The 72,089-nt window shown below is 38.5% G+C and overlaps 1 protein-coding gene, 1 long non-coding RNA gene and 1 pseudogene across 2 annotated transcripts; 1 reads left to right on the top strand and 2 right to left on the bottom strand.

The window, feature by feature from the left end:
* Positions 1-21,613: 21,613 nt before the first annotated feature.
* LOC121242362 lies at positions 21,614-22,478 on the bottom strand (annotated as a pseudogene).
* Positions 22,479-22,635: 157 nt separating this feature from the next.
* LOC121241948 lies at positions 22,636-35,334 on the top strand. The gene is made up of 3 exons (XR_005935853.1): positions 22,636-22,842; positions 31,795-31,804; positions 35,322-35,334. It is a non-coding gene; the product is annotated as an uncharacterized LOC121241948 (long non-coding RNA).
* Positions 35,335-50,512: 15,178 nt separating this feature from the next.
* On the bottom strand, positions 50,513-51,844 carry LOC121242361 (UPF0481 protein At3g47200-like). Its single transcript, XM_041140235.1, has one exon. It carries the CDS (start codon positions 51,842-51,844, stop codon positions 50,513-50,515), a length of 1,332 nt encoding a protein of 443 aa, XP_040996169.1.
* Between the last annotated feature and the right edge of the window lie 20,245 nt (positions 51,845-72,089).

Genomic DNA, 72,089 nt, shown 5'->3' with positions numbered 1-72,089 from the left:
AGTTAATTGAGAAATTTGAGTTATAACTCGTGGTTTTGGGAGAGAGTATTTTTCTACCAAATTGTGATAAGAGTTTTGGTTAGTAGGAATGGAGCCACCTTTTACTCGATGGTGTTAGTTTCATGGGACATAAGTTTTATGCATGTGGTGAATATCAGAGTGCGCAGCAAAAGCGTGGTATTTTTGTTGTAGTCAGGAGTTCAGATTGTGCTGATTTGAAGAATTAATGGTGACTTGAATTTTGACAAGATACTTGTAATTGGGGATTAATCATTTGGTTGTGCAATTTGTTATTGATGGTTAACTTTGGAAGTGGCTATTAGGTTTCCAATAGTAGAATTCAATGAAGGTTTAGAAGTTGGAGCATAGGAGTTGATTGCAGTTGGCACATATTATTGTAAGGGCTTTTGATCATTGGAATTTATTGGATGTTGTATTAAGGTTCTCGAGGAAATGAGATTTTTGGATAGCAGTCACTCTAGGAATACTGGTCGTGATGTGTCATTGGGGGACTAAAATGAGTATGTTGGATAATGCCATGTTCATTGAGAAATGTACCACGTGCCGTCTAGTTAAGGCTGAGCATCAAAAGACCTACTGGTAGACTTCAACCTCTCCCTATTCCAGAGTGGAAGTGGGATGATATTTCTATGGATTTTGTTGTGGGTTTGCCGAGGACTCCTAGTGGGAAGAACTCCATTTGGGTGATTGTGGATCGGTTGACCAAGAGTGCCCATTTCTTGCCTGTTAATAATACTGACTCGTTGGGTAAGTTGACTCGGTTATATGTCAAGGAGATAGTGCGTTTGCATGGAATACCCAAAAGTATTGTGTCAGATCGGGACCCGCGGTTCACCTCCCATTTTGGAAGAGCTTGCAGGCAGCTTTAGGCACTAAGTTGAAGTTTAGTACTGCATATCACCCTCAAACAGACGGTCAATCAGAGCGTACTATTCAGACTCTGGAGGATATGTTGCGGTCTTGTGTCATGGAATTTCAAGGAAGTTGGGAGAATCATCTGCCGCTTATCGAGTTCTCTTATAATAACAATTTTCATTTCTCCATTCAGATGGCCCCGTATGAAGCTTTGTATGGAAGGAAGTGTAGATCACCTTGTGTTGGGATGAAAGTTGGCGAGAGTAAATTGTTTGGGCCTGAGATAATTCAAGAAATGAAGGATCAAGTTCAGTTTATAAGGACTAAAATAGTGGAAGCGCAAAGTCGCCATAAGAGTTATGCAGATACAAGAAGAAGAGACTTATCCTTTGAAGTAGGTGATTGGGTATATCTTAAAGTCTCTCCTATGAAAGGCGTTAAGCGCTTTGGTAAGAAAGGAAATCTTAGTCCAAGATATGTTGGCCATTTCCAGATCGTAGAGAAGGTTGGGTTTGTTGCTTATAGAGTGGTCTTGCCGGACTATTTTGGTGGTATGTTCTTAGTCTGCTCTTAGTTGAATCTTATTCCTGTCTTAGTCTTAATGTTGACCTTGCCAATTTCGAGGACGAAATTTTTTTTAAGGAGGGGAGGATGTAACACCCCGTATTTTAGTGTATTTTTATTGAAGTATTATTTTTATTTTATTCAAAAATTATTCTCTTATTTTAAAATTATTGGATTTTAATTGGATTATTTTTAGGATTTTTTAATTGGTGAAAATTAATTTTTATGTGCTTTCTTAATATTTATTTATTAAGGTGCATTTAAATTGTTTTTCATATTTTATTAATTACTGTGGGATTTAATTATTTCAATTTGACTTTACCATTACGTTTAAATTATTTTATTTAACTTATGGTTTTAAAATCATCTCCGTTGGATCATTTTTGTGACCCAAGTTATGAGGATTGGACCTCATTTCTTTTCCCTCCATTTTTCTTTCCTCTCCTTTTCTTTTCTTTCTTTTCTTTTTTCTTCCTTATTTTTCCCCCTCCCCGTGCGCACGACCCAGCCCACTCCCTCTCTCTTCCGTCCGTCGCCTTCAACGCCAGCGCCGCCGTGAGCCAGCAGTGGCCTTCACCGCCCACCCCATTGTGTTCCCCTGCCGCCGGCGACCTCACCCCATCAACCTCACCTCCATCCGCGCTGCCGTTAACCACCACCAGCCCTTCAAGCCGCGGCGTCACTTTCGTTCCAGCGCCGTCGTCGCACCACCATTGGCCACCATCTTCACACCACTTCTTCCTCGACCTTTTAGCAACCCATTGGACCCAACCCCAGCTCCGATCCGCCACCGGTGAAGCTCCACCATCTACATTTCTGATTTGGGTATTTTGGTCTTCTACCGCCCATTGCGCCGCCACCCACGGCCAACCTCCACCATCACTAGCTTCACCGACCTCCCTAGGCCCTACCTTATCATTTTTGGGTCTTCGTTTGTCTCCGTTGAAAAGTGGGTATCTGTGACCCACGGCCACAGTGTATTTTACACTGTTCGATAGCTATTTTTCCACTTCGAGCGCACCCGTGATCCTCTGAAAATTATTATATAGCATTGTAAGTATTTCTCCAAAGAACTTTCGTAATTTAAATGTATTTTTGCACTAACCCATTTCACTGTATTTTTGGCATGCCGGACTGAGTCCGAGGAGTTCAGGGGCCAGATGAATTTGTGATTGGAGTTGTTTGGTTGGTTTGGTTTATTTGGTTTGGTTGTTGATGAGTTGTTTTGATTGGATTTGTTGGGATTGGTTCTGGATGGATGTTGGATCAGTGTTGGTGCATGTTCATATCATTATTTCATGTATGATCATGTTTGTAAAGAAAACTGGGTTTTCGTGTATTGCATTCATGTTCATGTGTTTATGAAAACTGAGTTTTCATGTGAGAATGGATTTTGGGTGCGTGTGTATCACGACCCCAAGCCGAGATGGGGCATTAACTCGGTGGAGCTCCTGTGGTTACTCGGGAGCGGAATATACTGAGTAAAGTCCGCTGGATTGTCGCCGGGCGACAATGGGATCGGACGAGATGGTCTCGTGCCGACTCCGTGGTCCTTCTGCTGGCGGGGACTAGAGGATGTCTGGCCACGTACGCGCTGGGCGCGGAACTGGGCATCGCTCGTTGCGTAGTGTGGGTGCTTGGCCATGTACGAAGCCAGGACGTGCGGATGGTCCATAGGGGAGGCCATGGTGCATATGGAATTAATGCATGGTGCATTTGGAATTAATGCACTATTTTCTGAGAAAATAGTGCGAGTTGGTTTTCTGGGTAAATCATTTTCTGGGAAAATGTTTTACGGATATTTTGGGCCAAAATGGGATTTTGGCGTGTGTTGGAAAATTATCATTTTCGGGGAAAATGATGTCTTGTGGAAAAATGCATATTTTTTATGTGCATGCATGTTAGTTGCATTTAATGCATTTTATATTACGTTGTTATTTTGGGTCATACTTACCTGCGATACCATTTTGTGGTAACGCAGATTTTGATGCAGAAGAGGAGGAGGAGGGCGAGCCTGAGGAGACGGCTCCGCCTGAGGAGTGATCTGGGATCACTCGTTTGTTTATTTAAAACTATTCTAATATATTTTATGGATGACTGTATAACTGCTATTTAAATATTTACTGATGTTTGATTGTAAATAAATTCTAGTACTTAGTTGACTATCCGCTGCGTTATTTTATTTGTACACTGTTGCATGTACACACACTGACACTTCGTTGGGATGTGTGACCGTGTTGTCACCATCCTGGCGTCTCGATCCCTGTGTATTTATGTAAGGGGGATTGGGGGCGCCACATTTTTCCCCTTTTTCTTTCTCCTTTTCTTTTCCTCCCATTTCTTTTCTTCTTTCTCTCTCCCCTCTCCCACGCGCGACGTCCCTCTCCTTCTTCCCCGTGCGTTTTCTTCTTCTCCACCAAGCCACCGTCACGCGCCGTCGTGTGCCTCACATCCCCTCTCCTTCCCTTCCCCACCTGCCGGTGACCACCAACCTCCAATCTCAGCCTCTCTCACACCGCCATTTGTCCCCACGCTCAACGCAAAGCTGCGACACCCTTGTGTTCGCGTGCCGCCATCGCGCCACCTCTGACCACCATTTCTTTACCACTTCATCCTCGACCTCATAGCAACCTAATGCACTCATCTTCAGCCCCGATCTGCCACCGGTGAAGCACATTCTCCTACATTTTCAATTTGGGCATTTTAGCCTTCAACCACCCTCTACGCCGCCACCCACGGCCAACCACCACCACCATTGGCTTCACCGACATCTCTAAGCCCTTCCCTATCAATCTCGGGTTTTGGTTTGTCCCCGTTCAAAAATGGGTATTTGAGACCCACGGCCACAGTAAATTTTGCACTGTTACGTTGCTGTGCTACCACTTCTCGCAGCTCCATGATCATTCAAAAATTATTATATAGTGATGTAAGTATTTTCTCAAATAACTTTCATGATTTATATATATTTTTGTACTAACTCATTTTATTGTGAACTGGTTGGTTATGCCGAACTGAGTCCGAGGAGTAAGGGGGTCTGACGGATTAGAGGATGGAGCTATTTGTATGATTGGATTGTGTTTTCATTTGTTGGTTATTGGATATTGGTGTTGTTTCATGCACATGGCATATTTGCACGCATGTTCATGTTTGTAACTGAAAACTGGATTTTCGTGTAATTGCATTCATGTTCATGTATATTTCATGAAAATTGAGTTTTCATGTGAGAAAGGATTTTTAAGTGCGTGTGTATCATGACCCTACGCCGAGATGGGATATTATCTTCGTGGAGCTCCTCTGGTCACTTAGGAGAAGAATATACTGAGTGACGTCCCCTGGGTTGTCGCTAGGTGACAACGAGATCGGACGTGATGGTAACGCTTTCATGTCGACTCCGTGGCCCCTTTGCTGGAGGGGGCCAGAGGATGCTTTGCCACGAATGCACTGGGCGCGGAACTGGGCATCGCTCGTTACGAAGTCACACGCATGGTCGTTACCCGTGGTGTGGCTAAGGGAGCCAGGGTGTGCGGATGGTTCCTAGGGGAGATCATGGTGCATACGGCAAAATGGATTATTGGGCTATTTTCTGGAAAAATAGCGTGCGTTGAATAAAATGATTTTTATATGAATCATTTTCTGGGAAAATCATTTTCTGGGAAAATGGATTTTTTTTTCGGCCAAATGGGATTTTGTTGTGTGTTGGAAAATATGCATTTTCGGAAAAAATGATGTTTTGTGAATAATGCATATTTCATCATATGCATGCATGTTGATTGCATTAATGCATTTTTATTCTCTTGGTTGTTTGGTTTATACTTACTTGCGGTACCATTTTATGGTAACGTAGATTTTGATGCAGAGGAAGATGAGGGTGAGCCTGAGGATTCGGCTCCGCCCGAGGAGTGATTGGGATCACTCGTATTTGTTTTGGATTTGTATTATATTTTATTTTGGGATGACTGTATAACTCTTTTTAATAATTTTACTTATGTTAATTTGTATTAAAAATTCTGGTACTTAGTTGATTTATTTAAATTATCCGCTGCATTGTTTATTGTGCACTGTTGCATGTACACACACTTGGCACTATCATTGGGATGCGTAACCGTATTGTCATCATCTTGACGTCTCGATTCTCATGTTTTCCTTACATGGGGGTCAGGGGCGCCACAACATGTTCTGACTCTAGATTCAGGAAACAAATATTCTGATTCTGCATTCTGAAAATCAAAAGTGTTTTGTTCTGCATTTTGAAAGAAAGTATTTTGTTCTACATTCTGAAATCTGTAAATGCCCATGTTTATATACTAGTATATATTCACTGCTTACTGAGTTGTTGATAACTCACCTCTTATCTTCACAATATTTTTCGGATAATTTTGGTACCTCAGCTAAAAGTCAAGAGTAAGGTTTGATGATCATAGAGGAATAAGTGCTAGAGGGTACAAGTTTATTGGAGAGTCTTATTTAGTAGATTTATGATTTTATGTTATTTGACATTTGGAGTCATGGATATTTCTAAATATTTTTGGAGTTTTTAAATTATTTCATTGAGATATTTATTTGGTGTCCTTGTGGAGTAACATATATTTTTGGTCTGAATAATAGGTTTTGTACTTTTTGGGAATATTGGAGTATATAAAGATGTTATGGATCGAAGATGAACTTAGGTTACAAGAGATAACTCTCCAAACCTCCAGGGATGGGGCGTTATATATGAGATCATCTTTGGCACTTTGGACAATGAGCAAATGATGAGACTCAGGTTAAACGCTAGGATAACAACTTGATTAAGACTTGTACGGTATATTGAGATTAGACATACACTATTTTTGGAAAAGGAACTCCACCACTGTAATATGTATTTCATACTATAAGTGTTTTTACTGCCAACCGTAGGAGGTTAGTAAATGGACCCCTGCTCATGAGTCCTGTAGGTAATAACTGATTACCTTAATTTATATATGCCTTTAGGAGATCTTTGAACATGTCACGAGGTTAAGATTTTAGTGTCTGCTACTTTGGCATATTGTCTATGGGCATGAAAGATATGGTCTAAAGAAATATTGCTTGGAAAGCGACCGAACTAAAAATGAATGACACTAGGGCAAAGGGAAAACAATTTGATAACACATCAATATTTTGTTTGTACTCACTATCGAGAAGTTATATTGGTTTTTGGAAGTTTCGAATTGTAGTGGGTACATTGATATAATATTTTATGGAGATATAGCATTGCTTTGAGTCTTTTGACTTGAGAGGGATTAGAGGTGCAAAATCTGATGTGACCAAATGAATCAGGGCAAAATGAGACACTTTGAGGGATGCTGCTATGTTGGTCTTCTCTATGATAGATTATGTATAGTGCTTCCATTTTTCTTTTAAAGGTTTGCTAGATGATCAAACAATCTATTTGCTAGTACGAACAAAATTGAGAATATATTGAGAGATGCAAACTTGGGGTCTTTCCTATTATGCGTGAGTGAGAGATGTAGTAAAGGGGCATCCATAGTGGGCACTCCTTGTGAGTGTTGCTATGATATATCTACGTAGCACACTCCATCATCAAGAAAGATGATTTTGGACAAACAACAACGACTGTTTACAAGTATTAAAGATGATTAAAAAAAATTTTCATTCGTGATAAACATTTTTGCTATACTCTAATCTACTATTTCTAATACTATGATTAATTCCTACGAGTACTACAAGTACTAAAGAAAATGAATTAGCACAAGATCTTGAGTAGTTAATTTTTAGCTTGAAACGAGAGTTAAAGAGTAAAATGACTCAAAACTAATTAAGCATGCTAGCTAGCAAAGTTTATTTAGCTAAGAGGAGAAGGCGCGAGGCAGCCCCTATTATTACAACATGACAAACACTGAACCTTAATTTATTGGAGCTAGCGTTACATGCATGCAGAGGTATTAGCTTAAGGGCGGAGATTATTATAGTGGTCCACGAGACTAGTTTTGAAGCCACGAGATGGCAAATTCTTCTTCCAGTCCTCTTGAAAGTCCCCCAAGGCCCTCAGAATCTTTGTGCCATGACCTTGGAGCACCACTTCAGACTTGTTATAGACCAGCGCAAAGTGTCCAGTATGGATAGAGTACTGATTGTTATCCAAAAACTTTGGGCATTTCTTGTCCCACCCCTTTCGTTTCGACAACCGTTGTACCTCCTCCTCTCTCCCGTGGTCTGCAATCCTGCAAAATCCTATGGAAAAGTCTTTGCTGTGCGCTATCAACGGATCCTTAGCCACAACAATTGCTTTGCTGTAAAACTCGTCGAGCCATGCTCCGTTCATGCTTCCGTAATAGAAAGTGTACATAGTTTTGGTTATAAAACGACGGGCCGGAGACTTTAGATCGAAGTCTTAAGGTTTTGGGGAAGAAGAAGAGCGAGAAAGCTGGCTTGCATGTGTGTACGTTGTTCAGTATATGGCCCGGCATATTTATAGAAAAGAGTTCGTGAGTACAAGAGCACTCATGTGCTTTTTCTAACTCCCATGCAGAAAAAATAAAAAGATAAAAAATAATAAAATAATAAAAATTGATCGTACTGGTTGTAAGCCGGCCCACGTGCGCCCAGTTTAGAAAATTGATAAAATGGTGAAGTCGGAAAATCGCCTACCAATGACATCAAAATTAATCTTACATCGATCGATCCTCGATCGATCGGTACTAAGTCAAATTATATATATATATGAGAAGACACAGACATTTCTAATTCAAGCATGTGGCCACCATGCATTATATATAGAATTATATATGCTCCAATTGGTGGAAGATGTGACGATTTTAATATATATTGAATTATAAATTTATCGGTTTTGGGGTCTTTGTTTAAGGGTAGATCTATTTCTAGTATATATATATATATATATAATGTTTGTATTGACTTTTTAAGTCTTTGTTTAGGAGTAGTACTATATATAAATTTCTGATATTGTTAATTGGCAACATGGCAGGCAAAGCATTTATTTGGCGAGTAAAACCTTTGTTTACGTTGAATTATTCTTAAAAAAAGGGTTTATAAAGAGATTATACTAAAATAAATTTATTGCTCTTTAGAATAGATACATTGATTGCAATTTTTTTTTTTTTTAATTGCAGAACAAATCTGAGATATTACATTAAGTGAAGTTAGTTTCTAGATTTCTTTTGTAGGCTATTCTATTTGCAGAACTCATGACTTCTTATTGTTACTAATATTAAAAAGAAATTTCTCTTGATTCCTCAATTTACATTTAATCACAATTGCTGCTTTGTGTTCTATGGAGATTTTTTTTGAAACGATCTGAAGACGAATTGGGTGATATTTAAAGGCATGGTTGAAGATGGTTTGCGTGCCAACCCATCTTCTCTCTCTCCTGTTGCATTTCAAGCTATAAAGATTTCTAGCACCATATGGCATGCACATTTGCGCCACCCCAATTCCTGAATTCTTAAATTTTTGCTCTCGTGTATGCATACTTTGCATAAAAGTGTTCGCTTTGTGAAAGTTGCGCCCTTGGAAGATCTAAGAAATTGCCTTTTTTTTTTTTTTTTTTTTTTTTTTAAACTCATGGGAAAATTGTTCAAAGTAAGGGGTAGTGAGTTTGTAACTCACTCATTAATACACTATTTAATTTGCTTCCAATGAGATTCTCCATCAAGTATCTTGTCCCGGCACTTCCGAACAAAACGATTTAGCTTAAAAACAGCATGGTCATATTGTTGAGACTATCCACATTTTACTGGCTCACTCATCTCTCCCCTCATATAAATGGATTGATCTGACTTGTATATTTTTTTTTTAACCTAATTAATATAATTTTATATATAATACAAATATAACAAAATAAATAATTCACAATTATAACTGGGGTCATGATAAAAATATTTTATTATTAACATCCAAACCAATAATGTATAAGAAAACTAATATTTTCGTAAAATAAAATTCCATATAAATTTAATAGTTTGAAATATAATGTAGTCAAATAAAAATATTAATTATATATTTTCTATAATGAAAAAATTCATATAAGACAAAACATTTATAGAATTTAAAAATAGAATTTATTCATTTTATACAGGTTAATTGCGAGTTTTACGAGTTGACCCGAAATTGACTCATTTATTAATATTGTGTCTTATTGGGTCAACTCGTTTCGATTCAAACTTATTTATATCAAATTCAAATCCTCTTATTTGGTATTGTATTCTTATCGAATTCATGAATCATGTTAGATATTCCCAACATCTTTGTCGAGCCTATCTTTTGTAGGTGGCATGACTCAAGTCCCACATTTCTGGTTAGGATACGCTCTGATACCATTTCTAACGCCCAATGGAAGGACCAAACCATATGGCCCAAACCACATGATCTATACTCCAAAAGCATTAGTCAATGATATAACTGGAGTCTCATTGGAACTTTATAAAGAGTAATAACTTCTCATTCGCATGCAATGTAATATCTCATATACCACCTACCATTATCCTTATCATATAGGGTATCACAAGAATCCTACCAACCGAGTAAGAGAATGTTAGTATCGGACTATGATGCTTATTTATACAAGATTATGATCAACTTGTTATATGTTGATCTTAAGTGATAAGGAGATAGGGTACATATGTAATCTAATTAGATATGTGTGCGGGACGGATTTACCATATGTAAAGGATAATCTGTCTTAAGCATAGGTATATGATTTTTGAGCCTCAGAGTTGGCTTAGAGTCATGTCTTAGCCACAACAATTTCTTTGCTGTAAAACTTGTCGGGCCATGCTCCGTTCATGCTTCCGTAATAGGAAGTGTACATAGTTTTGGTTATAAAACCACGGGCCGGAGACTTTAGATCGAAGTCTTAAGGTTTTGGGGAAGAAGAAGAGCGAGAAAGCTGGCTTGCATGTGTGTACGTTGTTCAGTATATGGCCTGGCATATTTATAGAAAAGAGTTCGTGAGTGCAAGAGTACTCGTGTGCTTTTTCTAACTCACAAGCAGAAAAAAATAATAAAATAATAAAAATTGATCAGTACAGGTTGTAAGCCGGCCCACGTGCGCCCAGTTTAAAAAATTGATAAAATGGTGAAGTCGAAAAATCGCCTACCAATGACATCAAAATTAATCTTACGAGGATCGATCGGTACTAAGTCAAATTATATATATGAGAAGACAGAGACATTTCTAATTCCAGCATGTGGCCACCATGCATTATATATAGAATTATATATGCTCCAATTGGTGGAAGATGTGACGATTTTAATATATATTGAATTATAAATTTATCTATTTTGGGGTCTTTGTTTAAGAGTAGATCTATTTCTAGTACTATATATTTTAGATATATATATATATATATATATTTGTTTGTATTGACTTTTTAAGTCTTTGTTTAGGAGTAGTACCTTATATTTCAATAGAGGGATCAAAAACCGCTAATTCGTATAGAGCCATCGAACCGGCCCAACCAGCAACTAGAGCTGTATGCATTATATGGACAGAAAGCAAACGACCCGGATCATTCAATACGACGGTATGAACACGATACCAATTTCTGATATTGTTAATTGGCAACATGGCAGGCAAAGCATTTATTTGGCGAGTAAAACCTTTGTTTACGTTGAATTATTCTTAAAAAAAGGGTTTATAAAGAGATTATACTAAAATAAATTTATCGCTTTTTAGAATTGATATATTGATTGCAAAGTTGGTTTTTTTTTTTATTATTTTTGCAGAACAGATCTGAGATATTACATTAAGTGAAGTTAGTTTCTAGATTTCTTTTGTAGGATATTCTAATTGAAGAACTCACTTCTTACTATCAATAATTCTCTTGTTGTTCCTAATATTAAAAAGAAATTTCTCTCGATTTCTCAATTTATATTTGATTACAATTGCTGCTTTGTGTTCCATGGAGTTTTTTTTATAAACGATCTGGTAAAGGCTTGGTTGAAGATGGTTTACCCCTTACGTGCCAGCCTATATTCTCTCTTTCCTGTTGCATTTCAAGCTATAAAGATTTCTAGCACCATATGGCTAGCACATTTGCGCCGCCCTAATTCCAGAATTCTTGATTTTTTGCTGTCTTGTATGCATACTTTACATAAAAGTGTTAGCGTTGTGAAAGTTGCGCCCTTGGAAGATCTAAGAAATTGCCCCTTTTTTATTTTTTTTTTTGAAACCCAATTTCAAACTCGTGTGAAAATTGTTCAAAGTGAGGGGTGGTGACTTTGTAACTCACTCATTAATACACTATTTAATTTGCTCCGTTCATTCTTCCGTAGTAGAAAGTGTACATAGTTTTGGTTGTAAAACAACGGGCCGGAGACTTTAGATCAAAGTCTTAAGGTTTGGGAGAAGAAGAAGAGCGAGAAAGCTGGCTTGCATGTGTGTATGTTGTTCAATATATGGCCTGCACTACAACACAATTTGTCTTTTGTGACAGAAGAAATTATCACAAAAAATTGCCAAAACGTCACTAAAAATATTTGGTGATGGTTTGAACCACGACTGTCACCTAATGTGCATCACATAAAACAATTGGTGACGGTTTACTGTTGAACCGTCACTAAAAATATTTTTAGTGACGGTTGAAGGCGTTCCGTTTGGTTGAACGTTTGAACGTTACCATTTTTTGTGACGGTTGAGAACTGTCACAGAAAGTAACTTTCGGACATAAAATTGAACGTTTGAATGGCAACCCAACCGATTGGTGTTCGAATGAGAGAATTTGACATTCTTTGATTATAGTTCAAACGTATCATATTTACGTTCGAACGTTTATGCGTCTGAACGTTCATTATAACAAACGTTCGAAATTTAGTTCGAACACTAACGGACAAATGTTCAAACGTAACGGGTTTAACGTTCGGACGTTATTTCGAATGTAAACGAAGGAGCGTTCGAATGCAAGTGCTACGTTCGGGGCTTATTCAAACGTTAATCGTTTAATCGTTCGAACGTAGAGGCCTACGTTCGAATGTTACTATCCAATTTTATGTATTCACTTTTGAACGTTGGTTTGAATGTGAATCAACGTTCGAACGTTTTTAATTTACATTCGAATGTACAGATCAGAAATACTAATTTCATAAAATTTAAAAACATACCAATTGTATCATATTACATACCATCAATTAACAAGTAACAATGTTTTACAAAATTTCTAAATTAGATATTAAAACTAGCCGCCAATACTGATAAAATTTATTTCTTCTTTTTCCCTCTCCCATCGCGTTTTTGTTGCAACGACATAACACGCTTCATTTGCACCATCATCTCTCGTTGCACTTGCTCTTGGACTTCACTGCGTATTCTTTCCTCCTGGTCTCTCTGTTGGTCCTGCAAACGCATCTATAAATGAGATTGTCGTTCTAAGAGAGACTCTAACTCTTGCTATCTCGACCTCATATACTGATTCTCACGCCGTGTAGCTTCTAAATCTTTGGTAAGATAATTAATTTGTGAAGTTGATGAGGTTGAGGATGATGAACATCTATGCTTAATAGATCATCCCAAACCTCTTGCCACACTTGACTGCGGTCTGAGCACTTGCGTGAATATGTCTATGTCACTAGGGGAGGATTCCTCAGAAGCCGACTGCATCTCCATCAGTTTTCCCTGCAATTTTAAAGGTAATGATCGTTAACAAGTAACGTATTAAAAGAAATAGTTACATATTCGTTAACATGTTACATAATTTATTTAGCAAAATTAACACTGCTTACATAATTATCTGTAGCGACAGGATCCATTCACTCACTATGCTCATTAGTGTGAGCAGCAGCATAGACATGAAAGAGAGAAAAGTTTTCAGGATCATCACGTTTCTAACAAAGCGACATACGCAATTTTAAAAAAATAATGTTAGTACTTAAATAAAAGAATATCAATAAAATAAATGAATTCTATAATTTTTTAATTACCATTTTTTCAGCAAGACGGTGGAATGACCTTGAACCGGCATGATCGTGGACAGTCAGAACGGATCTATTCTGTGAATTTCTAGAACTCAAATGCTACAAAATATATTAAGAATGTTAATTGTAATATATATATACATATAATATATAGAACAAATATGAATGTAAATAATTAAAAGATATAAATGTAAAATACTTGATAATCTAGAGATGCGAAAAGATCACAACACTTTCTCCAATCATCTAACTTCATCTGTTTGAAAGGAGACTGCGCAGCCTCTTCCAACGTCTCAAACTTATTGAAGTGGTCATGATATTGTCCCTTATGACGTCGGAATAGCATAGCCATCAACTCATTCACGGTTCTCAAATCCTTACTACGGCCAAAGTCGAAGTCGAATTCATCCTAACAAGTGAATTAGGTCAAAAATATGATATACTAATTTAGGTTTAAAAAATGTACTCTCAAAGTAAACTCACCAACACACGACTTCGAATGTGCTCCTTAATCTCATTCGGAACATCTCGCCACGAGCGCACATAAAATGGAGCATAAACTCATACTACTGTGCCAATATAGGAGGAAAGCGCTGCTACACTATCATCCACTCCTCCAGTGGAATTATCAGGAATGGTGATCTTGAGTTTTCCGTGCCTTCTACTTTTCTCAAGAGAGATGCCACGCGTATAGCCAAGACCGCGACGTGCAGATGCATCAACTACATGATAATAGATAGTATAATTATAGTTATATAGTTATTGAGATAAAAATATTAACTATATAATTAATTATCAACGACAATATTTCCTTACTGGTAGGTGTTGACTGACTGTTATTCTCTTGCGTGTTAACTTGATCTTCAGGAACGGATTCCTTGAGTGGGGAGTCCTCAATGGATTCAGGACTTGGACTTGGCGGAGGCATATTTCTTCGTTGTCGTTTTGGCGGCATTCTTGAAAATAATTAATAATATCAAAGAAAATTAATTAGAATAAATTATAAAAATTCTAGACATTTTATAGTCACCCATATGAATAAAATATTTAGTACTTTTATTCTTCATCTTCAGATGTATTTTCCATGCTTGTTTCAGAATCTCTCTCAATAACATCTTCATCATTATCATGCATCTCTTCTTCATCCTCCTTATCCACCTCCTGGCCGGATTCTGATTCGTCTTCATCTTATAACACTTCTTCTTCTTCTTCTTCTTCCTCCTCACTTACTTGAATTGAATGATCATTTAATACGGACGGGTCGAGATGGACGGGTGGGACATCATCTCTACACAAGGGGAGCAACTCGAGTGCACCAAGTTCAACAAATAAGTTAATACCTTCTCCATCTTCCTAGTATGCCTCCACAATCGGAGTGTCATCTTCATCTCCACTATTCTCGTACTCTGCACTCGTTCCTGCTTCATATATATTTCAAGGGATAAATTTTTGTACGACTCGCCAAGTTATCTCTCCACTATCTTCATCAACACTTTTCATTTAATCAATCAAGTAATAGACTTGCATAGCTTGACAAGCTAATACGAATGGATTATCTTCGTACCATTTAGTTGCAGTATTGACACTCGTAAAGTAATTATCCCTATGTATTGAAACCCGACCATGTAACCCCCGCTCCTTTCTTCTTACGTAAGGCTCCTCCTTTCTAATGTAAGTAAATTTCGATGATGAAATTATGCAACAGTCTGCCATTCTTTCTGGAGACTGCGAGCATCGTCATGTGTGCCGAACCATGACGACGTGCCTCTCGAGATAGTATGTGACTTCTAAAGTACGCCCAGTGTTTTAAATGTACTGGAAATATTTATATGAGGTATTTCCAGTATCGTTAAGTTAAACTTGTTTTTAAATGAGACAATTATAATATTTTGAAGAGCTCCAAAATATTATAATAGTCAAAAATAATTTTAATATTAATTATTAAAATGATTCCCGTTATTTGAAATATTCTTGGGATTTAAATTATGTTGAAAGCTTTAATTGATTTAATGGTTTCATCCTTCTAAATATATTAAATAAGACTTCATCATTTATTAATGACGAAGAAATATTATTTTATAAACTAAAGTTATTTTAAAATGATATTTACCTTAATTCCTCTGAGTGCTTTTAATTAAGTTAGTTAATGTTTACGCATTTTCAAATCAGTATTTTAATATCTCAGCGTTAGATCGTTTTGTAGACCCCAAGACGAAGGGATTGGATTATAAACCCAGACCCTCTCTCTTTCCCCCTCACTTTTCCCTCCTCCCTCTCTCCTTCGGCATACGTGATAAGCGACCCTCTCCCACGCCGAAGCCTCTCTTGCCCAGCCCGGCGCCGCTGTGCGTCGGCAGCTCTCACCGTAGGTACCGTCGCACTCCTCTCCCTCCGGCGAGTCCATCCACAGCAGCCCCTTTCTCTCACGCTCTCTCCTCCTCTCCGCTAGAAGTGCAAAGCCCGAATGGGCTTGATGCACGTAGCGCCGTCGTGCGCTGTCCTCCGGCGCCACCACTTCCAAGGCAGCTTCCTCTACCACCGGCCACCACCCTCCAGCAATCTTAGCTCCTCCCATGCAGCCACCTTCCCCCTCCATCGCATACACGCACGCGCGAGGAGACCCACGCACGGCTTCACTGTGCACGGCCTCTAGCGCCGCCGTGCGTGGCACCCACGGCCACTAGACGCCACCATGGACCTCCCCCTTCCTCCTCCACGTGAACCATGGCCAGTAGCCTCTCACTCACGGATGGCCTCCCTCTCCCTCACACGCACGGGTTGCACACTATGCACCGCCGTGCACTGCCACCCACAGTGGGTAACCACCGTCATCAGCCTCCTCAGGCCACCACCAAGTCAACCCAACCACCCACGGCCCCGATCTGTCACCCAAGCACTCACACTCTCTCTCACTCTCCCATGGCCTCTCACCCACTTCACGGCCAAATCCACCGCCATGAGCCACCGAGGTGCCACCTCGAGATTTACCGCATTTCCCTCAGCCGAACCATAGGTCCAAACTACCACTTTATGTGGTGGGTAATCACTGCACGTGATGGACAGTCACTGCATGCGACTGACCGCCATTGTACACGTTCAGGTACGCTGTGTACCGCTCCTCACAGCCACCAACACAAGGCCTTCACGAGCCCTTCCAAGACCACACTTAGCTATCCAAACGCCCAAACAGTCAACATACGTGGGTTAGCCACCACGTACGACCTCTCCAACGTCATTGGCTATGACGATCAACGGACAACGCACGGGTTATCCCGTCGATGGTATAACTCTCTATCCCTTTTAATTATGATAGATATTGATTAGTTGATTAGGTTGTAGACTATGCTGTTAGTATTAGGAGAACGACTGGGTTGTATTGAGATGCGCTAGATAGTGCACTGTGAAGTGTTGGGCATATTTGTGAAGTGTTGTGGACTATGCTAGGTAATGCAGTTGTGGAGGTTGTGTTGTAATGATGGCGTGGTTGTGCTGTACAGTAGTTATGGGGCATATGTTGTATGGATGGCGTGGCGTTGTGTGGAATGGATAGAGTACACGCTGAGTGTACTCTGCGTGATGTAGCATGCGTATGAAGGGAGTACATGTAGAATGTACTCCATCTGGTGGAGCGATGCACCATACGGCGGGTATGCCGTGATGGTGATGTGGCGTAGCATGTATAGAGTATACGCGGAGTGTACTCCATGTAGTGGAGCGATGCACTATACGGCTGGTATGCTATGATGGTGATGTGGCGTAGCGTGTATGGAGTATACGCGGAGTGTACTCCATGTAGTGGAGCGATGCACCATACGGCGGGTATGCCATGATGGTGATGTGGTATAGTGTGTATGGAGTATACGCGGAGTGTACTCCATATAGTGAAGCGATGCACCATACGGCGAGTATGCCTTGATGGTGATGTGGCGTAGTGTGTATGGAGTGATGCACCATATGGCGAGTATGCCGTGATGGTGATGTGGCGTAGCATGTATGGAGTATATGCGGAGTGTACTCCATGTAGTGGAGCGATGCACCATATGGCGGGTATACCGTGATGGTGATGTGGTGTGTATGAACGGAGTACACGAGGAGTGTACTCCATGTGGTAGAGTGATGCATCGTATGGCGGGTATGCCATATTGATGATAGGTTGTAGTGTGTGGAAATAGAGCATACATGGAGGGTACTCCGCGAGGCAGCGATACACCGTATGGCGTGTCGCAAAGATAAGGACGGTTTAATGATTGAAGGGCATAGCGAGTTATGTCGGTAACTGTGGAACAGTGTCCCGAAATAGTTATGGCACATCCCATAGTCTGAAGTGACAAGTGTCACCGTGAAAGACTTATGGCTGGAAGTATGGGTGTAGTAGCAGAATAAGTGTAATAGTGCGCAGCGGAAGCATGACTGGGCAACGTCATGAAGTGACATGGTTACGGACAGTATGCTTGTGATGGGTGAAGTTATTGTAGAAATGGCGTAACGAGAATGTGACGAGATGTCACGATGTGACGGGAGTACGTGAGGAACCGTACTCGTGATGAGTTAGAAGTTGGCGTAGAAGTGACATAACAGGATATCAGGTGACGTGACAAGGTCACAGTGTAACTTGAGAGTAGTCTCGAGCTATGTGACGTGTCATAAGGCATAGTTGTGAACGGAGTCTTGTCGCGTTAAGTGTTGGGATGAACTGTAAGAAGGGATGGATAGCATGAAGAGTCATGCTAGCCGAGTTAAGAGAATGTTAGTATCGGAATATGGCCCTTATCCCTACGGGCAGGTGATCAACATGTTATATATTGATCTTAGGTAATAAAGGGATAAGATACATGTGTAATCTGGTGAGCACGTGTACCAGACGGATTCACCGTATGTAATAGGTAGTCTGTCTTGAGTACAGTTACACAATGCTTAAGCATCAGAGTTGGTTTAGAGCCGTGTGGCTTGTATGGATGGGAATGAAGAATTAGTATGGGCTAGGATGTATGGAGGTAGTGACGGGTGTATTGTCTAGGATTGGGATGCGTGACTTAGTTGGTCTGAGTCATGCATCAAGATGAGTTCAATAAGGAGAATAAGACGAATGTCTTAGTGTCTTAATTCTAAGGTGAATCATGGGTTCACTTTAGTAGATGAGCACTCAAGGCAAAACATTGCGTTGGAAGATGTGGTGACCTTAAGTGGTCCCCGAAGGTTTTAACGTAATGAATGGCACGTAAGTGCACGGGATAGAAGGAGAGTGTTTCAAATATAGTGTAGTTCTATTTCTAGTTCAGTTGTTTATGTACTAGATAGAGAATGACGTTAAGGTTATGTATGCATGTAGATTGCCAGCTGACACGTGCATGAATGGACTGCATGGTATGAAAGTAGCATGGAGTCTAGGTAAGTATTACATTCATGCCCTTCTGGAGTTTTCTAGAAATTATGAAACGAAAAGGAAAAGCTTTTATATTTAAGAAAATGTTTATGAAAAAAGATGCCAAGCTTTCAAACGTATATGTACATACGGCCCTTCCATGAAAGCCCCTTTTTACGCACCCAGTTATTAATTGTACGCATGCGAACGGATGTTTATAAGATATATCTATTGTATGTACTTTTAAAGAAACGAACTGATGAAAATGCACGAAAGACGAGCTTGAGCCGACGCCTTCTTGGATCCTACGGACTGACGCTGTCTCGAGCGCTGCGAGGTGATACTCGCAGACGCCGCGAAGGCCAACATTCAAGGTGATGCTTATGGATGACGCGAAAGGCAAAGTTGGAGCCCTGCTTTATGTTTTATGGACGGTACGAACTGATACTTTCGTGTACGCCATGAGGTGATGCTCGTGGACGTCATGAAAGAGGACGTTCGTGCCCACACTCACGAAATGACGTTTTCTCACGAAAAGAAATATTTCTCATGTTAAATGAAAAAAAGAAATGAATGAAAGCTCCAACTCTTTAGAGCTGGCATGAATGAATGAAAGCATGAAATGTATGAAGATACGTAACGGCCACATGAATGAATGAAAGGGTACCAATAAATGGGCAGATTGCAATGCCAAGTAAGTAGTACTGGTAGTACACCCAGTGCTGCCCCCTATGAAATGGGATTCCCAACCTGTGGCCACGGGCGGAATCCAGGTCAAAGGGCCGCTAACCCTAACACACGGGGCGTAACAGTGTGTACCAGCCTATGAAAGTGAAAAGAAAGAATGTATGTATGTACGTATGTATGCACGCACGCAGGAATGAATGCATTTTAAGAAATGAAGGCACTGCACTCTTGCAGAAATGAAGGCACTGGCGGGTAACACGTTTTATGAAAAGAAAGGACAACCCCGTCCAGTGAAGTTTTCAAATGAACGCACGTATGCACGCATGCATGTATAGTATGTACGAATGATGAATGCATTAATGAAAACCTACATTGTTATATTTTAACTGCATAAAGTAATGCTTATGAGTCTTCGACTCATTTTAGTTTTTATGCATGTCCCTCCCCCAACAGGGAAGGAAATGAAGTACGCGTCGGGACGGATAGGGCCCATGAGGAAGAGCATGGAAGTCTAGGCACGAGCATTTAAATGTAAGGGAGGCCTTTTATTATTAAAAATGATGTTTTCCGCTATAAACCTCTTATATTGTAAAAGCAAATTTTATTTTATAAACGTAGAGTCTTGCACCCTGGGAAGAAAGCAAAAAGTTTTAAATCGGACAGTAATTCCCGTCGTCCTTTCTTAAAATATTTCATAAAAAGACTCACCACAAGGACTGGCGTTACAGACCACCGCCTAGATCCCACCAATCACATTTAAAGACATATGTTACAAACTTGCTCAGATATTTCAATATGATAATATCACGTATGACACCATAATAGTTAATATCATCTGTTCCATGACTCCCCTCGACCAACACACTAGAGTTTTGAGTCTTTTTATTACGTTCACAGTCCAGAGTATGGAATCTATAACCTCGAACTGTGCATGCAGTGTATCGAAGTGCTCTATTTGAGGGACCACAAGCCAGTGCATATAAATCAGAAGAAATTGATCCGGAATCACGAGTACGTTGTTCCAAAATCTAACAATGGAAATAGTATATATTTATTAAAAGTTATTTAGAGTTAAAAGTTTCAAAATATAACATATATATAATTTTAGTTCATATACGTTCTTCAAACCATCCGGAAAATTCTTCCTCTTGTCTTGCCTCTATATTTTCTATGCCTTTCGTCCTAAGTTTGTCCATGTGCTCACTGTTATAGATAAATGCAAAAGATGTATATTTTGAGCACAATAATTATAGTTAAACTTGAAAAAAACTAGAATTATTCGAACTATGGAACAACATACCTGAGATAATCATCAATCTCCCGGCAATTATTGAGCACATACCATCGAACTTTACCCAACTCTCCATCGATTAAATCGTAACCCCTTTGTGCACCCAAGGGTCGTACATTCTGAGGAAACACTGATAGCTCGTGAGGAGGTGGAACAGCAAGATCAACATTTCGCTCTTGAAGATTAAATCGTGTCTCAACACCACGAAGATATAGGGAGCAAAATGTTAACCATTCACCGTGTATATAAGCCTCTGCTATTGAACCCTCAGCTCTGGCTTTATTCCCAACAGTGCGCTTCAGTCGACCCAAATATCTTTCAACTGGATACATCCACTGAAACTGCATCGGTCCACCCAACAGTACCTCTCACGGTAAATGTATTGCTAAATGAATCATGACATAAAAAAATGATGGTGGAAAGATCTACTCGAATTTACATAATATAGTAGCAATATCTTCTTCCAGTTTCTGCAACACATCTCGATTTACTACTCGAGCAAACAAATCCTTAAAAAATATACAAAGTTCGGATATGGCAACACGTACATTAGATGTCAGTTTCCCATGAATTCCCACAGCAATAACTTCTACAAAAATACGTGACAGTCATGACTTTTCAATCCACTGATTTTCCAGTCATCAAGACTCACGCATCTACCAATATTTGAAGCATAACCATCTGGCAACTTCACACCTTGCAACCATTTGTAGAAGTCCATCCTCTCCTCCCTCGTCATCGTAAAACATGCATACGGCTAGGCCTACAACCCAATGACATTTAACCGGGTTTGGACTCGGTCCGACCAGACCCGCTCCTGCCTGCCTGCTACATGCCATAGTGGTGGTTATTGTGACATGTAATATAGTGAATTGTTCTTTGTGCTTTTAAATGAGATTAAAAAGAACCATCAAATCAGTTGTGCTGCTTTCTTATTTGTTTGGATAACAAACTTAGCTACTTAAAGTATACATGACATCTTTCGCTTACTCACTACCCGTGCTGGTGCCTTCCTTGGCTTCTTTGAGAATGAGTTCCAAGAGCTTCTCGTACATATCGATGGGAGATTCAAGCATGTCAATGGCTCTGCTCCTGTCCTTTGCCACCAAAGTCAATATCTCTTCCATTTCTAGTGTCTGCGTCATGGGAAAACTCAACTCTCTGCAAGAAAGACTCTACTTCCCTGATATACTAGTTGCAGAAGTCCCTCCAACGCCATGCCCCTTGCCATAACTAATCCTCCCTATGCTCACCACCATATCACTAATGCTCCCCATCTCATTTTTAAGAGCCATAATGATCTCTCCAGTTGTGATTACCCAACTCCATACACTTCCATCTTCTATTGCAGATACCAAATTCCGCCCCTCATTTGTTATCGCCAAAGATATGATTGCCCCATCATGTTTTTGGGTCCATTTCACCAGTTCCCCCCTTGGCTAACAAGTTTTTTGCTTCCAACCTTCAATGTTCCCTTGTAAACAGAACCATCTGACCCTGCTGCATGAAACTCAGACTCTGTTGGGTCTAGTGCAACTCCAAAAATTATGCATGGGAATGCCACTGTCCTAAGATGTGTCCCACGTGAAAGATTCCAGAACTTACATGTAAAATTCAATGAGCAAGAGATTATTGTAGAGTTGTAGAGCCCCACTACAAGAGTAATGTCAGTAACTGAATCAGCATGTGCTAGAAATCTATGTAGTATGATATTGCGTCCATTCTCATGCCTGGCTAAAGAAAGTTCAAAAAATTTCAGAATTTCAGCAACCTCAAACTCAACCTCATAACAGAACTTCAGCAGAAAAACAATGTATTTAGACCAGTTTTAGGAAAGCTACCCAGAGGAAACAAAAACCCCACGTATTTATTTATTTAGTTCTTATAATAATAGCACATTGACACAACTCAAAAAAACAATCTAAAATAAAGAGGCATATTGGAAAATACCATCATATTCATACAAAATTTTATTGCGTCTTAGCCACAAAAATCTAGCAATAACCAAGAAGAGTTCAAAATGTGCAGCTTCTAAATACCCTTCTATGGTAAGAACCAGGTCCATGAAATTGAGATCAGGAAGACTAAACTTTCAAATTTTTTTTCAACAAAGAGCCCAAACATCCTTAGTACAAGGGCATCCCCAAACAGAGTTTATCCAGAAAATTTGTACATGAATCCACATTAACCATGCCAATCAGTGAACAAAACCCAAAAGCTTTTCTGGGTTTGTACCCATCGTTGTCAAGATGAGAAAAAACTCAAAATATATAAAGATTGTTAGAATGGGCATTCCATAGTCCTCCATTTTGGTACCCATGCTTAATTGGGCATTCCATGGTCCTCCATTTACAGCTCTCAAACCTATGAGAAATAGAAACTAATGGATAAAAGGGGTCCTCCATTTCGGTGCAATTTACGTTGCTATACCCAACAACAAACTCACAAACTAGTTCAACATTTCAACAGACTCTGCAACCCAGAGAAAGTGCCCATCACAAAGTAGGGATTTCATGCAAAAATCCATCAAACTGTGGTGTACAAATTAAAAATATCACCCAAAAATTATGAACATCTAATACCCAAACAAACACACCACACACACACAGAGCACCAAACAAAGCTCGAAAACTTAAATCTTACCGAGAGAGAGAGAGAGAGAGAGAGAGAGAGAGAGAGAGAACGCACTGCTGCGACCGGTGACGCAAACGGCGATGGAGAACGGGGATAGTGACTAGGGTTTCCGCAGTGGAAAGGAGATTGCTTTCGTCTTCAGCTTAGTAAGTGTTTTCGTGGTCTTCAGCTCTGTTTTCATCTTCAACTCAGAGTCGGTTTCGACGGATTCGACGGGTTGATTTTACTAAAACCCGGTATTATACATTTGACCCGATGAACCCGTCTTTCACGGGTTGGAGAAGTCGGTTCTGGTAAACGGATCGGGCTTACAGCCCATTATGCACAGCCTTACATGCGGCATAACCACCCTATTGCATTCCACCCGCAAATGTAGATTATGTTTAATTCTCATTCTCTCAATATCTTTCCTCGTCTTGATCGTGTCCCTCATCTTTTTGTTAATGCTCATCAATGTACCCATTATATTATCACAAATATTCTTCTCTATGTACATTACATCCAAACTATGTCGCAACATGCAAGACGACCAATACGGCAAGTCAAAAAAAATACTACGCTTTATCCAATTCAATTCTGTTGTGTCTCGTTTTCTCTTGTTCTTTCCCCAACCTTTGTCGAAATTGTTCGCCCTAACATGTACCAATTGTTCCATTATCTCTTCCCCAGACAACTCTTTTGGTGCAATTCTATCCTCTATTCTCCCATCAAACTTAGCACATTCTCTTCTCCATGCATGATTTGATGATAGATAATGTCGATGACCCATGAAACACAAATTTATTAACACACTATTATTAAAAACACATTCTCTACCATTATTTGACGTAATCAAATAGCGTCAATTAACATAAAATAAAATAACAATAAACTCATAATATAAAATAAATAACTTAACTTACCCCACTTCAACAAAAATTTATTATTTTAAAATAATAAAATAATTTTCTGGTACTATCCTAAGGGACATGTGGTTTTACCCAGAGCCGAACTGCTCTAATACCACCTGTGGCGCCCCCAATCTCCCTTATATAAATACACAGGGATCAAGACGCCAGGATGGTGACAACACGGTCACACATCCCAACGAAGTGCCAGTGTGTGTACATGCAACAGTGTACAAATAAAATAACGCAGCAGATAGTCAACTAAGTACCAGAATTTATTTACAATCAAACATCAGTAAAAATTTGAATAGCAGTTATACAGTCATCCATAAAAATATATTACAATAGTTTTCAAATAAACAAACGAGTGATCCCAGATCACTCCTCGGGTGGAGCCGTCTCCTCAGGCTCGCCCTCCTCCTCCTCATCTGCATCAAAATCTGCGTTACCACATAATGGTACTGCAGGTAAGTATAACCCAAATAATCCTCAGGAAATAAAATGCATTTAATGCAACCAACATGCATGCATATGATGAAATATGCATTTTCCTCAAAACATCATTTTCCCCAAAAATGATAATTTCTCCAACACGCCAAAATCCCATTTGGCCCAAAAATAATCCGTAAAACATTTTTCCAGAAAATGATTTACACAAAATCCAACACACACTATTTTCCCAGAAAATAGCCAATTAATCCGTTATTACCCTATGCACCATGGCCTCCCCTAGGGACCATCCGCACGTCCTGGCTTCGTAGCGATGCTCAGTTCCGCGCCCAGCGCGTTCGTAGCCAAGCACCCACTACGCAACTTGCGATGCCCAGTTCCGCGCCTAGCGCGTACGTGGCCAGACATCCTCTAGTCCCCGCCAGCAGAAGGACCACGGAGTCGGCACGAATCTCTCGTCCGATCCCATTGTCGCCCAGCGACAATCCAGGGGACGTTACTCAGTTTATTCCGCTCCCGAGTAACCAGATGAGCTCCACCGAGATAATGCCCCATCTCGACTTGGGGTCGTGATACACACGCACCCAAAAATATTCTCACATAAAATCATAACTTTCCAAATCACACATGAGCATGAATGCAATACACGAAAACCCAGTTTTCTTTACAAACATGATCATGCATGAAATAATGAAATGCACATGTACCAACACCAATCCAACGTCCATCAATAACCAGTCCCATCAAATCCAATCAAACAACTCATCAACAACCAATAACCAATTCAACCAAACCAACCAAACAACTCCAATCACAAATCTATCCGATCCCCGTACTCCTCGGACTCAGTCCGGTAAAACCAATCAACAGTTCAAATACAGTGAAATGCGTTAGTGCAAAGATACATTAAATTCACAAGAATTCTTTGGAAAATACTTACAGCGCTATAAAGTAATTTCCGAAGGATCACGAAGCTGCAAGAAGTGGAAAAACAGCTACAGAACAGTGTAAAATACACTGTGGCCGTGGGTCACAGATACCCACTTTTCAACGGAGACAAACGAAGACCCAAAAATGATAGGGTAGGGCCTAGGGAGGTCGGTGAAGCTAGTGGTGGTGAAGGTTGGCCGTGGGTGGCGGCGCAATGGGCGGTAGAAGACCAAAATACCCAAATCGAAAAAGTGGATGGTGGAGTTTCACCGATGGCGGATCGGAGGTGGGGTTGGGTCCAATGGGTTGCTAAGAGGTCAAGGATGAAGTGGTGTGAAGATGGTGGCCAATGGTGGTGCGACGGCGGTGCAGCGGCGGAAAGAATGCCGCGACTTCAGTGGGCTCGTGGTGGCTAACGGCAGCGCGAATGGAGTTGAGATCGGAGGGGTAGCGTCGCCGGTGGTTGGGGAAGCTAGGGAGCCGGGCGGTGTCGACCACCGCCGGCGCACGGCGGCGGGCTGGGTGATCGAAGAATGATGCACAGGAGAGAGAGGGGCTGGGTCGCGCGGGAGGGGAAGGAAGAAGAAGAAAGAAAAAGGCAAGAAGAAGAAAAGAAAAAGAAAAGAGGAAAAGAAAAATGCAGAGAAAGAAATGAGGTCTAATCTTCATAACTTGGGTCACAAAAATGATCCAACGGAAAAGATTTTAAAACAGCAAGTTAAATAAAATAATTTAAACATAATGGTAAAGTCAAATTGAAATAATTAAATCCCACAGTAATTAATTTAATATGAAAAGCAATTTAAATGTACAGCAATGAATAAATAATAAGAAAGCACATAAAAATTAATTTTCACCAAATTAAAATCATAAAAATAAACTCACTAAAAATCCAACCAATTTTAAAATACAAGAATAAATTTTTAAATAAATAGAAATAACCTTTTAGTAAAAATACACTAAAATGCGAGGTGTTACACTTTTGGATTGTAAACGACAACTATGCCAAACTAGTATGATAACCATTGACTGATTTTGTAAAATCATTTGCGTTATATTCTCCTCTTAAAAAAAAAATCTTGCCTCTTCAAAATGTTAGAGAATTTTATTGTTAAGTGAATCATATCATCTATTACATCTTTCATTTATCCTGGTTTGAATTTTTTTTAGTAAGTACTTTGTTCTGATCTTAATGTTTTCCGTTTGCCTCTTTTTAATTTTAGATTTATCAATCTTTTGTTGATGTATGCCTCTCTATTTTGTTTTTTTTTTTTTTTTTTTTTGTTGGGTGGAGGGCTTTGTAAACTACTCTTCAAGAGATTTGGTGGAGTGATTCAAATTTTAAGCATAGTTTTGATTTTCTTAGCCATATGTGCTTCTGTAGTTAAGTCACATGCAAGCTGCTGATATGGGATGCATTAGGTATGATTGCATAGCAGGGGAATAGCTAAGCTAAATTGTCTGGAATCCAGTTTTTGTGTATTTCTTTTTATTTTTCTTATCTTTTAGGTCGGAGTTTGTAATTAGTTTAGGTTTGGTACTTCTTCCTTTTTCTCTTCTGCGTTTTCTTGTTTGCTCTCCTCTTTCTTTTCCTGCTCCTTGTTTTCCTTCAGCACAAAGTAAATGGAATAACTAATGTCTTTACATCGAGTACTTTCGTCCTAGTTTACATGACTACATTGGTTCTGTTTTTTGTACAATTTTAGATCACAGATGGAAGATAGTTTTAGTGGTAGTGTTGGTTCTTATTATATTTGCTGAAGCATGTACATTATTTTTTATGTTCAAAAGAGATGAAAGATAGTTTTAGTCGTAGTGTTGGTGGATCAACGCCTATTTCATTGGACATGGAGGGAGACACTAGTCCTTTAGTGCCTTCGTCTATGAATACCCAAAACACCACACCATCTCACCCCCAAAGTCAAAAAGAGCCAAGAAGGCTACGAACAAATCTCTTGTATGAGATCATTTTACAAGAGTTGAACCTGTTGATCCCATTGTACCTAAAGCTCGATGCAATTATTGCTTTAAGATTTATGGATGCCATTATAAAAATGGTACTTCATCAATATCACACCACCTAAGATATGCTTGTCCGAACTCTCCGATTAGAGAGAATAAAAATCTTGGGAAGGATAAATCACCATCACGCACTGGAGTTAGGATGGATAGTAAATGATCTAATCCTCAAGTGTTAGGACAATATGATAGTGAAAAATTAAAGGCGATGATTTCCAATTTGTTTATCCAGTGTGAATTGTCATTCAAGGTTATAGAGCATCCGACATTTGTTAAAATTTTGGGTTATTTAGAGCCTAGACACACCTTGCCTTCCTGAACCACCTTGCAAAAAGAGTGTATTGGTTTATACAAGGAGGAGAAGCAAAGGTTGAAGACATTGTTGAGTAGTCAAAGAGTTTGTTTGACCACCGATATATGGACATCGGTACAAAACAAGAATTATATTTGTGTTATATGCCATTATATTGATCAAAGTTGGGTATTATACAATAAAATTATAATGTTTTTTAAGATTCCGAATCATAGGGGTGAGACCATTGCTTGGATGTTAGAGTCTTACTTGGCGGATTGGGAGATTAACCGCCTTTCTACAATCACCATGGATAATGCCTCCTCTAATGATGTTGCTATTGATCATGTGAGGAGGAACGTAAGAGATAATGAGTTCACAATTTTGGGAGGCAAGTTCATACATGTGCGATGTGCTGAACATATTTTAAATCTCATTGTATGTGATGGTTTAAAAATTATTCATGATGCTATAAATAAGATTAGAGAAGCAATAAGATTTGTGAGGTAGCAAGGCTTGATATATTTAAAACATATGCAAATGAGCTGAATATTGTGTAGAAGAATGGTGTGTCTAGATGTTCCTACTAGATGGAACTCAACATACCTAATGCTTAGTGTTGCTGAAAAATACGAAAGAGCTTTTGGGCTAATGGGAGTGAAGGAGTCACAGCTTTTGGCGCCTTCGTTTGAACATTGGCAAATGGCTTGTATTTTTATTAAGTTTCTAAAAGTTTTTTTGTGATGCCACTTTGAAAATCTCTGGCTCATTATATGTGACCTCTAATATGTTATTTCAACAAATTTGTACAATTGAAAACACTTTGAACAACATGGGTCAGAGTGGAAGAAGAACTCATTTAGATATCACATCCTTGCGGAGATCGCATGGGATGTATTGGGCATCCCTATTTCCACCGTGGCATTCGAGTCCGCATTTAGCACCGGTGGACGTGTAATAGACCCATATCGAAGCTCATTAGCTCCAGAGACTGTCCAAGCATTAATTCGCATGCAAAATTGGTTAACTTGTGAACCACTTAGTTCTTGGGAGATCGAGGAGCATGTATAAGGTAAACACTTTAATTTGTTAAGTTTGATTTTTTATTATTAATTTATCCATTTAATTTGACCTCTGCATTTTTTTTGCTTTAGGTAATCCTCTTCCTTCAACTTCAGCAACTTAAGCAACTTCAACTTCAACTTAACCCTCTTCTTAATGTTCCCCTTATTTTTGTAATAATTCATTAGAATTGATATTGTGTTTAAGAATTTTCATTACTTTGGCTGCTCTAATTGTTATAATTTTACTGGTTCCTAATTGTTTGTACTTTCAGGCTGCTCTAATTGCTTTGGCTGCCCATGCTGTTGACCCTAGTGAAGCATAGAGGCTTAAGTATATTGACTAAATGCTCTTAGTCTTGGAACTACATATTACTTAGGTGCTTTGTGATGTAGGTAATTAATTCATCGTTGGCATGTGGGGTCAAATTTATAGCATCCAAAGCCTCGCTTTAGCTAGAAAATGAATTTGATATTTTCAATGGGAGGTAAATGAGTTTTAGGCCCTGTTTCACAATTTCTTTTGCATATCCATTATGCTATGATAATTTGGATTTTTTGCTGCTTCTTGAATTTCATATCCAGTATTAGCAGTAACAGTTGTTGTGTTTACTATGGGGAAAGGGTAGTGTTGGTGTTCTCATTGCGTGGTTGAGCTCAAAAATTATGATGATGATTCTATAGCCGTTGCATCCTTTTTTATCCCTACCTTCTCAAATGTAATTCAGTGATTAGTTTATCAAAATTCCATTATCTTCTAGATTCTCTAGGATGAGCAAGAAGCAGCAGCAATTAATGCAGAGAGTAATGCTGGTTTGTTCTGATTTCTGCAATCTTTGCCATATAATGATGAGTTTATCTTGTTTCTATTATTTGTGCACTTTTCTAGTGGTCACATGATGTACATCACATGGCTCTACCAAACTCTATCCATGGTGGGTTAGAGTAGCTTTTCTTGGAGCTGATTTGAATTTACCTTTTCATATCTGTTGTTCTCAGCTTGCAGAATCCATCTACGAGTACAAGGTATGATGTTCCTGATCTTAGAGGGTTCCCTTCAATGCAAGCCTTGGGAATGAGGCTGTTGAGGAAGGTTGATAGACCTGAATACAAGCTATGTTTTCTCACATGGTTTCACACAAAAATCATAGCAAATGCACACTAATCATCTTTAAGCCACAAAAGGGACTCATAGAATTCTTTTAATATTTGTTGTATGTATGTGACAGTACACCATAGCCATGTTGGGGTATGCAGAAGAACATGAGATAACTATGAAGACTAATGCATTTTGATCTTTGTAAATTTATTTTTTAGTTTAATTAGTTGTGATGTATTATTATTTCTTTTGTTCTTTGTAAATTTATGTTTTAGTTTAATTGGTTGTGATGTATTATTATTTCTTTTGTTCTTTGTAAATTTATGTTTTAGTTAATTAGTTGTGATGTATTATTATTTATTTTGTTTTTTGCAAATTTATGTTTTGCATTGTGATGTAACAACAATATTATTTATTTTGCATTTTTATTTATTTTTTTTGTTAATTTATTTTTTTTAAATCTTTTATTGAAAGTGTTTAAATTATTTTTAAAGAAAAATCTGGGCAATTTAAGCATATCATAATTTTTTTAAAGAAAACAAGTGCTATAAATACATTTTTTTCAAGTTTTAATGTCTTTTTTTAAAAAAAAAAACATTAAAACGTGATTAAATCCAGTTATAACCCGGATCTGAATTAAATCCGGATATCCAGTTACAATCCGGTTATCCACCCGTATTGAATCCGGATTAATCCGGGAGGATAAGCGTCCTAATTTTAGTATCCTGATCCGGATCCGGTTATGGCCGGATATCCGGATCCGGATCCGGTTGAACACCCTAATAGAGGGCACTCCTTTTGAATGTTGCTTTGGTATAACCGCATAACACACTCCACCATCACGGAGTTTTGGTTATAAAACGACGGGCCGGAGACTTTAGATCGAAGTCTTAAGGTTTTGGGGAAGAAGAAGAGCGAGAAAGCTGGCTTGCATGTGTGTACGTTGTTCAATATATGGCCTGGCGTATTTACAGGAAAGAGTTCGTGAGTACAAGGGTACTCGTGCTTTTACAAACTCCGATGCAGAAAAAAGCCAAAAAACAAGAGAAGACACAGAAGATTTATTATCGGAGTATGATGCTTGTTTATACAAACAAAAAATGATCAACGTGCATGTTCTATGTTAATCTTAAGTGATAAGGTGGTAGGATACATGTATAATTTAGTAAGACATGTGTGCCAGACGGAATTACTATATGTAATAGGTAATTTATCCTAAACATAGGTACAGGATGTTTGAGCCTCAAAATTGGCTTAGAGTCGTGTGATATGCATGGATGAGGATAATGATGATGATGATGAGGAAGCATAAGCTCGAATGTAGGAAGTGTCGTGTGTATTTTCTAAGATTGAGATGCGTGGCTTAGTCGATATGATCAGTCATGCATCAGGATGAGGTTAATAAGAAGAATAAGATGAAGGTCTTAGTTTCTTAACCCTAAAGTGAATCATGAGGTTCACTTTAAGTGGATAAGCACTCGAAGTAGAACGTTGAGTTTGGAAGAGATAGTGACTGTAAGTGGATCCCCAAAAGTTTTGGCATAGAAAAAGACACGTAAAAGCTTAGGGATAGAAGTAGTGTGTTTCAAGGGAAGTGTAGTTCCATTCTAAGTTAATTAGTTACTTATGTATTAGATAGAGAATGATGCTAAGGTTATGTGTATGTATGTAGGTTGTCATTTGACACACACATGAATGGACTGCATGATATGAGAATAGAATGGAGTTCAAGTAAGTATTATGTTCATACTCTTCTAGAGTTTTTTAAAAGATATGAAAATGGAAAAAAAAATGTTTCTCTTTACGATGCCTTATGAAATGAAATGAAATGATGTTTATGAAAAGTATGCTCAATATAAGTGTTCAAATGTATATATATGTATGGCCTTTCTTGGCAGCTCCTTTTTATGCAAGCCAAGTATTAAGTATATGCGTGTGGAAGGATGACTATATGTAGTATCTATTGTCTTTATTTTCTATGAAACGAAACGTTAAGGTTTATGCCGTATGCTTTTAAATGATGTTTTAAAAAGGATGCCATGAACTGGTGTTTAAATGATGCCTTGGAAGATGATGTTTAAGCTCATGCTTTTAGATGACGTTTTTCTATTAACGAATTGTTGACTGAAAGGATTGAAAAGAAATGACCGAAAAGAATGAATGATAGAACGGATTGAATGAAGAAATGTTTTAATGTATGAAAATACGTAACGGCCATGACTGAATGAATAGGTATCAAATAAATGGGCAGAATGCAATACTAGGTAAGTAGTACTGGTAGTGCATCCAGTGCTGCCTCCTGATTGAAAGGGATTCCCAACCTGTGGGTATGGACGGAATCCAGTTCTAAAGGAAGATCATTAACCTTTATATAAGAGGTGTAACAGTGTGTACCAACCAAAACAAAATGATAAGAGAATGTATTTATGCATCGAGTTCTTTTAGAAATGAAGGGACGTGCTGAGAGAAAAGTTTTATGAAAAGAAAATTATATAGATCGATGAGTAGAAGGGTACTCATGTACTTTTTCTAACTCCGATGCAGAAAAAAGCCAAAAAAACTAAAGGAGACAGAAAATTGATCACCGGTTCTAAGCCGGCCCACGTGCGCCCAGTTTAGGTCTTTGTTTAGAATATCGACCCTACCAATGACATCAAAATTAATCTTACATAGAATATCGATCCTCCATTGGTACTAGTCAACTTATATATGCGAGAAGACTGGCATTTCTTCAAGCATGTGGCCACCATGCATTATATATAGAATTATGTTCCAATTGGTGGAAGATGTGACGATTTAACATATACTGAATTATAAATTTATCGATTTTGGTGTCTTGTTTAAGAGTAGATCTATTTCTAGTATTATATATATATATATATATGTTTGTTTTGACTTTTTAAGTCTTTGTTTAAGAGTATTATATATTTCTATTTCTGATATTGTTAATTGCCAACATGGCAGGCAAAGCATTTATTTCGCAAGTAAAACCTTTGTTTACGTTGAATTACTCTTAAAAGAACGGTTTATAAAAAGATTATACTAAAATAAATTTATGGCTTTTTACAATTGATATATTGATTGCAAAGTTGTTGTTTTTTCACAATTAAGTGAAGTTAGTTTCTAGATTTCTGTTGTAGGATCTATTTGTAGAACTCACTTCTTACTATCAGTATTGCTCTTATTGTTCCTAATATTAAAAAGAAATTTCTCTCGAGTTCTCAATTTACATTTGATCATAATTACTGCTTTGTGTTCTGTGGAGACTTTTTATAAAGGATCTGAAGACCACTTGGGTGATGTTTGAAGACTTGGTTGAAGATGGTTTACACCCCTTACGTGCCGACCCACCTTCTCACTCTCTTGTTGCATTTCAAGCTATAAAGATTTCTAGCACCATATGGCATGCACATTTGCGCCACCCCAATTCCAATAGAATTCCTAATTTTTTGCTCTCTTGTATGCATACTTTACATAAAAGTGTTAGCTTTGTGAAAGTTGCGCCCTTAGAAGATCTAAGATAAAAGTGTTAGCATTACATATGGCATGCATATTTGCACTTTTGATTCCCGCCTACCGTGCAAACAATAGGGATGGTGGTAGAGTCTCATCTGTGATTCTCTCCTACAATATTCAATAAATGATTATGTTGGGCTATTTTCCAGGAAAACGGCGGTTTATGATTTAATGGTTATAAGCACCATTTTTTGGAAAAATGGTTGGTTTATATTTGGGCTATTTTCTGAAAAAATGGTGGATATTATTCATGACGTGTTTTGGGTCAAATGGGATATTTTACGTGCATTGAAAAATAATCATTTTCATGAAAAATTAGGATTTTGGGTCACATTCGTGTTTCGTCATATGCACGCATATTTGTTGGTTGCATTAATGCACTTTTATCTATTGGGTTGTTACTTACTGAGATTCATATCTCATGTGGTTTTCCTAACCCTGCGGTACCGTTTTATGAAGACGTTGAGCCTGAGGGATTGGCTTCGCAGTAGGAGTGACATGTGGTCGCTTTTTGGATTATGGGATTTGTTTCCCTTTTGTTTATATATTTGAATTTTTACTTTATTTTCACGGATAACTGTATAATTTTAGATAATACTTTTATTTTGGTAGTCTTGTATTTAAAATTCTAGTGCTTAGTTGACATATTTAATTTATCCACTGCGTTTTTGTTGTACACTTTCTGCATGTACACACATTTCGAGGTCATCATCCCGACATCACGAGTCCCTCATTTTCGTACGTGGAAGTTGGGGCGTCACAAAATAACACTTAATTACAAGAGAGAAATAACCATAATCTTGACTCTTCTAGCAGAGCCGAACCTCCATACACGTATCCATCACCATACCCTCCCTCTGCATCAAAATTTACAGTGCCAAGGAGCAAAATCGGAGATGGAACACCATAATGATATTTCACAAAATCTCAGTAAGTGAAACTAAGTCTAACACTCAAAATACATGCATGTAGAAAAAGAGGAATTATGCAAACAAGAAAATACAAAGAAATATGACATTTGACATTTTGCAAATTGCCAAACTAATGTATGCACGAAATCTTTAACGCAAAATATTACGCACCAAAAATCATAATGTTTGTTTTGAAAATATCATTTTATTGAGGTATGCACCATGGTCTCCTTTATGGACCATGTGCATACTCTGGCTTCCTTCATCACGCCATGGGTAACAACCGTGCATGTAACTTCGTAACAAGTGATGCCCAATTTTGTGCCTAGTGCGTTCGTGGCCAAGCATCATTTACCCTCTACTCGTAGAGAGGCAAGGACGTCGATCCGAGAGTGTTACTATCTCACCCGTCCCCATTGTCAGCTGGCGACAACCCAAGAGATGTCACTCAATTTTATGCATTCCCGAGTGACCAGAGGAGCTCCACCTAGATAATAGAACGCTCGTCCTTGTGGTGGGACTGTTTATAAAATGTTTTTATAAAGGACAACGGGAATTACCGTTCGATTTAAAACCTTTTACTTGCATACCCAGGGTGCAAGACTGTAACACCCGAACCCAATCAAGCTCAATTTTATTTATTTATTTTTAGTTCATTTTATATTATTTTATTTTCTTCACACTTTTAAATTCTTTCCCGCATGTTTATTTTTTTTTTCTTTCTATCTATATTTCTTTTTCACCCGTAAGTGTTCCTCTCATCCACGACATGCATACACACACACGACTCTATTTTCAGCTCTCTCCACACACACGTCTCTCTTATCTCTAGAGTTTTCACATCATATTTATACGCACACATTGGCCATGCTTAGAGAAACCGCTCCGTTACGTTCACTGCCCCCATACGTAATCGACGCAACCCACGCTTCACTCCCTCTCGTTCACTACCTCTCCGCGTTCTCGACTCTATGCTCATCCACCTTGCCACCATAAACCTCCACCACAAACCACCAACACAATAAGATAGCCACTGCAAAACACTCATCCGCCTTGGTCACATAAAGCCACCCCAAGCAGTGCAACACCCCAACCGCTGGCCAAGCCGTAACGCAACACTATTTCTTTCCTTCCCGTGACGCCTCTGCCCTGCCACTCGAAGTCGTGGACAACAACTCCTCTGTGCAAACAGTGCACCACCCTCCAGTCATCCTCACCACCACGGAAAGCCAACAACCGTTGCCCAGCCGTTGAAGGAGAAACACACACGACATACTCTGTTTTAGCTACCAAAAACAGAGCAATTGGTCGCTCCTCCAAGCACGGCAAGTTTTGCATTTTGACCAACCCTTTCGGACGTCTCCTCCGTGGCGCAAAGGGGAACCCATAGTCCAGCATCTCAGCCACGCCTAGCTGTGCCACCGTCGATAGCCACCCAGGCTGTTGCCGCGCATAACACTCTCGGTAACACCTCCATGCACGTCGTGTTTCACTCTATATATCATGACTTTGTCCCTCTCTTACCGTGTATCTCTCTCTTTCTTTCTCATCAAGTGCATAGCCACCAAGTGCACCACCTCCCATCACACCCTGCACCGTCGCACATTATCTTCTCGGTGAGTCTCTGCATTTCTAATATTCATGTATTTATGTTCATCGCTAGTTTTATTTCTTAAGGTGTAATTATATATATATATATATGTATATTTATATGTAAAGTTTTAACCTAATATATATGTATATATATGGAAAATTCCCGGTTTTAGCCTACTGTTTTTGGGTGAGAAGTTTTTTTGTTGAGTTTCTATTTAAATAGGATTTTTGCTTTAAGTTTCAATAAATATTATATTGTATTTTGATAATATTGTTAGTTAAAGGAAGTAAACCTATTTTTCTTAAGAGATAAGTTTTTCATGACTTATTTTATGAAAATTTTAGTAACCAATGTATTCTTTTTATTTATAAAATATTGTTGATATTTTAGATATTTTGAATGTTAATTTTTATTAAGTTATATAATTATCGTAATAATTATTCGATAAATTTTCTTCTTCAGTATGAATTCGATTAAGTGGATATTGATGGTCTTATAAAATGATGGTATTTTAAGGTTATGAGGATTTTTAGGTATTGAAAGATTAAAATAGGTTATTTTAGAAGCTTAGGATTAAATATCGAAATGTGTGATTAATTGAAAATTTACGAGAATTACGTGATTATTTTATAGGTGACGATTAATTATTGTTCGACATTTTGAGGAAAATTCCGAAAAAGCTAAGAAATCCAGGTAAGCAAGGTTCCTATGCTGGAATTTGTATTAAAATAAAATGACATAAGGTTATTTTTTGGAAAATATACATATTTGATTTTGAAAAGAAATTTGAACTACCGTAGTTATTTGTTCTGCATTACTCATGAGATTTTGTTTAAGAAGAAATTATTTTCTGTCATGATTGGTGTAGACATGAGCTTATTTTTGACATTGTGTTTTCTGAACTTTGAAAAGAGAGTGAATATGAAATTTTGTACATAAATTATATTGTGATATGATTTTGTTCTGTTATGAAGATTTCCTGTACTTTGATACGATCTGATGTGATTTCTGAAAACCTCTAGCATAACATTCTGTTTCTGTTTCTGTTCAGTTCTGACCTTACCACGGGTGTAAAACTGTGGCCTCTGTTCGAGTTGATACCAACTTTTCTGTTTCTGGTGCACCCACTTTGGAAACAAAGTGATTTTCTGCGTGGTCTTTCCTATATGCACACTCGGGGCTCCGAAAATGAATAAGGAAAAGATTCACATTCTGTTTCTGCTAGGTTAGCTACCGGGGTTTGCACAACCCTACCACAGGGGTTAAATATGGTATTTGTTCTGACATGATAAGATAAGATGTGATGTTTCACTTTATGCTATGCCAAAGGGATTTTGATTATGAATGTTTTCGAACTTTCGCTCTTCGCTCTGATATTTTTGATAACATGTTCTGACGCTATATTATGAAAATGTTATTCTGACGCTGCATTCTGAAAGAAAATATTTTGTTTTTACATTCTGAATTTTGTAAATGCTCATGTTTACACACTAGTATATATCCTCTGCTTACTGAGCTGTTAATAACTCACCCCTTATCTCCAATTATTTTTCAGATAATTTTGATAGTTTAGCTGGACATCAAGAGTAGGAAGTGTTAACAAGGTGTAATGTCCGTAATGGAATATGTGCCCGAGGGTACAAGTGCTTACTTGAGAGTCGTAGTTAGAAAACTGTTTTATTTTTTGTTATTATGATTTGATGAGTTAAGAATATTTTCAAGTTTTGGAGGGTTTTAATTTATGTTATTGAGAATTTCATGGTTGTTCCCATGAAGGAACATAGATTTTTGGGTTGATTAAATGGATTAACATTTTATAGAGTTTTCTAGATCTTATAGTTGTGTTATTGATGTTTGATGTTAAGTGTTAAGAGCTAACTCTCCGGACCTCCGGGAACGGGGTGTTACAAAGACTCTACGTTTATAAAGTAAAATGTGTTTGGAGAATAAAAGAGGTTTACAATGGAAAATATTAATCTTACAATAAAAAGGTCTCTCGTACAATTAAAACTCATGCCTAGACTTCCGTGCTCTTCTCCATGGGCCGTGTCCGTCCTGATCATTCAGTTTTTGTGAGGGGAGGGACATGCATAAAAATGAAAATAAGTCGATGCCTCGTAAGCATTACTTCATACAGTTAAAATATAACAACATAGGTTTTCATTCATGCATTCATCATTCATACATACTATACGTACATGCGTACATGCATACGTGCGTTCATGTGAAAACATCACTGGACGGAGTTTCCTTTTAAAATGGGCTTTCTTTTCATAAAATGTGTCCCCCGTCAGTACCTTCATTTCTTCAAGAATGCAGTGCGTTCATGCATTCATACGTTCATACATACTATACGTATATGCGTGCATGCATACATGCGTTCATTTAAAAACATCACTGGATGAGATTTTCTTTTAAAAATGGGCTTTCTTTTCGTAAGACGTGTCCCCCATCAATGCATTCATTTCTTAAAAGTTCATGCGTTCATGCATCCATACATTCTTTCTTATTACTTTCATAGGCCAGTACACACTGTTACGCCCCGTGTGTTGGGATTAGCGGTCTTCCTTTGGATCTGGACTCTACCAGTGGCCAACGGATTGGAAATCCCTTTTCAATCAGGGGCAGCACTGGGTGCACTTCTAGTACTACTTACCCAGCATTGCAATCTGCCCATTCATTGGTACCCTTTTCATTCATTCATGTGGCCGTTACGTATCTTCACACATTAAAGCATTCATTCATTCAGTCATTTCTTACAGTTCGGTCCTTTCAGTTAAGTCCTTTTCATTTAACAGTTCAGTTCATGGAAAAATATCGTTGAAGGCATGGGTTGAAACTTTCAATTCATTTCAGCTCTATCCTTCATTTAACAGTTCATTCATGGAAAACGTTATTTAAAAACATACATGAACTTAAACGTCGTCTTTCATGACATCCATAAGCATCACCTCATGGCACACATGAAAGCATCAGTTCGTAGGATCCATAAAAGCATTATTTTTCATGTTTTTTATGCATTTTCATCAGTTCATAGATTTTCTTAAAAAATACATATAATAGATACAACGTATAGTCATCCATTCACATGCGTGCAACTAATACTTTCGTTGTGTAAAAAGGGGCTGCCAAGGAGGGCTGTACATACGTATACCTTTGAACACTTAGCACTTTCTATCGTAAAACGTCTTTCATGTCTTTTTGTAAAGCATCGTGATGAAAAATGTTTCGCTTTCATTCCTTTATATTTTAGAAAACTCTTAGAAGAGTATGAACGTAACATTTACCTGGATTCCATGCTACTTGCATATCATGCAGTCCATTCATGTGCATGTCATATGGCAACCTACATGCATACACATAACCTTAACGTCATTCTCTATCTAATACATAAGCAACTTAAACTAGAAATAGAGCTACACATCACTTGGAACACTCTCCTTCTATCCGGTGCTCTTATGTGTACTTTACTATGTTAAACCCTTTAGGGACCACTTACGGTCACCACATCTTCCAACTCAAGGTCTTGCCTCGAGTGCTCATCTACTAAAGTGAACTCATGATTCACCTTAGGATTAAGACACTAAGACATTCATCTTAATCTTCTTACTAACCACATTCGATGCATGATTCCGACTGAGGGAATCACGCATCCCAGTCCTAGATAATACACCCATTACTACCTCCATGCACTTTAGCCCACACTAAATCCTCATTCCCATCCATACAAGCCACACAGCTCTAAGCCAACTCTGAGGCTTAAACACCGTGTAACTGGGGCAAGGACAGATTACCCATTACATATGGTGAATCTATCTGGCACATGTGTCTAACCAGATTACACATGTACCTTATCCCTTTATCACTTGAGACCAACATATAACATGTTGATCACCTGCGCGTAGGGACAAGGGCCATACTCCGATACCAACTTTCCTTTAACTCGGCTAGCATGACTCTTCATGCTACCCGTCCCTTTTGATAGTTCATCCTAACAGTTAACACGACAAGACTTCGTTCACAACCACGCCTTATGTCACGTCATATAGCTCGAGACTACACCCAAGCTACACCGTGACCTTCTCACGTCACCTGACATCCCACTATGCCATTTCTACGCCAACTCCTAACTCATCACGAGTACGGTTCCTCACATACTCCTCACTTTCCTACTACATCATTTCTACACTAACTCCTCACCTATCATAAGCACGATTACCAGTGGTCGTGACATTCCCCAGTCATGCTTCCACTGCGCACTCTTACACTTGTTCCGCTAGTTGACACATACTCCTAGCCATAAGACCATCACGGTGACGCTTGTCACCTCAGACTACAGGCTATGCCATAACTACTTCCGGACACTGTTTCACAGTTCCTGAAAATATTTACCACGCTCTACGCCCATCAACCACACAACCATCATCTTCTCTGCAACACGCCACATGGAGTCCCGCTACCTCATGGAGTACACTCTACGTATACTCCATTTTCACACACTACGATCTATCACCATTACGGCATACGCACCACATGGTGCATTGCTCCACTACATGGAGTGCACTCCTCTTGTACTCCATTCACACACGTTACGCCACATCATCATTATGGCATACCGGCCATATGGTGCAGCACTCCACCACATGGAGTCCCTTCACACACACTACGCCACATCACCATTATGGCATACCCGCCATATGGTGCATCATTCCACCACATGGAGTACATTCCACGTGTACTCCCTTCACACACGCTACGCCACATCACCACTATGGCATACCCGCCATATGGTGCATCATTCCACCACATGGAGTACACTCCACGTGTACTCACTTCACACGCTACGACCTATCACCATTACGGCATACGTGCCACATGGTGTATTGCTCCACTATGTGGAATACACTCCACGTGTACTCTATTCGCACACACTACGCCACATCACTACTATGGCATACCTATCATATGGTGCATCACTCCACCACATGGAGTACATTCCATGTGTACTCCCTTCACACACACTATGCCACATCACTACTATGGCATACCCGCCATATGGTGCATCACTCCACCACATTGAGTACATTCCACGTGTACTCCCTTCACACACACTATGCTACATCACCACTATGGCATACCCGTCATATGGTGCATCACTCCACCACATGGAGTACATTCCACGTGTACTCCCTTCACACAAGCCACGCCACGCCACACAGAGTACACTCCACGTGTACTCTTCACATTCCACAATACGCCAGGAGGATATATTTTACATATACTCTCCTTATCCCACACTACGCCACACATAGAGTACACTCAGCATGTATTGTTCCTATTCCACATGCCACGTTACCAATATAGCACACACTCCTCAACCATACTACACAGTACATTCCACAACACTTCACAGCACACTTCCCAACTACGCCCAACACTTCACAGCGCACTACACAAATATGCCCAACACTTCACTACACAGATATGCCCAACACCTCACTACACAGCACATCACAACACAACTAACTCCACAAATACTAACAACACAATCCACAACCTAATCAACTAATTAACATCTAACATAATTAACGAGGGATAGAGGGTTATACCATCGACGGGATAACCAGTGCGTTGCTCATCGATCGTCACTATTGATGATGTGGGAAGGGTCACACGTGGCGGCTAACCCACGTACGGTGGCTGTTTGGGCATTTGGATAGCTAAGTGTGGTCTTGGAAGGGCTCGTGGTGGCCTTGTGATGGTGGCAAGGAGTGTAACACGACGAATCTAGCCGGGTACAGTGGTGGTCAGCCACGCGTAATGGCTGTCCATCACGTGCAGTGGCTACCCACCACATAAAGTAATGGTTTGGACCTAGGGTTCGGCTAAGGGAGTTGCTGGTGGAGCCGTGGAGGCTCGGAGGTGGTGGCACAATGGTCCACGATGGTGGAAGTGAACTTGGCCGTGTGTGAGAGGGAGAGATGCCGTGAGAGAGTGAGGGAGAGTGTGTAGCATGGGTGGCAGATCGGGGCCATGGGTGGTCGGGATGTGTCGGTGGTGGCTGGAGGAGGCTCATGACAGTGGCTGGACACCATGGGTGGCGGCGCACGGCATTAGAAAGGGGAGAACCCGTGCATAAAGGAGGGAGAGAGCCTGTGCGGTGGAGGGAGGCTATGGGTCTCGGGTCATGTGGAGGAGGAAGTGGGAGGGATGGGGAAGCACATGGAGGCGCTTGGTGGCCGTGGGTGGCCGCGCACGACGGCGCAAGGAGGGGAAATGGTTAAAAATCCATTTCGGCTACTTACTGTTAAAAGAGAGGGAGGGTTGCACGGTGGAGGGTGATAGCCAGTGGGAGAAGGAGCTACCGTGGAGGTGGTGGCACCAGAGGATGGTGCACGGCGGTGCAGCAACGTGAAGCCCATTCAGGTTGTACACTGCCAAGAGAGAGGAAGAGAAAGCGTGAGGGAGAAGGGCCAGCATGGGAAAGCTCACCGGAGGGAGGAGGTGCCGGTGGTGGCGGAGGTGAGGAATTCGGGCATGGGGGGTGTCATGTAGTGCAATTCGCGAGGGAGAGAGAGGAGAGAGAGGGCTAGGGAAAAGTGAGGGAGAAGGAAGAGGGGTTTGGGTATTTAACCCAATCCCTTCGTCTTGGGATCCTCAAAATGATCTAACGGTGGAGGATTAAAACATTGATTTGAAAATGCGAAAACAAAAACTTAATTAAAAGCACTTAAAGGAATTAAGGTAGAATATTATTTAAACTAAAATATTATTTAAACTAACTTCAGTTTATAAAATAATATTCCTTCATCATTAATAAATAATGAAGTCTTATTTAATATATTTAAAAGGATAAAACCATTTAATTAATTAAAGCTTTCAACATAATTTAAATCTTATAATATTTTAAATAACTGAAATCATTTTAATATTAATATTAAAATTATTTCCGAAAATTATAATATTTTTGGACCTCTTCAAGAATATTATAATTATCGTATTTAAAATCAAACTTAGTTCAATAACACTATAAACGCTCCTTATAATTATTTTCAGTACATTTAAAACACTGGGCGTGCCTTAGAAGTCACATAATGTCTTTAGGAACACGCCATAGAGGTTCAGCACGCATAACGAGGCTCGTAATCGCTAGAGAGATGGGGCGGGCAATAACATAATTTTCATCCTTGGAACTTGCTTACATAAGAAAGAAGGAACATACGTTAGAAAGAAGAAGCGTATGTCAGAAGGAAGGAGCGGGGTGTTACAGATAATGCTCCATCTCAACTTAGGGTCGTGATATTCACACACTGTACATAATATCCAAACTGTCATTTTATTAATGTGCGCATCATGGTCTCCCCTATGGACCACCCATACACTCTGGTCCCTTCATCACACTACAGGTAATGATCGTTTGTGTGACTTCATAACGAAATATGCCCAGTTCGCCTAGCTCATTCTTGACCAAGCATCCTCTGGACTCCACCAGCAGAGAGACAATGACATTGACCAGAGAGCGTTACTGTCTTAGCTGGGTCTCACAGCTAAAGGGAAATTGGCAGCTGAGCTTCATGTTGGTTAAGCTAGGCTTATCTAGTAGTGCATGGTGGAAAGATAGAGAAAGAGAGAGAGAGAGAGAGAGAGAGAGAGGTTTTGTGAGTGCCATTGTGGCTGAGGAGATGTGAGGAAAAAGGGGGGTCAAGAGGAGGCAGTTGAGAAATTAGTGGAGGCTAGACTTTGCAAGGTTCTTTCTAGAGTGGTGCGACACTGCAAAACGAGGGTGGCGGTGGAACCCTAAGTAAGAGAACGAGATCCTGAGGGATCTAAGGGAGGTGGGACCGATAGATGAGAGGGAGGTGGGGGTGTGGCTGAAGTGTCTATGGGTGGGTGAGAGAGTCGATAAGTGGCTGCCAACAATGGTGAAGAGGTGTAAACCGAGAGACACAAAGCTTGACGGGTAGAGAAAGAGTTATAGGAGAGGGGAAATTGGTTGATGAGGAGTGGTGGCGGCATGGGCTACATCAGATAACACAACTAGGGGAAAGAGAAGAGAGAACTAAGGACCTAGTAGACTTGGTAGAGTGAGAAAGAAGAGAGGAGACAAGTAGAGGAAGAGGTGAGGTAGAGAGAGAGAGAGAAAGGAAGGGAGGGAGTCTGAGTGGGAGAGATAGATTAAGGGACAAAGAGGTGAGGGATGGGTAGAGGAAGAGAGGACAATGCATAGGTAGAGAGATGGAGAAAGAGAGGAAGAGAAAGAAATACGATGTGAGAGTGAGAAGATTTTAGGGTTTGTTAGTTTGGGGCCAAAATGACACCGTTTTCGGGGATGGGTTGGCTTTTTCCTAAGGCTTTGGGCCTAAGTGTGGGTTGGGCTTCACATCCTCCCCCTTATAAAAATTTCATCTAGGAAATTTGCTTCGCGTAACTATGACTAGTCTCTACGTCTACTTCCTTAGAGGTTCCCCCCATTATGACCAAAACTAGTTCTCCCATTAGCATCTAGCGTAAAAAATCCCAAGGTAGGCCATGCTATCCAAAATCCCTGGTTCCACAAAAGCATATCCCACCTATGGACCCTGATTATAATCACAATATAGACTATGCTGCCCATTATTGATGCTTAAGCTTTCAACTTCCATACCTCTATTGCACTCACTTGGTCACCTACTAGTTCGTTCTAAACTCAATCATTAATAACCACAAATTTGCATTGCAACATGATCAACCTACCATAAATTATATAGTCTCAAATTTAGATTTCTATGGGAACTGACGTCATAAATAATTCCTCAAATATCATCATGAAAATTGACTCCTAACCATTATATTACTAAGTATCACGCTTCTGCTACGCAACTTTGATAACTTCACCAAAAAGCCTAGAGTTAAGACCTCTTAAATATTTCACCCTCAAGAATAAACCAGATCAACACCTACTAAGAAAACTCTTACCACACTTGGATAGGATGATAGAATCATCTTCCAGAGCCATGAATTCTCACCCATCTTTCTAGATTGTCTCTTGGATCCTCAGTCAAAATCAATACTCCTTGAAAATTACATCTGTGATCGATGACAATATACTAGTACCAATCAACATAAACACATCAAAGTGCATAAAACAAATATCATCATATCAATGAGAAGCCTTTAACACGAAAAAGGGGTGATCTAAAAGAGTCTGCCCAAGACATACTTTCCATCAATTTTCCTTGGAATGATCTTAGAAACCATACACTAAGTCAAGCTCGTGGTGGATAAGGTTGAGTAGTCAAAACAGAGTTGTCAAAAGTGAAACAAGAAGTGGTGAAAGTCAATTTACTTGATTGCTTCCCATCGGTGAGAGAAACTAATTTAATGAATGAAGTCACATTTAGGAAGCAAAGGTATGCTCTGCCAGGTGAGTAAAGAAAAAAATTGATTTGCAATGGGTAGGGAGGAAGGTCACAATGAAGTAGCCGGGCTCACGATTGGTCCTTCCATTGAAAACTTTTTTTAATAAAATAAAAGGAAAATAAAATTCTAGCAATTCATAAAAAAATAGTTCTAAAACTCTGGTCAAAGCACTAAGTCGCCAAAGGATTTCATTAAGTTGGACAAATAAGTTGAGTTCACAAAATTTAGTAGATAAAGTGAATAGATAGAAAGAAAGTAAAAGATTTACAAAAATTGTGGTTTCCCTTCATATCAATTTCCAAGAGAGTTTCAAGAATGACAACCTAGAAACTTTGGGACCATGACTTAAAAATAAGCTAAGCCATGCCGTAAGGACCATTGTGCAAAGAATTCATAAAATGATATTTTTCAAGGATGTAACAAGTATGAATGTAGGGAGGTTTGAGTAATTGGGAAGAGTCAAGTCAATAACACTTGGAGTAACTTCTATGGGTAACATTAATTCAAGTATTTGCGACGGAGAAAGTTTAAATTATTCTATCAAATCCTACACATGTGGACATATATACTAACAATCAACTCTAAGGTGATGGTATCCTCACACCCACACTTTATCCAAGATGTGCCTATCTAATCAAGGTCCACACATCCCATCTAAGATAAGTAATGCACTCCGAAAGTTTTTAAACCATCTCGACCAGCCAATAAAGAGCACCTACAACCTTCCACCCGACAACAGAGACTTAACTGCTCATCATCCCAATCCTAATTAGAATTTATTCTAGTGGTACTAAACTCAATATCATTCATTACGAAAGTCCACCAAATCATTACTAAAGTTTGCCTTCAATATAAGTAGTCCACCCACTCCTACTCTTAACCTAACTTGATCACATTCTACACCATCACATAAAATATCATTTCCATCAGTCTGTTGGACCTATTTCCTTAGAATTGACAAAAATCATTTCTTAAAGTTTGCACCATCTATAACCTTAATTTGATAAGAATCATTTCCTGAAAGTCTGCCGACCTTATAACCTCAAACTCAATAATAATCATTTTTCAAACTGTGCACATTCGATAACTTAGCAGACTCGATATGAACTAATTCGATCGAACTTGCATACTAAAACCACAAACCTCAAACCTTGTAAGAATTCATTGCTTAAAGTCTACACCTCTAAAACCTTAACTCAAATAAGAATCATTTTTCGAATGTCCGCAAAATCGATAACCTTATATCTAATAAAAATCATCTCTTAAAGCTTTTAGATGCTAAAACCTTAAATGTCATTAAATCATTTCTTAAAGCCTGTAAAATTCAAATCATCATATATTAAAGTCTACAAAGTCTAGAACCTCATATTTCAAACAACTCATTTCATAAATTCTGTAGAATCTAAAACCTTAAATATCCTGGGTGATTAGAAGTTGTCACCTCCATCAGTTCATGGCTTCTATTTCTGCCACGATGAGCTCGCCTAGACGATGTTGTTTCCTTTCAAGTTTAGATATCTCAAATCCACACCTAACTGCTAAAAGTTCAAGCTTACAACACTAAAGTTTCAGGCCTATCGCAGTGAAAATTCAAGCCATCTATGCTAAAGATTCAAGTCTAAATGAACAAATTTTCAAGCCTATCATACTAAGATTGAAGCCTAACTCTAGTATTGCAGCTAGGTGACCTATGGATTTTCCCATAGCCATAAAAGCTCTGATACCACCTATGGTGTCCCCAACCCCCTTGCAATTTGGCTACAACCACGATACTAAGACGTTGGCTATAATAATCATACACCCCTCGCACAATAAGAAGAATACAATGTGTGCTTACATAATAAAAAATGTGTACAAATATATTGTAGCATAAATAAAACGGTATTCTTAATGAAGCTAATTACACTACCAAAAATTAAATTACATCATCAAGCTAGCATCCATAGGCCACAAGTCTGGAAATAACTTTAATTACAAAAGAGAAATAACCACAGTCTTCATTCTTCTAGTGGAGTTGGACTTACATGCACGTATCCATCACCATACCCTCCCTTTACATCAAAATCTATGATTCTGAGGAGTAGAATCGCCAGTGGGACCACCACAATGAGATTTCACAAAATTTCAATAAGTGAAACTAAGTCTCACACTCAAAATACATTTAGGTAGAAAAAGGGAATTATGCCAACAAGAAAGTACAGAGAAATATGACATTTGACATTTTGAAAATTACCAAACTCAAGTATGCACTGAATCATTCACACAAGACATTACACACCCAAAAATCCCAGTTTTTGTTTTGAAAATATTCATTTTATTAAGGTATGAACCATGGTCTCCGTATGGACCAACCGGATACTCTAGCTCCCTTCGTCACACTATGGGTAATGACTGTGCATGTGACTTCATAACAAGTGATGCCCAGTTCTTTGCCCAGTAGGTTTGTGGCCAAGCATCCTCTAGTCTTCACTAGTAGAGAGGCAACAATGTCGACTAGAGACTGCTACCGTATCACTTGAGCCAGCTGTTGCTCGGCAACAACTTAGGGGTCATCACTCAGTTGTAAGCACTCCTGAGTGACTAGAGGAGCTCCACCGAGATAATGCCCCATCTCGACTTAAAGTCGTGATACTCACACACCCCACATAAAATCCAAAGTCATTTTATTAATGTGTGCACCATGATCTCCCTTTGGACCATCCACAGACTTTGGCTCCCTCAGTCACACCATGTAACGACCATACGTGTAACTTCATAACAAGTGATGCCTAATTCACGACCAATGAGTTCATGGCCAAGCATCCTCTAGCCTCCATTAGTAGAGAGGCAATGACATCGACCCAATTGCATTATAGTCTCAGTTGGGTCTTATGGTAGAAAGGGGAATCAATGGCTAAGCTTTACTATGGATGAGTTAGGCTTCTTTTGCTGTGCATGGTGGAGGGGGGGAGGGACGGAGAGAGAGAGAGAGAGAGAGAGAGGTTTTGTGAGTGTTGTCGTGGCTGAGGAGCCGTGAGGAAGAGCGAGGTCAAGAGGGAGGCAGTCGAGTAGTGAATTAAGGCTGGACTTAGCGAGGTTGTTTTTGACCTATTCTCATCGCGAGAGCAGCTTAAGTAGTCCACCGACAACCGATGGGTTAGGGATTGGGACCCCCTTGCCCAGCCCTTAGATCCAATATTTTCCCAAAGTTAATGTTGTATTCTAGCACTTAGGTCAGGTTTGGCTTCATAGGACATTGGTGAAACTTCACCTCTTTTCTCTATGCTTTGTCACTTGTGCCAGCATGGTTAAGCATTTTGGATATTAGATCCCTGCCCTTCTGAGAACTCTCCTAGTCTCGGTAGCTTTCTTCCTTCATCCTTCGATCAGCAATGAACCTACGTATAACTACGGGAGGCATGGCTGCCCTTCTGGGAATTCTTTTCTCTCACACCATTTTGTCCTTTAAAGGTTGTGGTTTCGAACTAAAGGTTGATGCCCTATTTATAGGCATGTCCCTCCTCAAATAAATATGGAAACTACCCTAATGTGACTCGCTCACTTTCCCATGTAAACTCCTTGTTTCCTACATTCCACTATTGCACTTTTACTAAGGGTACAATTTTATATCTCAGTCTCTTCTATCGTAACCAATCGAGAGAAAAATGAGTGGTTGATCACAATGGGGGCTGAATGTGAGGATTGTACAAAGATCCAACTCCCCATCCATGGAAGGCCAAGACCTCGTTTCAAGAAAAAAGAAAAGAAAATCTCGTTCAACGAGTCTCCTTGTGCTATCCACCTTCATTTGAAATCCTCTCATTTTTTATTCAAAAGCTTGACTCCAAGATCAGAGCTTAGACGAGTTTATTGCTACAAAATCACAAGATATTTGGAGATTTTTAAGGAGGGTTTCAAGTGAGATAGGGATTTGGATATTTCAATCGAATGGTTAAATGTGATTGAAGTATTACTGGTCCTAGTGGGAGATTTTCGCAGGGGATCAGATAGAGAGAGGCAGATGAAGAAAGAAAAAGAGGGAGACGGAGGATTAAGACTCATTGGTATCCCTCGGTGAGCGACGAGAAGGTAGCGGGTAGGCTTGGGATAGAAGAAAACTCTAGAGAATGGAGAGAGAATATCAAGCTGGGGAAGAATGAAGTTAGGGTTAATTTATGTCCTAATTTTTTTGTGGCAAATTTTTCTCATTGCGAAATCTATTAAGTAGTCATTTAATAAATATTTTTATGCAGCGACAAAAAAGGCACCGTAAAAAGTTGAGTTTGTGGTGACTTTTTCTGTCGTTGATAATAAAACGTTATTCAACAAATCTTTTGAGGTGGTTTTATTTGTGTGCACAAAAAGTCGCCGGAAAAATGGTATTTTGGTTACCCTTCCTTTGCCTTCGGAAATCAAAAGCAGCTACAGTAAAATGCACTTTTGCAGCCAAATATCAATCGCCGGAAAGAAATTTAGATGCAAATGCCACAACCTTCCTCTGTCTATTTTGATTTGTTGCAAGGGTATTTTAGTCAGCTTGGGTTTGTGGGAGTGGCATTTAGCCTAACCCAGGTCTCTTGCAAGGCAACTTGGTGAAATATATGTATATATAGCCTCTTTGAACATATTATTTCATACATATTCAGTATATATGTACTAGTAGTAGCAAGTTTGATTGGCATGCCTTTCACAGCTATAATGAATACTTCCATTAATGGGTTGTCAATGGTACTTGTGATTTTGAAGTTTCACAAATGTGGTTTTATCTCAGTAATTCGAACACCTCCGAGGAAAATGTGGCCAATCGTGCGCCACCGTGGCATGCATTTGAAAGTGACTACCATGCGCGAGAATCAAATAAGATTCTTGGAGTAATTTTCCGAAGAAAAAAAAAATAATTGCTTGGGTGCAAAAGCCAAAATTCTAGTAATATATTGTGTTTTATTGACATTTTCGACAGTAAATATAATAATGAAATAGCTAGTACAATTATTTCATCAATATGAAATCCAATACCCTTAGGATTACACAAATTCCTTTCTAAATCATACCTAAAATAGCGGGATGAGAGAGCATATAGTCTGTATGATAGTGAGTACTAACAAGATAATAGCAGCAATGGTAGAAGCACCCATCCATGGGGTGAAAAAATAATCACGTATCAAGGCAGCCTTCAACTTTTGAACATAAGTCACACGTTCTTGGTGGAATTTGTTCAAACCTTCACAGATACTATGATAATCGTTGTTCATACCTGAATGTACGACGTTTATGCACAGTTTGTTGATGAAAGTTTGATTGATGTCGTCTAGCCAATTAGCGATGATCTCGTCGTGAACAAGTAAATCCATGTCTTTGTTTGTTCTGATAAGGAACCGTAGCAGAATATAATAATCAGTAATATATGCTTCATGAGGATAGTGGCACTCCTCCAAGGCCATGAGGTTTCCAGCATAAATCTCCATTGTATCGTCTAGCTTAAACTTTGGGATTTCCAACTCTCCGCCGTGATCTGCATATTTTAGTTCAAGCTGTGTGCAACTACTGCTTGAATCGATCAACTTAAACTTCAATCCTACCTCCTTCAGCTGAGTTGCACTGTGCATTTTCTTAACTATTTTTGCACTTCTTTCCGGTCTCCTTTCGCGAGGAGGTAGGCAAAAGAATCTAAGCAAGTCAACAAAGTGCATTATTTTCCACTCGAGATCGTGATGAGACTTTTTCTGAACGTTGTGATAATCGAACTGGTCAAAGCAAAGCTCAATGAAGGGGTGATCGATTGAGAGATCTGGCATTGCAATGTCATATATTTTCTCGATAATAAAGAAAGGAAGTTGATTTTCAAGTAGCATCAAGTCCAGCTGCAGCCTATTGCTTAACCACGGCTTTATTAATTCCCGGTCATATTCAGTCCAGAGTTCCGCCCAGTTTCTCCAGAAAAACTCAATGATGAAGCTCGCATCAATCAGGATCATTTTCACAAAATCATCACTGCTAAGTGGTATAGTCTCTGAATAACATTCACGAACACTTTCTTCTGCAGCTTTTATAGTGCTTACTAAATCCTTCGTGTCTACGTTTTCTCGCTCCTTGAGAGCTTTGAGATGCCCCAGTTTAAGCCTTTTCATGGCCTGCAACTTCTTGTTATCACGATGGAAAGGACCTATCGATATAACTTGGGGAGTGTAGGCTTCTTTGTTCGATTTTCGAAGGGGATCTGGCACCTTGTAGATACAACATCCAGGTGATTCTGGGAGTGGCTCTAAGCTTGCCAACCTTGTTTTGATTTCATTTGCCAATTTTGTGCCTCGATGTTCATTTTTTACCAAGGCATTTGCTTCCTGATCATCTTGAAGTTTTGGTTCATTTGCTGATTCTCCCATCTATCAATAACGTAGCCACAAATTAATGACAAAATAACGACATTAATTATCTTTTACAAGGACCCAATATTACAACGTTAATTGGATCTTATGCTTTTTGCCTATCAACAATATTATTGAGTACCCTTTCATCGATCTTTACGCAGATCATCAATTCATGATCATGATAACTAACATACAAGTAATTATTAACTAATTATCACATGAAATCCACACCGTACGTTGTATACTGAGGCTTAATTTCGATAACTTTGCATAATTATATATTACTAAAAGATACAAAAAGTCAAATCTCGAGTTCAAAATGCAACCCTAAATGCCATTCACTACTTAAATCTTCATGAGAACGAGGAAGAAAGAATGAAATTATAATGAAGTACTTCATGAGATTCATGAGATCGAGGAAGAGAGATTTTTGAACCTGGATACGGGAAGAGATCTCAAGAAGTCCAAGCTTCAGCTTTATGCGTCGACACTGAGATACAGAACAAGCTGGGATCGATGTTCACACTTTGAACTGTATACGTAATCTTGAAGCGCTACGTACGTATATATGCAGACCTTAATTTAGTTGCATCTGTGTGGCTTTCAAACAATAGAGCGTTGGGTATATAGATCTCTCTACGTTCGTCTTGTTGCGAGGTTGGACCTCTCTTTACTCGAGGTCGACTAATCCATGGCGGGCCTGCCACAGTTATTTATTAATATAATTCTGTTCACGGACTGCCAACTCTATGTTAATTAAATACAACTAATGAACAGAATATATACGAACAGATAGTCATGAAATAGACGATATTATTTATCTGAAAACTCGTAGTACTCCGACTCATGATCAGGCATGGACGTGCCTAGTTGCAAATATTTATTAATAAGAGCAAGTGTTGGTACGTTGAATATCTTTCAGTTGCAAATATTATTACTCCAGGTCAACTGGGCAATGCACGTGCCTAGTTGCAAACATTTATTATTATTAAAGATCAAGAAAGTGTTGTAGTTGAATATGTTTCAGTTCAAATATTAATACGAGATGCAAATAAAAACACCATATTTTTCTTTTTTTTAATAAAACCGATCATAACCCTTCATTAAGAGAGGACTTATAAAATTAACTTGAAAAACAAACCAATTACAAACGTTAGTAGCTTCCCAGTTCACTTTCGTGACTGATATGATCTAGTCTAGACAATAAATCTCTAAAGACCTAAATACTAGAGAAATACCACATCTGTCCACGACAGAGGTTACAAAGCCCCATACCCAGACTAAGTAGGGTAGGGTTCACCAAATCCCATCAACACGGAGGGGACCACTACTCCATTTGGACCAAAGTCCGAAGAAACTATATTTTTTTGGATTTTTATTTTCCTAGAAACAACATTACACAAAAGAAATTACAAAGATAAAACACTGTATAAAAACGGAAAAGCAGGCCACAGAGGCTACTGTGGCGCATGCAATACACGTGCCACTATTGGAAGAGAACCAACAGTCGATCTTGAAGATCCTGGACTCACAGACTCCAAAAATGCCACACGTGGCTTTGGCAGAGGGCTCCCCGGTAGTATGTGAAAGCCACGTGCCGAACGACTCTGGAAAATCGACCCGCACGTGCGGGCTACTCGTCACTCCGTTTGGTGCCTCATTCGGTGATCTTGAAGATCGGCGATTGAACAACACCATGGCGGGGCGCGTGCTGGCCTGTGGGAGGCAGGAAGACCCGGATCTGTGCTTCTTCCTTATTTCACCTGAAAACACACAAAATAAAACACAATACAGAATATAAGGGAAGGAGGAAGGAGGAGGGATGAAGGGAGGGAGGGGAAGGGAGCCGAGGTGGGAAGACCTAGATCTACGCTTCTCCCTTATTTCACCTGAAAACACACAAAACAAAACACAATACAGAATAGAAGGGAGGGAGGAAGGACGAGGGATGAAGGGAGGGAGGAGAAGGGAGCCAAGGTGGGAAGACCTAGATCTACGCTTCTCCCTTATTTCACTTGAAAACACACAAAACAAAACAAATACAGAATAGAAGGGAGGGAGGTAGGAGGAGGGATGAAGGGAGGGAGGGGAAGGGAGCCGAAGCTCCCACCCCCTCTAGTCGTATCTATGGAGAAAGTTTTTGTGAGAAATGAGAGAGTTTGAGAGTTCAAGATGGAAAGGACTTCAAAACACCATATTTATAGCTATACCAAATGCTATATATTCATCATGATTTTAATTATATAATCGTACTATTTACTGTAACACCCGGATCCAATCGAACTCAATTTTTATTTATTGATTTCGTTATTTATTTATTTTGTTCATTTTATTTTGTTTTATTTTTCTTCACACGTTAACTTCCGCACGTTTTATTCTTTCCCTTTTTTTTTTCTTTTTCCCTAGGTCTTCCTCTCATCCACAGCATGCATGCACACACACGACTCAGCCTTTCATCCACACACACGTCTCTCTTATCTCTAGGGTTTTCGCATCATATTTATATGCATGCAATAGCGATGCATAGAGAACGCCTTCGTTAAGTGCACTGCCGCCACTAGCAACTCCTTCCCACACAAACAGCAACCCACTTCCACTGTATGACCATCACCCAGGGCCTAAAGCCTCACCACAGCCACTTCTTTTCCTCACTATGAGACTTTCTCCTCAGCGTAACCGTGCATCACCCAATCACTAGCCAAGCCCGTAGCACAACACGGGTTGATTCTCCGTGACGCCGTTGTCCTGCCAGACAAACTCACAGACAACAACTCCTCTATGTAATAGCGCACCACCCTCCAGCCATCCTCACCACCACGGAAAGTCAACAACCGTCGCCCAGCCGTTGAAGGAGAAACATGCACAGCATACTCTGTTTTAGGTTCTGAAAACAGAGCATTTCGTTGCTCCTCCAAGCACGGCAAGTTTTTCGCTTTGACCAACCCTTTCGGACATCTCCTCTGGAGCACAAAGGGAACCCATTGTCTAGCATCTCAACCACGCCTAGTCGTGCCACCGTCGATAGCCAACCAGGCCGTTGCCGCGCGTAACACTCTAGGTAACACTTCCTTGCACGCCGTGTTTCACTCTGTATATCATGACTTTGTCCCTCTCTTACCATGCATCTCTCTCTCTCTCTTTCTCATCCAGTGCATAGCCACCGAGTGCACCACCTCCCGTCGCACCCTGCGCCGTCGCACATTATCTTCTCGGTGAGTCTCTGCCGCCGCTGCATTTCTAATATTCATGCGTTTATGTTCATCGCTAGTTTTATTTCTTTAGGTGTAATTATATATATATACGTATATTTAAATGTAAAGTTTTAACCAAATATATATGTATATATATGGAAAGCTCCCGGTTTTAGCCTACTATTTTCGAGTGTGAAGTTTTTTTTTTTGTTGAGTTTATATTTAAATAGGATTTTTGCTTTAAGTTTCAATAAATATTATATTGTATAATATTGTTAGTTAAAGGAAGTAAACCTATTTTTCTTAAGAAATGAGTTTTTCATGACTTATTTTATGAAAATTTTAGTAACCAATGTATTATTTTTATTTATAAAATATTGTTGGTATTTTAGATATTTTGAATATTAATTTTTATTGAGTTATAATTATCATAATACTTATTCGATAAATTTTCTTCTTTAGTATGAATTCGATTAAGTGGATATTGATGGTCTTAGAAAAGGATGGTATTTTAAGGTTATGAGGATTTTTAGGTATTGAAGGATTAAAATAGGTTATTTTAGAAGTTTAGGATTAAATATCGAAATGTGTGATTAATTAAAAATTTACGAGAATTACGTGATTATTTTATAGGTGACGATTAATTATTGTTCAACATTTTTTGAGGAAAATTCTGAAAAAGCTAAGAAGTCCAAGTAAGCGAGGTTCTTATGCTAGACTTTACATTAAAATAAAATAAGCTGAGGTTATTTTTGAAAAATATACATATTTGATTATGGAAATAAATTTGAACTACCTCAGTTATTTGTTTTGCATTATTCATGAGATTTTGTTTAAGAAGAAATTATTTTCTGTCATGACTGGTGTAGACATGAGCTTATTTTTGATATTCTGTTTCTGAACTTTGAAAAAGAGAGCGAATATGGAATTTTATGCATAAATTATGTTGTGATATGATTTTGTTATGTTCTGAAGATTTCCTGTAATCTGATATGATCTGATGTGATTTCTAAAAACCTCTGACATAACATTCTGTTTATGTTTCTGTTCCGTTCTGACCTCACCACGGGTGTAAAACTGTGGTCTCTGTTCGGGTTGGTACCAACTTTTCTGTTTCTGGTGCACCCACTTTGGAAACAAAGTGGTTTTCTGCGTGGTCTTTCCTATGTACACACTCGGGGCTCCAAGAATGAATAAGGGGAAGATTAACATTCTGTTTCTGCTCGGTTAGCTATCGGGGTTTACACAACCCTACCACGGGGGTTAAATATGGTAATTGTTCTGATAGGATAATATAAGATGTGATATTTCAGTTTATGTTATGCCAAAGGGATTTTGATTATGAATATTTTCAAACTTTCGCTCTGATATTTTTGATAACATGTTCTGACTCTGCATTATGAAAATGTTATTCTTGTAACACCCCGTATTTTAGTGTATTTTTATTGAATGATTATTTTTAATAATTCAAAATTTATTCTCTTATTTTAAAATTATCGGATATTTTAAATGGTTTGTTTTATGATCTTTAAATTGTGAAAATTAATTTGTTATATTTTCTTAATATTTATTATTGTGATGCATTTAAATTGTTCCTTATTTTAAATTAATTGATTGTTGGATTTAATTATTTTATCTTCATTTTATCATTACGTTTAAATTATTTTATTTAACTTACTGTTTTGAAATTATTTTCGTTGGATCATTTTTGTGACCCAAGATGTGAGGATTGGACCTCATTTCTTTCCCCTCACTTTTCTTTTTTTCCTTTTTCTTTCCTTTTTCTTCTCTTTCTCCCCATTTCCTTTTCTTCTTTCTCTCCCCCGTCCGTTTTCTACTCCACCCACAGTGCCGCCGTGCGCCGCCCGTGTCCGTCACCACCCCTACCGTTGCTCCCCATCGGTCGGTGACCCCACCTCCCAAATTCCAGCTCCCCTCGTTCCGTCGTTCTCCTCCACGCACGACGCAAATTCGAGGCATTCCTTTCTGCATTGCACCACCGTCGCGCTACCTCCGGACACCATTTCTTCACCACTTCATCCTCAACCTCCTAGCAACCCAAAGCACCCATCCTTAGCCCCGATCCATCATCATTGAAGCTCCACCATCAACATTTCCATTTTGGGCATTTTTTGCCTAAAACCACCCTCTACGCTGCCACCCACGGCAAACCCCCACTACCACTAGCTACACCGACATCCCTAAGCTCTACCCTATCAATTTTGGGTCTTGGTTTGTCTCTGTTCAAAAGTGGATTTTTGAGACCCACAGCCACAGTGTATTTTACACTGTTACGTTGTTGAGCCACCACTTCTTGCATCTCCGGGATCCTTCGAAAATTATAATATAGCGCTGTAAGTATTTTTCCAAAGAACTATTGCGATTTAAATATATTTTTGCACTAACTCATATTATTGTGATCTGGTTGGACATGCCAGACTAAGTCCGAGGAGTTCGGGGGTCGGATGGATTGTGGACGGAGTTGTTGTGTGTTTGGTTTACATTGTTGGTTTTTGGTATGGTGTTGTTCATGTACATGACATATTTGCACGCATGATCATGTTTGTAAAGGAAACTGAGTTTTCGTGTAAATGCATTCTTGTTCATATGTTTAATGAAAACAGGGTTTTCATGTTTTAAGGATTGTTTGGTGCGTGTGTATCACGACCCCAAGCCGAGATGGGGCATTATCTCGAGAGCGAAATATACTAAGTGACGTTCCCTGGGTTGTCACAGACGAGATGGTCTCGTGCTGACTCCGTAGCCCCTCTGCTGGCGGGGGCTAAAGGATGCTTGGCCACGAACGCGCTGGGCGAGGAACTGGGCATCTCTCGTTGCGTAGTGGATGCTCGGCCACGAACGCGCTAGGCGCAAAACTGGGCATCGCTACGAAGTCAAGACGTGCGGATGATCCCTAGGGGAGATCATGGTGCATGTGGTTAATGGATTAATGGGCTATTTTCAGGAAAAATAGCATATGTTGAATAAAATAATTTTTATGTGATTTATTTTCTGGGAAAATGATGTTTTATTGATTTGGGTCATTTTCTGGAAAAATGACGGATTATTATTTTTGGGCCAAAATGGGATTTTGGCGTGTGTTGAAAAATATCTATTTTAGAGGAAAATGATATTTTTGGATCTGACGCATATTTCATCATATGCGTGCATGTTGGTTACATCAATATGTTTTTATCTCGTGGTTATTTGGTTTATACTTACATACGGTACCACTTTATGGTATCGCAGATTTTGATGCAGACGAGGATGACGAGCCTTAGCTTGGCTCCGTTGGCAGAGTGATCTGGGATTGCTCCTTTATCTAGATTCGTTTTTATCAATTATTTATGTATTGCCTTTGTAATATATTTGGGATGATTGTATAACTTTTTTTAAAGATAATTTGTTTTGAATATTTGTATTTAAATTTCTGGTACTTAGATGACATGTTTATATTATCTGCTACGATTTTTATTGTGCACCTTTGCATGTGCACACACTTGAGTACATTTCGTTGGGATGTGTGACCGTGTTGTCGTCATCCTGACGTCACGATTCTCGTATTTTTTATACGTGGGAGTCGGGGCGTCACAATTCTGATTCTGCGCTCTGAAAGAAAATATTTTGTTCCTACATTCTGAATTCTGTAAATGCTCATGTTTACACACTAGTATATCTCCTCTGCTTACTATGTTGTTCATAACTCACCATTTATCTCCAATTATTTTTCAGATAATTTTGATGGTTCATCTGGAGAATAAGAATAGGAAGTTTTAGTATGGTGTGAAGTCTGTTGTGGAATAAGTGTTCGAGATTACAAGTATTTGGTTGAGAGTCTTACTTAGTAATTTGGTTATTTTCAGTTATTTTGATTCGATGAACTAAGGATATTTTTGAGTCATTTGGAGAGTTTCAATTTATTTTATTAAGAATTATGTATTGTCCTTATGAAGGAACATAGATTTTTTGTTTAAGTAAATGAATATTTTTGTAGAGTTTTTGGATTATTTATAATTGTGATTTTTGAGTTGATATTTAGGTTACAAGAGCTAACTCTTCGGACTTCCAGGAACGGGGCGTTACATATATTGCATCATATAACTCATGAAAAATTAATTATTTATAATTCTTTATTTATACTCCAATTACTTAACATGCACCACTTGAAGAGATGATGATGGAAGGGGATGACAAATACAATTTTTGATTTAGAACTTGTTTATTGAGGGAACGATCATTTCATTATAAGAAAAATTTTCGTTGTTTGATCATCAGAAATAAATCTATATAAAGAAAGGTATTCAATGTTACATAATCAATTGTAATCATGACTAAACTTTATGAGTATAAACTTTAAACTACTATCATTAGTTTTGGCCTCTTATAACACCTGTTTTGAGCCGTTTCAACAACGACTCAGAGGAGAGGTTCCCCCACCAAAACAATGTCATTTTGGCCCCAAACACACAAACTCTAAACTCTCTTCTCCCTCTCCTGTCCTCACTTTTTCTCTTCCTCTCTTTCTTCTCTCTCCCTCTACGTCATCCCCCCCTAACTCTCCCCATGACCAATGCCTCACTCCCCAGCCCAATCTCCCATCCATCACCTCTTCGATGCTCAAGCTCTCTTCTCCTACTCTTACCCTCTTCCATTTCTCTTCTGTCTCTCTATTTTGGGTCATTTGCGTCATCGTACTAATGCGGCCAGCTCCACTCCTCTCCAAGATCTCTCTCTCTATCCATGCCCCTCACCCTCTGTTTCAATTAGGGCTCCTCTACCGCAGTGATCTGCCACACACCAACAAAACACACCCTCCTTGTTGACCATCCGGCCACCACCCATTCACTCTCCCTTTTACCCTCTAGGAAAGTTTGGCCTTATATGATTTTGAAAACCCTAGTGTTCATCGCCTCGTCATGTGATGCCTCCTTCCTCCTTCGCACTCTCTCTTTCCCTCCCTTTCACCCTCTCTATTTCAGCTCCGTTGCGGGTACCGCTGTCACCATCCTCCTTGCCTCAGCACTGTGCATCGCCAAGAGCTCCTCCACCACCCTATTTGTTTCACTACCATCAAGAACTTCTCCCCACCTCTTTCTCCGTCTTTGTGAGTCACAGTCGTGACTCCCCAGCCTCACTAACCACCACCGCCATACCACCTTACAATAGTAAGCCTCCTTGCCACTTACAGTTGCCTCTATTCTCCTCTCTCTCTCTCTATCTCTCTCTCTCTCTCATCATCTATCCCTCTCGGTTAGGGCATCACCGTTGTCTACTACCATAACACACTGCCATAGGTCCCCACCTCTAGCTCACCCTCTTACCACCACTCACAAGCCTACACCATCCCCATCTCTCTCTCCCTCTCGGTGAGTCACTACAACGACCCTTAACCACGCCATCCACCACCACCACCACCTCAATCGACCACCCCACCCCCTCCCTCTAGATTTCCCCTCACTACCTCTCTCTCTCTCTCTCTCTCTCTCTCTCTCTCTCTCTAGCCCTTTGTCCCAACAATGCCCAAACTACCTCTCATTGCCTGAGACACCCACATTATAACCCCTAGGCCCAATACCAAGCCCAAGCCTAGCACGAGTGCTATAAAAATTATTTTGTCACGAGAATTTTTTATTGCAGTTGATAATTGGATCAAGTGAGAATTGGCCACGAGATTTATAGCACAAGTGGTTTTAATTTTTTTTTTCAGTGGATGAGTCGAGCCCATAACTCACAAAAATAGTCCAAACCTCCCAAAATCCAAGCTCGTGAATAACCTAGGATCAGTTTCAAATCAGTTTCCACGTCTCCACGTCCATGCATGTCTCCCATGCAGTTTCTCCCATTCATTTTTTTCTCCTCTAGTTTTCAACCACCTAACCCATAGATATAGAAGTAGAGTTTTTTTTTTCTTCTGTTTAGAGAAACTACCCAAGGTGCCTTGCTGCCGTCAGCCACTCTCCAAGCCAAACCTCTCTCGGCGCCATCCCTCCACCACCATCACCGAAGGTGGTTCACAAGCCAGCCGATACCCCTCTATTGCTACCCCAGGACGGACCAAAGGAAGTGAACCTGCCCACGGCTGTGTTCCACATTCAAACACAGCTACCGTTCACCTTAGGCTCCCTCGACAGTAAACTGCACCCTCACAAGCTCCCTTCAACCCACGGCCTCAACCCATGCATGGCAACACCCAATTAGCCACAGTGTGAAAGCTGCTCAGCCTCCATCTCCACGTACAACTGACACCACCACCCCTCACCTGACCACCACAGAAGCCCCAGCACCTCTGCGTGCCAACCCCGCAAGCCCTCCTCTGATTTGCAAGACCGAAAAGCAGAGCACCTACCTTCCATCATAATGACATCATAATGAACCCCAGCGCCGCTGCCTAGCTACTCAGCCTCAAGCGGGAACAACCAGAAGACGTCGATTGCACACCCAAGTCCGCCATGACCACCCCTAGGTAAGCCCACACTAAATTCCCCCACTGTCGAGCTTTGCCTCCATGCTCTCTCTCTCTCTCTCTCTCTCTCTCTCTCTAGCTCATCTTGCTCTCTTTCTCTCAATGCGCCGCCGTTGGGACAACCACTGTCCACCTCAACCCAACTCCACCACGACCTCCTTGCCCCACGGTGACGCTGCCTCTTAGTTTTCCTTGGGTAAGTGCTGCTGCCACCGCTCATGTCTTGGTCCTCTGTTTTTGTGGTAGTTTACTTAAAAAGGAAATATTTTTGTGTCTCGGTTAACCTAATAGATGAGATGTACTATTACCATTTTGCCCCTTAGTATGATGTTTCCAGATATATTATTTCGGATGTTTAGGATAATGGATTTATATTTTAATGAGTTGATTATGCATATTGGGTTTGAAATCATGAGTTTTATATTACGTGTAGGTTATATCTTTATTTGGATGTTGATGTATGGACTTATAGTGCTAAGTCAGTGTACTGATGCCTTTAACAGAGTAATTCTAAGTTGATCATGTTTTAGTTTTTATATATTAAACTCACTTTGTATGAGTTTTGTTTTAAATACAGATTAAATAAATATTTGAAATATATTATTAGTATTAATATATTTTTTAGAAGTACATAGTAGTGCAAGATTTTTCTTTTGAACTCTTTAAAGAAAAACTAATTAGTCTATTTTTATTAAATGAAATATTTGCTCTTCTACTTTAATCAGTTTTGTTTTAATGAGTTTTTAAACCAAAAATGTATTTTATGGCATAATTGTATTTATTACTAATATTATTATGCAATTTTAGAAATATTTTGAGTTTAATAGCTATATGGATATCAAGGAATTAAGGAAGTGATGGTATTTTAGAATTAAGAGAAATTTTAGATTTTTGAGGAATTAAAATAGGTACTTCATGTATAATATGAGATTATCTGTTTATTGGAGATTTATTTAAGTTACATGAATTTTTATAGGTGACAATTGATAATTGTTCAATACTATTGTGAAAAATTTCTGAAAAGCTACAAAGTCCTGTAAATGGAGTTCATATACTAGTTTTGCACAAAAGAAATGAAATGAGATTGACTTTGAAAATAAGCATGTTTGTTTTCAGAAAGAAATCTAAAAACGACCTTAGATGTTTGTTCTGCATATGCATAAATTTTATAAAAGAGAAAGAATTTTCTGTCATGACTAGTGCAGAGATGTAAACTAATTTTGTGTATTCCATTTTCTGAACTTTACAAAAGGAGCGAATATGGAAATCTAAAAGTTTTTGCTATGACTAAATAAAGATGTTTTGATTCTGTTTATTTTGAACATGTGAAATGATTTGAAATTGTTCAGTATTCAGTTTTGATATGATGTGGCATCTAAATGTCTTGGCATGAATTTTTGATTCTATATTTAAATATGATCTGGTTTCGTTGTTGTTCTGATCTGTTTCTGTTAAGGCCCAGCCATAGGTATAATGGTGGTTTATAATCCTACCATGGCGGTGAAACATTGTATACGGCCTAGCCATGAGTATAACGGTAGTTTATAACCATGGGAGTGAAACATGGTATACGACCCAACCACGGGTATAGTGGTGGTTTATAACCCTACCACGGGGGTTAAATATGGTATTTGTCCTAGTGCAATGCTCTGATATAATATGAAGATGATGTCTGAGTTTATGATATGCCGAAGGATTTTTGAATAAGAAAGTTTTTTTGAAAGTTTCGCTCTCATGTTTTGTAACAAGTTTTGTTTATGCATTCTGAAAGTAAATATGCTAGCTCTGCATTCTGAAAGTAAATGTTTTGTTCTACATAGTGAACTTTATAAATGCTCATTTTTACATGCTAGTAAAAGTTCTCTGCTTACTGCGTTGTTGATAACTCACCCCTTATCTCCACAATATTTTTCAGATATTTTGATGGTTCAGCTAAGGATCACGATTATGAGACATTGGGTGAGATGATTTAAGTATAGCGGATTAAGCATAAAAGGTTTTTATGAGTCTTGACGATTTTTATTAAGAAATTTTATTGTGTTATGATGACTTGGCATTTTGAAAAATTTGTTATATTGAAGAAATTGGTTTGAATCGAAGTTTCTATATGATATTGGGAATTTGGAGTAGGCGCTACGGTAATACTCTCAGGTCAACGTCATTGATTCTCTAGTGGTAGAAGCTAGAGGATGCTTGGTCGTGAATGCACTAGGCGCGGAACTGGTTATCGTTTATTATGAAGTTACATACACATTCATTATCTATAGTGTGACGAAGGGAGCCCGTGATACCCCATATGATATGGATAAGGGTAAGTGGTGTATGGAATCTCACATTAGTTGGAAATGATAAATTCTTGCTCTTTATAAGGTCTCAATAGGCTCCAATTGTATCATTGACTAGTCCTTTTGGAGTATAGGCCATGTGGTTTGGGCCTTCCATTGGGGCGTTACAAATGGTATTAAAGACAGGTTCCCAACCAAAATATGGGCTTGAGCCGTGCCACCTATAATAGACAGGCCCGACGAGGACATCGAGAATTTAAGGAGGATAGATTGTAATACCCCATATGATATGGATAAAGGTAGGTGGTGTATAGGATCCCACATTGCTTGGGAATGAGAAGTTCAAGCTCTTTATAAGGTCTCAATGGAGCTCCAATTGTATCATTGACTAGTCCTTTTGGAATATAGGTCATGTGGTTTGGGCTTTCCATTGAGGCATTACAAATTGTGGTTTGGAATGTGATTTGATTTCTAATTTAATAATTGTAGGAGTTGGACAGTTTTGGATTTCAGGGTTATTTTTACATGTAGTTGAACCTTAAACCTGTTCGAGAGTTATGACTAAATATTCTCTTAAAGAATATTTGGGTACAACTGTTAAATTGTCCAAAGTGAGCAGTTTGTGATTCTATCATCTATATAGCAAATATATTCAGTTTCTTATGTTAGTCAATTAAAATTTTGGTTCAGTATTTCCTTAGATTCTTCGGGTATGTAGTCTGTAAGTTTCTCGGCCCATAAATAAGGTCGACAACTTATCATGACTAGCACACATGGAGAATTGTAGGGAAATGCTACCGAAATTTTTACTAAGATTAGAGTTTTGGACTGAGTATATATGCGATATAGATGATAGTCTCTCAAATGAAATAGGATCAACTACTTTATAAAATAAATGGTAAACAAGTATGAATATACTCTTGATAATGTTTATCCCATGAATTGGATTATTTTTTATAGACATCCAACGAGTAACGGAAATACAATGAATAAAAGTTGGATGTTGTTGAGAAACTTGGAAGAGACTATAAAGAGTATGCACAAGTGGCGAAGTTTTTTATAGAGTTTGCTTGTATGAGTGTTGACAGTAAAAAATTTATAAGATGTCCGTGCAAGAAGTGCAAAAATCTTAATTCTTGTAATATGGTTTGGTTGTTTAAATGTAATTGGTATGATGTCTCAAATGGCAGGTTGGGAGTGCGCAACAATAAATATTTTGTGAGTGTCAATACATCTCGTACATGGTATGAGGACAATCCCTTCGTTCTTGCTTGCCAAGCGAATCAAGTTTTTTATTTAGATGATTTGGAGTACGAAAACTCATGGCAGGTAGTGGAGAAGTTTGCACCAAGAAATGTATATGATTACATTCTAGAGACAGACAAACCACATGAAGAATTGATAGTTCAGGAAATTAAGAAGCATATCAAAAAAACGAGTCAGACATCAATCTATTTGTTGATCTAAGCCAATATGACATGGTTCCATTGCGTAGAGAAGATGTTTAATCCAAAGTAATTGAGGTTGAAATATCGGAAGAAGATGAATCAACTTAAGTGTCTAGTAAGGATGAGGGCACTGGTCCAGCAAAACCAATAGTGAATGAATTTCAAGTAGATATTTTTGTAAGTATTATTCTTATAAATATATGTAACGTTTGTTTGAATAATAATTTGTTACAATTTCAAACAAATATGCCACCCAAACACAAAGCAACACATGCGTCATCCACATCCATTACCGACTCTCTCAGTGGTTCACCTACCATGAATAGTGAGTCAACATCACCAGGCCCAAGACAAGGTATTTTATCAAATTAAATACCACATTTTATATTCAGTTTAAGTAATATATATCTACAAAATAAAATAATTGAACTAAAATACATGTTTTAATTACTGTATATATAGCTGTTGTAAGCCAACGCTGAGGTAGAGGCACTACGAGGGGTTTTTACATACAAAAAATAAGGAAAGTGGGTAAAATTAAAGTTGATATTCCTAATGATCACACTGGTGGCTCTGGAGATTCGGCAGCTTAGCTTGCTTCTTATGTTGGTACGCTTATTCATACATATGTATCAATTATTACATCCTCTTGATCTAAAGTTCTCCAAGATGTGAAAGACCACATTAAAAATCGTTGCTTAGTAATAAGTTACATCTCAAACAACTTAAGTATATAACATGTTACTTTAAAGTTATTTTGTATTTATACCAACTTTTATAATTTTTGAAAGGTTGAGTTTGAGCTTAATTTGGGCCGATGAGAGGATTGATTAAAAGTTGAGGAACTGATGTCAAATACATTTCAGAGGTACACAGGTCGATGTTATGTACACTATAAGAAGCTCAGTACTACAATAGAGGCATGCCAAAATCCTTTCCAAGAAATGCCACTAAACGAATGGGCAAAAAGTTGTGATATATTTGAAGATCCTACTTATCAGGTAATTTCGCTGCTATCTTTTCCTGATAGTATATGATAGATGTATTAAACATATAGAGATAATATTTTTTTTAGCAACGGAGTATTGTGAACAAAGCAAATAGATTAAATTTAACGATACATCATCATGCGGGTTCTCGATCTTTTCATCGTTTGTCTAACAAAACGATAAGTTATTCTAGTCCCCGTTAAATATTAACATATAATACATTTTTTTACATTTAAAGTCTAATATAGATTTGCTTTTTGTAGAAAGAAGAAAGTCATACTGACTATGATCTGACCTAATTGTATACTAAAGCACATAAAAATCGTGATGGTATTTGGATTAGTCCCGAAGCAGAGGTAAATTGTGTAAGTTTAAACTTCTTTAATTCCATTGTCTAATAATATTTTTGTTACTTATACTAACTTTAGTATTTTTCTTTTTGTAGGACAAGATGATATCTCTTAAGGAAACTGTTGCGGATCTATCTGATGCATCATCTGTCAACGATGCTCAGATCTTTTCTCAAGTCTTTTGATCACGTTCTAAATATTTGAGGAGCTTAGGACCTTACGTGAAGTCATCCTCAACATCATCATTCTCTTCTTGAGCTAGATCAAATGACGACAAAACTAAGAAATTTGAGGAAGCAACACTTGAGATAGAACGATTGAGGTCCAAGGAAAAAGAGTTGTTGACCCGATTAGATCAAGAAGCGGATCTTGAGACAAAATTTAGAAGAGACTAGGGACAGAGGTACAAAAAGCTGTGTTTGAACAGTTGCAGTCAATTATGTCCCAAAACTCTATACCACCACTACAATCTTAAATTTTATTTATTCTTTCATTGTCTTTCTATTATGATGTTCTAAAATATTTAAACAATTAATGTTTGAATTACAATTTGTGTAATATTGGTATGGTATTTTTAATTAAATTTTGTTTTGTATGATTAATACCGTTCGAAAGATAAATAACCAGTTCGAATGGTAAATTACCATTTATAAATCCATTTGAAGAAGAACAGACCCTTTCAAATAAAAACTAACCCATACGAATGACAAATGAGAAATACATTCCATACGGCCGTTCGAACAATAAAATATTTCTTCGAACAACATTAATATGCAAAATTCTATTCGAACAAACAAAATTTCCCAAAATAAAATGTCTGTTCAACAAACATAATTTTTGTTCGAACAAAATTTATTCTTTCGAACACTTCATTCATTCAAACAAGATCAAATATGGTTATTAGTTCGAATCAAAGTTTTAATTTGTTCAAAAGGATAAGTCGGTTCAAACTGAGAAATATTTCATCGAACAATGTTTTGACACGAAATTGGTTTGTCCATAAAAAAAGGCTCTTTCAAACAGTTTCGACTGGTTCTGCCAAATATCATCCCTAAAAGTAATTTTTTGAGACGAAAAATTGAATTTCATCTCCAAAAACCTTTTGAGATGATCTTTTCATGACAAAATAGAGACAAAACTTTTTCATCTCCAAAACTATTTTGGGACGAAATTGGAATTTTTTGAGACAATTTTTTGTCTAAAAAAACCAAATATCTTGTAGTGCGATATGATACGCAAATAAAAATCCCCACTCCTAGAGACAGTAATGTTGGTACAAATTAGTTTAGAAGTGAAAATTTCAAACAAGTTATTTGTAAATGTGTGGATTACACGATAAAAATATATTATAAATATAATTTAAAATTTAAAATATTATCAATATATCTATCAATATATCTATCAATTAACTACCAAAGTTAATTGAGGAAAAGTGCTAGGAGTGTAAAAAGATAAATTATATATATATTAAAAACATAAATTATATCAAAACATAAGAGATGGTTTGAAGGAGACCCAAATGAAAAATGTTTACATATTCTTTTAACATATAATTTTTTACTTCTAATTAAAGATTTTTAGAGCAAAAATTTGAAGTGCCTAAGAAAATTTTTTAAAGTTTTCTAAGATTTGTGGCTATATTTTGAATTCTAAAATTCAAATTCTATATATTTTTTAATTTTTTAATAAATGATAAGATATATTGCTTATAATTTTTTGGACAATTGAGGAATTTTTTTTTTTAAAGGGGAAAAATAAATTGTTTAATTAAATTTTAAAATATGTAGAGAAAATAGTTTTAATGATATAGTTAATGAAACATTAAGACCAATTGTCAGGTCTCGTTTGGTTACACAGGTGAGATGAGATGAGGTATAAGTTGAAAGTTAAATAAAATATTGCTAGAATATCATTTTTTAATATCATTTTTGTTTTGAGATTTGAAAAAGTTGAGTTGTTTATTATATTTTATGTAGGAATTTGTGAAATTAGTTATAATGATTATATAAGATGAGATGAGATGAAATAGTTTAATTTGTATAACCAAACTGACCTTATTTTTATTTTCTATTTTACATTGAAACTTGAAACTAATTATATATATATATATATATATATATGGACGCTTTTAGATAATCTTTTAACTTTTTGTGATATACAGATTTTTATATATCGTTCGCCCACTCTACAGAAATCTTGGCTTCTTCTCTAGGCTATACGAGTATGAAGGCTGACAAAAAAAGTTGAGTCTATACAATGATTTATTTAATAGTGATATATATAGTGATCTCTATACAGTGATTCATATATATATATATAGTTATAGCATACATCACATATTATAAATAGTATAAACTAGTGTGTGTGTATATATATAGATATCATAATATACCATATACTATAATATTATTATGTGACACTAGTGATAATATATTAATACAATATACTATAGTATCGCTAAATATATTTTGATATATAATACTAGTATATCATATATGATGATATATCATATATATATATATATATATATATATATATATACTGATATAGCATACATGCATCCTAAACTATACGTATATCATATATTATTTATAATATCCTTTAATTGTGTAAATCCAAATTGAAATAAATTACTAAATAATGAAAAATAAAACCTTCGAATGGTTTTGTTATATGTAAACAGTTAACTCATTGTTTGAATGTTTCTGAAATGGAAAACTGTACGTTCGAACGGTACTTTCGGTGTTGGCACCTTCTTACCTAGTGGCGGTAATGTTTCATGCCAATACCATGTATGTGTATTCGTTCAAACGGTAGTTATGTCGGTTCACATGTTCTGATTCTAAAATGCTACACTCTCACGTACGTATGCAGAATGGAAAATTCAAACGGCAGACATTTAAACGTTTGTAACTTATTGTTCGAATGTTACACAACAATAAGTGCATGGTTCGAACTCCTCAAACACGTTTTCAACAAAACTTAAAACCCAACCCTCCCGGCTCCACTGTCCAATGCTTCTAACACCGCAGTCCAACTCCTCCAAACCCTCACGACAAGGACGTTAGTGCCCCTCTGCTATACTTTTTATAGTGGTTTACATTGAATTTAAGAAGGTTTCGGTTTACACTTAAACCTAAAATGATATTGGCTCATTTGGCCATTTTTTGGCCAGCGTGGCTGATCAATGGCCAAATGACCACCATAACAGGGTTATCTTGAGTTTACCTTCCATTTTTAGGGTGCCCATTCCCCCAATAGTAGTGTGGTTGGGAGAATCGAAGTGCCCAAATCGACTCAACCATCTCTGAAACCCCCCTAATTTTTACATTCGAACGTAAGTTAGACTTGAAATTAACATTCAAAGGTCTAAAGGTCAAAGGTTACTAAAGTTTAATGACCGTTTAAAGGTCACTAAAGTTATCTTTAATGACTCTTTATTGACAGTAACATATTGTGAACCGATATAGTAAAAGGTCACTAAACTTTAATGATAGTTTAAAGGTCACTAAAGTTTATCTTTAATGACTGTTTATTGATAGTTACATCTTTTGAACCGATATAAAAATTCAATTATATATGTTGTAGTGAGAATTCTAGCAGCTCTAGGCCGGACTATGGAGGATGGCGTGATTCCTTAAGGAAGATGCAGAAGTAAAGAAACAATGGTGTGCAAAATGCAGCGAAATGAAAAACGATGGGAAAAAGAACACCACAATTATGGCACATGTGGTTTGCTATGTGAGCTCTTTGTCTCATGAAGGGTGAAACATACTCGGGGCATTCATGTGACACCCCGTATTTTAGTGTATTTTTATTGAAGGATTATTTTTATTAATTCAAAAATTTATTCTCTTGCTTTAAAATTATCGGATTTTTAGTGGGTTTATTTTTATGATTTTTAATTTGTGCAAATTAAATTTGATATGTTTCCTTAATATTAATTATTGTTATGCTTTTAAAATGTTATTTATTTTTTTTTAAATTAATTTATAGTGGGATTTAATTATTTTATCTTCATTTTATCATTACGTTTAAATTATTTTAATTGATTTGCTGTTTTGAAATCTTTTTTGTTGGATCATTTTTTTTATCCAAGATGTGAGGATTGGATCTCATTTCTTTCCCTCCATTTTTCTTTTCCCTTTTTATTTTCTTCTTCTATTTTTATTTTTCTTCCTTTTCTTTTCTTCCCTCTCTCTCTCCTCTCACGTGCGCTGCTCTCCCTCTCTCCCTCGTGCGATTTTTCTTCTTCACAGCCCGACGCCGCAGCGCCGCTGTCTGCCTCACCGCCCAGCCCATCTTCTTCCCTTCCCTCCGGCGACCACCCCCTTCAACCTTAGCCTCCCTCGCGTCGCCATGAGTCCCCAAGAACAGCCCAAAGCCGCGGCCTTCTCTTCGCTCCAGCGCCACCATCGCGCCACCTTCTGCCACCATCTCTTCACCACTTCATCCTCGACCTCCTAACAACCCAATGCACCCATCCTTAGCCCCGATCTACTACCGATGAAGCACATCCATCAACATTTCCGTTTTGGAGTTTTTGGCCTTAAACCGCCCTCTACACCGCCGCCCACGACAAACCACCACCACCACCACTAGCTTCACCGACATCTCTAAGCCCTACCCTATCAATTTCGGGTCTTGGTTCGTCTCCATTCAAAAGTGGGTTTTTGAGACCCACGACCACAGTGTATTTTACACTGTTACGTTGCTGAGCCACCACTTCTTGCAACTCCGTGATCATTCGAAAATTATAATATAGCGCTGTAAGTATATTCTCAAATAACTTTCGTGATTTAATGGTATTTTTGTACTAACTCATTTTATATGTAAACTGGTTGGTTATGCCGGACTGAGTCCGAGGAGTTCGGGGGTCGGATGGATTAAGGACAGAGTTGTTTGTGTGTTTGGTTTGCGTTGTGAGTTGTTGGTTGTTGGTTGTTGGTTGTTGGTTATGGCATCGTTCATGTACATTGCATATTTGCATGCATCTTCATGTTTGTAACTAGAAACTGGGTTTTCGTGTAATTGCATTCATATTTATGTGTTTATTGAAAATTGAATTTTCATATGAGAAAATGAAAGAGACTGTAGGGATGGTGGTATAGTCCCGCCTGCGATTCCCGCCTACGGTGCACGTGGTAGGAATGGTGGTAAGCAGGGATGGTAGTGTAGTCCCGCCTGTGATTCCCACCTACGGTGCACGCAGTAGGGATGGTGGTGTAGTCTCGCCTGTGATTCCTGCCTACGGTGCATGCGGTAGGGATGGTGGTAGAGTCCCGCCTGTGATTTCCGCCTACAGTGCTCTGATTGGTACTTATTGTGTGGAAAGGAACTGCGATTCCCGCCTACAGTGTCCGATAAATGGTTGGTTTTTGTGTGAATTATTTTCTGGGAAAATGACGGATTATATTTTTGTGTTAAATGAGATTTTTGGCATGTGTTAGAAAATAATCATTTTCGGGAAAAATGAGATTTTGGGATCTATTTGTTGGTTGCATCAATGCGTTTTTATCTCGAGAGTAGTTTGG

This window comes from Juglans microcarpa x Juglans regia, chromosome 8D (genome assembly GCF_004785595.1).
Source record: "Juglans microcarpa x Juglans regia isolate MS1-56 chromosome 8D, Jm3101_v1.0, whole genome shotgun sequence".
NCBI lineage: Eukaryota > Viridiplantae > Streptophyta > Magnoliopsida > Fagales > Juglandaceae > Juglans > Juglans microcarpa x Juglans regia.
Note: the sequence above shows the minus strand (reverse complement) of the source record. Positions and strands in the feature narration are given on the sequence as shown.

What these genes read in the sequence shown, in the direction of transcription:
- LOC121242361 (XM_041140235.1), bottom strand. Translation starts at nt 51,844, where the DNA reads ATGGGAGAATCAGCAAATGAACCAAAACTTCAAGATGATCAGGAAGCA.